Consider the following 71,058-nt stretch of genomic DNA (forward strand, 5'->3'; position numbering starts at 1 on the left):
GTTCATTTGCTGGGACCTGGAACTTGGTCAGCAGTCAAGCGCTTCCTTCTTCATGACTTGCTCATGACTCTGGCCAGCCAAAAGCCTCCCTGGAAGGTCCCACCCTCTCTGCTCTTTTTTAAAGGTGGGCAGAGCAGCCAGTGTCTCAGAAAGGCTGAGACCAACCCAGAAAATGCCCGCTGTCACACTGAAACTTGCATCCTCACTCTCTGTCTAACAGGAAGGTCTCTGCAGTGTTTCTGTGCCTGCCTTCAGCACCCAGGTGCTCACCCAGCCAGGTAAACCCCTCCCTCCCTACGGAAAAGCTAACCACCTCCAGAACTATCAGATCAGCAAGAATCTGCAAAGACTTGCTACAAACCCTGCATTTTAAAAATGGGCAAACAGATGCCATGAGTGGACAAGAAATGCCCCAACCAAAGCTAGAAATCCAGGTCACCAAAGCCAGTCCCCACATTCTTGCCTGACACGAGTATTGAGAAAGGCACCATGTGCGTCCAAGATCTGACTGCCCTTGCAGTGTTCGGCGATGGGGCTCACAAAAGAGATGTTCTTGTACTGTGGCACAGAAGGTATTTTTGTCAGTAGCAGAGGGGAAAGAAACCATTTGATTGTAGAACCAGAATTTTTACCGAACTGAGATGGCTTTCGCAAACAGTGGTTTGAAGAGGAGAATGAGGTCCCAACAGAATCTCAAGGTGACATGTTTTGACTCTGGGAAACAGTGTAGGTGTTTGTATCATAACTCATTTTTCCATCCTCTGATGACTTACATTTCTTGCATGTTTCAGTCCGAATAAGATAATGCATGCTGTGGTTGCAAACAATCCTAGGTTATCAGTAGCTTAAAACAATGAAGGTTAATTTCTCACTGTACTAAATTATCTTTAATGTGCTGGATAAAGCTTTAGCCTCATATACTCAGGATCCTGGATCGAGGAGCAGCTGCCACTGGGGACATTGCTGCTTACTGTGATAAAGAAAAAGAAAGCTCGGGGCGCCTGGGTGGCTCAGTCGGTTAAGCGTCCGACTTCGGCTCAGGTCATGATCTCGCGGTCCGTGGGTTCGAGCCCCGCATCAGGCTGTGTGCTGACTGCTCAGAGCCTGGAGCCTGTTTCAGATTCTGTGTCTCCCTCTTTCTCTGACCCTCCCCTGTTCATGCTCTCTCTCTCTCTCTGTCTCAAAAATAAATAAATGTTAAATAAAAATTAAAAAAAAGAAAAAGAAAGCTCTTGGGGGTCTTGCACGGACAAGTACAAACTCTGGCTCAGAGATGACACTTGCCACTCTGTTTTCTAACTTATTGATCAAAACTAGCTATGGTTGCAACCAACCAAAAGTAACCAGGAAATGCAAGTCTACCAAGTTTCCAGAAAGCAGAGAATGGAGAATATTTGGTCAACTGTATCATGACTATCACAGAGCCACATAGCTCCTCATAACGGCAGAGATAGAACTTATTGCACTGACCAAGATTTTCCCATACCCTTGCCAGGGGTGGTGGGTCCCAGATGGGGACAGTGAACCAAAGGCAGAGACACAGGACCTCAGAGCAGATGGATTCTACCTGCACCTCTTACATCATTTCTTTGCCTTCTCTGAAATATCCTTCCTTTCTTACAAAATCATGATTTTAAATATCTACATGTCATTAGTGGCTTATCCTTTCTATTTATTTCTCCCCCAAATTCAGCTTCTTTCCCAAACATCTGCTGCTTTAATGTGGCCAGTCGGAAGTTCTCTGTTCAGTGATCATAGAGCTACAGAAGAATCACCAGCAGCAGAGAGCCTCTGACAATACTCACCTTCTCCCAGCCCCAAAATTCATTTCTCAGGGGCAGCGAGCAGTACAGGATTATTTCAAAGTTACTTGGAGTCATGGACTCAAAGAGTTCGATCCATGGAAATTCAATCCATGAAATTTCACAACAGGAAATGTTCATGCCTAGCTCTCTGCCTGGAAGCTTGTTCAGCTCACACTAGTTTCTTTGGGTGAAGAGCAAGGATGGCTTTACTGGGCCATCAAGAGTGGCAGATAACCCCCAGATTCCCCTCCTCTCTCTGTCCACTTCGTCCTCTCCAATGGCAACCCCCTTGCCCCATGGCAAATGGTCCTGGAAGGTTTAAAAGGACACAATTCAGTTAAATGGACACAATTCAATTAAATGGACACAATTTCTGTAGAGGATCCTTCTCATTGTTTCCCCTCCATCCCACCAAACAGGCCAAGGAGGTGGTCCCAGGGAGGAGTGTGTCTAGAATGCCATGAAGTACTTGGCCCCAAACCCCAAACTTCAAAGCCATAGATATTCACCTTTTTGAAGCCAAACCAGAGCCTGAGAAATGCCTGATTCATTTGCAACGGTCTTTCTAAGATTCATTCCAAAATAATCTCATCCTCATTCCAAAAGGAATAGCTTTTATTTCATCATTTAAAAAATTTTTTAATTTATTTATTTTTGAGAGAAAGAGAGAGAGAGACAGAGTGCAAGCAAGGGGGAGGCGGAGAGAGAGAGAGACACAGTATCCAGAGCAGGCTCCAGGCTCTGAGCTGTCAGCATAGAGCCCCAATGCGGGGCTTGAACTCATGAACCGCGAGATCATGACCTGAGCCAAAGTTGGCACTTAACTGACTGAGCCACCCAGGTGCCCCTTATTTCATCATTTTATTTTATTTTATTTTAATATATTTTTATTTTAGAGAGATAGCACGAGAGGGGGAGGGGGCACAGAGAGGGGGGAGCGGCAGAGACAGAGAGAGAGAGAGAGAGCGAGAGAGAGAATCTCAAGCAGGCTCCACACTCAGTATGGAGCTCAAAGTGGGGCTTGATTCCATGACTTTGGGATCATGATCTGAGCTGAAGTCTAGAGTCAGACACTCAGCGGGCTAAGCCACCCAAGCACTCTTTTTAATCATTTTAATAAAACATATTGCGTTTAAGTTATTGAAAAACTTTAAACTTATCTGCCATGAGGGTCTGCCTTGTTTTTAAAATATAAAGCAGAAAGTCAGCTGCCTTCTTCTCTGTGACCCCCAACTCAGTCCCTTGCAAAGTGTGAGTAATGGGACTCCTCTCCTCCCTACCTCCCTAGAATTCTGTAGAAGTCCTGGCGAAGATCATCCACATGAAGGTATTTTGTGTTTTTAAGAAAAAACATTGCTCTTTGTAAATCAAAGCATGACTCATAAAGTGAAAGTACATGTTATTTTAGGAATACATAAAAATAGATACTTTTTATTACAGTCAGCCGTTGTAATATTTGTGGGGGGTTCTATATTGAACTGGGGAGGGAGAAAGATAGAAGTAGGGGTAAGAGGCATGGTTATGGGGTGGGAATTGTGTGCCTGACACATAGCCTTTTGGTTCCACTGGTCTTCAATGAGATTCAGGACCTCATCCTCTCCATCCCTCTGATTGTGGTACCTAAGAGCGGCTTCCCAGACCCCAAGTACTTTAGCCCTTCATTCAGGAAAACCTTCACCCCATCACCACAATTCCCTTCTTGGCAGACCTCACACTTGCCCCAAGTCTCTCCAGTGGCCTATTGCAGTAGCCTGTGATATCATCCTTGTGCCTGAGCTTCTTCTTCGGATTATCCTCCAGCTCCCAATACACAGCTAATACAAACATTGGAAACCAGAGGAAGGCTAGATGGCCCTTGGCAAGAAGTTGACTGAGACTAAGGCTTTCCAGGCACTTAGAGAGGCTTCATCCTAGAACTTAAGCCAGCTCTTGATGGATGGGCAAGTGCAGGGGCTTCTTGAAAGGTATTTCAGGCTATGTTGATAGGAGACAGGTATGATTTGAGCAAATGTCTGGAAGTAAGGATGATCATGACGTGTTTATCAAATTGGGTGGAAGCCCACTGGGAAGGCGTTAGGGTCAGCATCTGTGTGAAGCAGTGGGGAAACTTGGGAAGGAAGGTTGAGGCCAGTCTAGGAAGGTGAGGAGTTGTGCTCCATTCATATAGTAAGAAGTAAGATGAACATGTCATATCAACGTCATTTTTATTGCCCAAATTAGGACACTTCTGAGAAAAAAAGGAAGTACCATTAATAATTATGCTGAGACGACTGTTGGTAGGAATGTTGGTAGTGCAGCAACTGGAAAATGGTATGGAGGTTCCTCAAAATATTGAAAATAGAGCTACCCTACACTCCAGCAATTGCACAAGTAGGTATTCATCCAAAGGATACAAAAATTGCTGATTCAAAGGGACACATGCACCCCAATGGTTACAGAAACAACAATAGCCAAATTTTGGGGAGAGCCCAAATGTCCATCAACTGATGAATGGATAAAGAAGATGTGATATACATATATATATATATATATATATATATATATATACACACACACACACACATATATATACATATATATGTATATATATGTGTATATATATGTATATATATGTGTATATATATATATACACATACTCAGTGGAATCATACTCAGTGATGGAAATAATATCTTGCCATTTGCAACAACGTGGATGGAACTATAGGGTATTAGGCTAAGCGAAATAATTCAGTCAGAGAAAGACAAACATCATATGATTTCATCATATGAGGAATTTAAGAAAAAAACAGATGAACATAGGGGAAGGGAAGGAAAAAATAAGATAAAAACAGAGAGGGAGGCAAACCATAAGAAACTCTCAAATACAAAGAACAAACTTAAGGTTGCTGGAGGGGAGGTGGATTGGGGGGTGGGTTAAACCGGTGGCATTAAGAAGGGCACATTTAAGGGGTGAGCACTGGGTGTCATATTAGAGAGATGAATCACTGGGCTCTACTCCTGAAACCAAGACTACCCTATATGTTAACTAACTTGAATTTAAATTTTAAAAAATTATGCTGGGACAATATATATATATATAAATTAACTGTCCCAAACATCTGGCCACCCTAGCATCTGTGTGCCCTGCTGGTGTAACTCCACATAGTCTGAGGCTGCCAATCTGGAGGGATAATGGCCCACTCCATCACACTCCATCCAGCAGTCCACCGCATTACATAGCTCCAAGGGGTACAATTCACACCAAAGTCCCCTTGGGTCACTATGTGTTGTGGCTGTGGCACAAGGTGACATAAAGGGCAGCATGAGGCACTAGAAACAGTACTGACCTGGGAAGCAGGTGACTTCCAATTTATATCCAGAATTGGTCTCTCCCAAGGTGTTACGTTGGGCCTTGATTGCCCATCTATAATTTGGGAATAATCACGTTTTTTTTTTAATGTTTATTTATTTTTGACAGAGAGAGAGAGAGACGGAGCATGAGCGGGAGAGGGGCAGAGGGAGAGGGAGACACAGAATCCAAAGCAGGCTCCAGGATCTGAGCTGTCCGCACAGAGACCGATGTGGAGCTCGAACCCACAGACTGTGAGATCATGACCTGAGCCGAAGTCGGACGCTCAACCGACTGAGCCACCCAGGTGCCCCTGGAAATAATCATGTTTTAGGGAAAGAACTAAGGGACCTAACAAATGACCTCACAAAATCTGCTCTGAGAGCACTTTTCTTGGAAAATGTCAGTTCTCCACCCTGGAGCAGGGAAGGTTGGGCACCAAGTTCTGCAGTCATACTCCCAAGTCAGGCAGGCCACTCCCAAGTCAGGCAGGCTGGCATGGCTACTGTCCATCAGACTGAACCTTTCTCAGAAGCTTCTCTATGAGAGCCTCGGGTAGAAGCATGGTCTCCAGGAGCCGTCAGAGATGTTCTAGGGACTACTGCAGAATGGCTCCTGTCCAGAGCAATCCCCGATCGCAGTCCAGGCACAGCAAGTCTCCCAGCCTCTCCTGCAGCCTAGCACACTTCAGCCCCGAGTGCTAATCAGGAAGTTTTAGAACTGGGATAACCCAATGGGCAGGAAGACCCAGGCTTTTATACCCCATATGAATCTGTCATTGAGGCAGACTGCTCCTGGAAAAGGGCATGATCCTGGGCAAGACAGCGCTCGCTCTGTCAGCCAAGGGCAGTTCCTACAAGGAAACAGCTTAGAGCACGTTGACTGCCAACACACTCAGCAGCTGGGGAAGGAAAACACCAGTTCTGGGAGGCAGGATCTGGCAACCCACCAGGGAATCCACCGGGCCCTGGCCCTTTTGCTGCTCATCCACTCGGTTATAGGATAGATCCTAACTCATCTGAGAATCTGTTGAGGCTCTTTTCCTCAGGCAGCTTGTAAGAGCAAGGCTAGTGGAATGAACTAGTGCCCCCCCCCACTGCTGCAGCTGGTCTTGAGACTGTAAGTAATACTGTGATGTTGTGATTTATAATAAGAAATATAAGAATATATGATGCTCAACCTATTTTTGGCTCAGAGCTCTTACAACCCTCAGAATTTCCTGTAATGAGATCTATAAAGGTGTCTTTTGTTACGTTAATGAGGTGACTTTTGGAAAACACCTAAGAATGGGGGTTGGTTGCTAGAGGAACCAACCACATGACTAGATGGTTGGGACTGAAAATTCTACAACCTCTAGGGAGCGGAGAAGGGCTGGAGATGAGGCATCACCAATGACCAATGACTATGTAATGAAGCCTCCATAACAACTCAGGAGGACAGGGCTCAGAGATCTTCTGGTTGTTGAACACATGGAGATTTGGGGAGAATGGTGCCCTGTAAGATGGCACAGAAGCTCCATGCCCTTTCCCCATACCTTGCCCTATGGCTCTCTTCCATCCGGCTATTCCTGAGTTAAATCTTTTTATAATAAACCAGTAATCTTGTAAGTAAAATGTTTCTCTGAGTTCTGTGAGCTGCTCTAACAAATTAATCAAACCCAAAGAGGGCGTCTTGGAACCTCCAATCTAGAGCCGGTCAGTCAGAAGCACAGGTGACCATCTGGACTTGCAATTGATGTCTGAAATGTTGGGTTGGGGTGGATGGGTGGTGGGTGCAGTCTTGTAGGACTGAACCCTAACATGTGTCATCTGATTAGGACTGAACCCTAACATGTGTCATCTGATGCTATCTCCGGCTAGATGGTGTCAGGAGCGAGTTGAATTGTGGGACATCCAGCTAGTGATGGAGAACTGCTTGGGACACGCACGTGTGCGTGCGCGCACGCGCGCACGCGCGCGCACACACACACACACACACACATATGCGTGCACTGAAATCAAGATCAGAATCTTAGATACTTATTAACTCTTTCCTTGACACTCATTCTAGATTGCCCTCAACCTCAGCCAACACCTTCCCTGGTCTAGGTGGCTTGACCTCAGGGTATTACTCAGACCCTCATTCCTGAGGAGTTCAGTGCCTGGTCATCATGCTCTTCTCAGGCTGTGACACCATCAAAATTGGGTAAAGGTATACCGAGAGATATCCAAGTGGATCACCTGGGAGCCAAACATAGTCTCCTCTGCCCCTGTTTCCACCTCCTCCCCTTACCTGTGGGTCTCTTAGCCTGCAAGTCTAAAGAGACAGAATGTAGCCATAGCTTGAGGTTTAATGAGACTCTTTCTATAAACTATGGTTTTTCTTCCTCAGGGAACCAGGACTTCTGAGCCCACAGAGCCCTCAGTTGCAGGGATAGGAAACCCAAACTCCCCCAAGTGGGTCACTGGGAGTGATGGTAAGTAGGACCATTCCTAATTCCACCTCTTGATACCTGGATATGCAAATTTTACCTGTTTGGAGATACAAGAGTATTTATTAGTTGATTTAGGGTATACATTGAATCCTAGAGGATGGGGCTGTATCCATACAGCATATTTTTTTTTCCAAGCTGGTGCCTCAGCTATGCCTTCAATAGGCCATTCAATTACTTTACCAGACTGGAAGCTTCTTGCTGAAGAAGTTATGTAGTAGGATCAGTGGACCCCATGGTCATATGTCCACTGCTATCCCTCATTTGCTGTTAAATATGTCTCTGGGTCTATAGAGATGTACTGTATGCCAGTGGATGAACACTCTATAAACCTTCAGGTAATGATGTTGGCTGAGATACTTGGAGAAATAATACCCAACCCATACCTGGAAGTGTGTGCCTACTCCAGTTAAGATGGATCACTTTCCTTCTCAGGGTAGAAGAGGTGCAATGTAATCACATGTGTATTTGCCACCAAATAGCTGGGTAGTGTCCTTGATGGATGATGCCATGTCACGGACTCAACCTTGGCCTCTGTTGGTAGTAGGTTAGACATTTAACTACATTGGTCTTGATGAGTGGGAACCCATGCTACAGGGCCTATGTGTAACGTAAACCCCTGCTATTCTGTTCATGTGCCCACTGTCCAATACTGCAGTGGCCAATGTCCACTGGTCATGTCACTCTGTTTGCTTGGCCATTCAATGCCTCTCTTGTTCTCCAAGTTCTCTGATGGACAGTAATAGCAAACAAAGGTCTTCACCTCCTGTGCCTTGTCCCATAGGTCCATCCACATGCCTCCCTACCAGCCTTTCTTTTCCCTAATCTTTCTACCTTTCTCCTTCCCGACCAACCATCCAGAGTATTCCCCACTGGCTACGAGTCCACACATATTCTAATCTCAGGCCACCTGAGTGGACGACTGGGAATGTTGATCAAAGCTGTGCCCTCTTCACTCTGTCTTTCAAGGCTACCCATGAGGTGAGCTGTAGAAAACTGCCATCCATTCTTTGCTGTATCCACATAGTGACATGAACCACCTGTGAACCGAGCTCAACCATTCTCTTCCTCCGTTAGTTCCTCCATAAGTGACTTCTCAGGCAACCATGGGTGTGAACCGAGGGAGAGGCACTGCAGTGTGGATGACATCAGGGTCTGAGTCACCTGCTTCTCTGGCTTACTGTGCCCTCTGGCCCCGCTGGTGCCCAGGCCATATACGCGGTTTTAATATCTTAGTGGATTGCTGCTGGGCCCACCTGGCATCATAACCTGGTGGTCTGACTAAAACTCACCTCATGATGGGCAGTTTGGGCCACAAGGTCACTTGAATTCCTTTGACCGGGGTCTTTGTCTCTTCAAGGGCTCCATCCGACACTGGGAATTTTTTTCCCCAAAAGATGTAAATTCTCCTCTTTAAGTGCCACAGCCTTGGTTTGGAATCCCAATTTCCATTTTGTGATTCTCCTACTGAGCCATGGGCTGTGTGGGGCGCAGTGGGCTTCTTTTCCCAGCACAGAACACTCTAATACCATGAAGCCTACCTGGTGGTGTGGTGCAAGCCATGGGAACGGTTGTATCACACCTGCACCCGTGCAGAACCCGCTCCTGGTCAACACCCCAGTGACAACAATAGCCTTTTGGGTACGTGATCAGAGCAGTCTTCCCGAGGATAGGGGAGCTGACTCCCAGGCACCGCTCCTCTTTTTTCATGGTGGAGGCAAGAGACGTATAGTCTTTTACTTAGAGGAGATTATCTGAGCTGGGATGTTCCTTTCAGAGTTGTCCACGATTACGAGAAGGGGACATGCCTTTATTACACCTATATCACCAACCATTGGATGTGGGCTGTCCCCAGAAAAAGAGAGTGTGACCCTGAAGAAGGAGGCTCCCTACAGCCAAGGGCATTCCCCAGAGAGGTGTTCAGTGCAGGCTGGTCGGCTACCAACACAGCTGCAGCTGGGGAAAAACAGTGCTGACAGGTGGATGGGGGTCCCGGCAGGGCACCAGGGCATCCCCTCCAAGGTTGCAAGCCTGGGTCTGAGGCATGATCTCTGAGCCCTGGCTTGGTTTTGCAACTCCCTTGTAAGGTGACTCTTAGAAATTCACATTTTTCTCACTGAGCTTTAGTCTACCCAACTATAAAATGGAATTCTGAACTAGATGTATGGCTTTCAATCAGCTATGCATCACAATCACTAGGGACATGTCTAAAAGAACAGGTTCTTTTTTAAATGTTTATTTTTGAGAGTGAGAGAGACAGAGCGCAAGCAGGGGAGGGGCAGAGAAAGAGAGGGAGACACAGAACCCAAAGCAGGCTCCAGGTTCCAAGCTGTCAGCACAGAGCCTGACGTGAGACTTGAACCCACGAACTGCGAGATCATGACCTGAGCTGAAGTCAGCAGCTTAATCAACTGAGCCACCCAGGCACCCCTAAAAGAACAGATTTTTGTTGTCATTGTTGTTGTTGTTTTGGCATGGTGTCTTTATTTTTTTTTTAATTTTTTAATGTTTATTTATTTTTGAGTGAGAAAGAGACAGAGTGCGAGAAAGGGAGGAACAGAGAGAGAGGGAGACACAGGATCCAAAGCAGGCTCCAGGCTCTGAGCTGTCAGCACAGAGCCCAAAGCGGGGCTCGAACCCACAAACCATGAGATCATGACCTGAGCCGAAGTCAGAAGCTTAACCGACTGAGCCACCCAAGCACCCCAAGAACAGATTCTAAGTTATCTTCCCCAAAGACTCTAGTTCAATGTGTTAGAGGGAGGGGGAGAGGGCGACTTGGGACCCCTATTCTACTTCCTACATTTGCTTCAGCTCTGGATTGCCCCGCACTGGCTATGTATTCCCAGGAAAATTGCTTAATTTCGCTGGTAAGGTGGAGATCAACATACCTGCCACTAGCCAATGATGTGAGATCCTGGGTCAATGGCACTGTAACAAAGGCGTGTGGGTATGTGTTCATCCTAGTTCAGAGGCATGTCTGCACAGAGAGGCAGCTCTCACTTTCACGAGCTTTGTCCCACAAAAGGAAAGCATTTAGCTTCTCTAAACCGCCATTCTTTTATCTTTCTAATGAGCAGCTTAGGAGCACTTATCTCAGATGTTGATCAGGAGGATAAATTGGAGAAGGCACACAAACTCTGTACTCCCTGGCTTGGAGAACAAATACGACAGAAACAACCATCACTGTTTGTTATTTACCGCACAGCAGCTGCAATGCTGAACCCTGCAGGAAAATGAGTTTGTAGAATGTTTCTTCCAAGGGAGTTCCAAGCAACTTTGGGAAAGGCCGGTAGCACATGCCAGCTGTTTCCCTTCTGTAGAGAGAGAACCAAGGCCCTGGGATTGAGAGAGAATATAGCAGAAGATGTGGGCTCTGGGACACAGAGGCCTCTCATACCCTGCATGGCCTGAAGGATTTCGCTGCTGTCCTTGGGCCTCAGTTTTTCCATCGGAGAAAGGAGAGGATAGAAGACAAGGTGTTCTCGGGTCCTATTTAATTCCTCCTCCAGTTGTGTGGTCTCAGATGAAATCCAAGTCCGAGCTATAAAAGAAAGCGGAGAGCCTGGATTCCCAGGTTGCACAGTAACCTAATCACTCTTGCTCCTTAGGGACCAGGATGGGAGCCAGGGGCTCCGTTTCCATGACAGGGGACTCATCTCCCGCCAGAGTCATTCCTGATCACACACTTCCATCCATGCACCAGCAACAATGTGAATCGCATCTGCCTTGGGTAAGTGCTGGCCAGGAGATCATCGAGAGAGAACACGGAAGGAAAACAGACAGCACCTACCTGCAGAAGGCAGCTGAGCCAGCCTGAAGAGCTGCTGACCGCAGATGGCGGAAGAGATTGGGTTAAGGAATTTCACACAGAAGCTCCCCAGAGACCGTGACGTTGGCATCTGGGAGAGGATACCGCAAAATGAAAATAACAGACGACGGCCTGGCATCACTGAACACTTGCCCAGCTGTGACACTGGCATCATGCATTTGTCCTCTGGGACCTCCTCCCTCTACCTGGCATTCCTCATGGTTCCTTTTCCATAACACAGGCATTTCTGGCAAAGTTTGCCCACAGCAACATGTCTCCATTTGGAACCATGAGTCAGTTTGGGGGAGGAATTATGAGAATTCCATTGTCTTAGACTTTGAGTCCCTTCCCAGCAGCTTCTTTTGAAGTCCCTTTGAAAAAAGTCATGACTGGTAAACTTACTCTCCCTCCACGCACGCAAGACACAATGTAGGAAACGATACTCACCGACCAGCGGAGAACACAGCGCAGCCTGGCTTCTAGGTGCTAAGGATGGGTTCCCTCTAGTGGACGGTTGGTGCAGATGCGGGAAATGGTGTACCACTAGGATAGAAGTCACTGTTCAAAACACCTTTTCACCCACACAGATACTGCTGTATAAGTACTGGTGAAAAGGGAATACTACGTGGCAATGAGAAAGAATGAAATATGGCCTTTTGTGGTTGGAACTGGAGAGTGTTATGCTAAGTGAAATAAGTCAGGCAGAGAAAGACAGATACCGTATGTTTTCACTCTTCTGTGGATCCTGAGAAACTTAACAGAAGACGATGGGGGAGGGGGAGGGGGGAAAAAAGGTAGAGAGGGAGGGAGGCAAACCATAAGAGGCTCTTAAATACTGAGAACAAACTGAGGGTTGATGGGGGGTGGGGGAGAGGGGAAAGTGGGTGATGAGCATTGAGGAGGGCACTTGGGATGAGCATTGGGTGTTGCATGGAAGCCAATTTGACAATAAATTTCATATTAAAATAATAATAATAAAATAAATAAATAAATAAATAAATATCATTTGAATGCTAAAAGAAAAAAAAAAAAAACCTTTTCACACATCAATCCATTTAACCCTCACAACTTGTTTTAGCCCCCTTTCCAGAAGGGGAAACTAAGCTCCAGCTTCCTATACCTCATTCTTTCCTACATCCCATGGTTGATGAACAAAGGGCTTTTATCTAGTAGACACCGTAGGCATTTTCCCCGGCCCCGGGGCCAGGGTGTTGTGGACCTTCACTTTGAGGAAGCCTCTAGAAGGAAGGGGCCGCATTATTTGAACATCATAGCCCTTGACCTATTGATGTGACATCCACAAGAGGTGTCCAGTCCCCTCTGCACACAGTCCCTATGCCATTTCCACATCCACATCCATGTCATAGGTCTTCAATGACGACCGTCTGCTGGGGCAGAGGGAACCTGGCCAAAAGCAGGGATGAGCACAGAACGCAGGGGTATCTGAGCAAATGTCCCTAAAATGCACCCAAGCCAGTATTTGCTGCAGCGTTTTTCTCCAATGCCCTGGAGTACACAACTTCCCATGTCTGCACCAACTGTCCGCTAGAGAAAGCCAGTCTTCAGCACCCTGGAAGCACGTGGGGGTGGGGGTGTTCACCACTGGTCCATTAGTGGTGTCTCCTATACCCTGACTTGATGTGTGCGTTGGGGAAGAGGAGTTTGGCTGGATCAGTGCCATCTCACACCACATTTCATGCTGTACCCGGGAGCTCTGGGTGTGAGACACGGGGGTCGGCAGCTTCTGTGTCACGTAGATGGCTCCACTTGCCCTGACTGATAGATTGGGATTCCCCCCTGTGGTCTCTCTCGGGGAAAGGCTTTGCCAGCCAAACTGAGCTTGGAAAAACACAGCACTCCAACATCTGTATCTGCCACCCAGCTTTGACATTCTCAGATGCTGAGATCCAACAGCCTTGTAACTGTAGGATTCCTGGAGTCCTTCATCCAGCCCAAGTTTGAGTTTAATACTGTCCAGGGTTCTAACAAAGTTAGCAGGCTTCAGGAACAGAGAGGTGTTTCAGGTCTCTGGTTGGGATCCTGCCACGGTGCTGAGCCCCTCACGGGGATGCTGCCAGAAGGTGGAAACAAGAGCAGCTCCCCTCCCTTGCGACCACTTTCCCTTCTTCCTCCTTTTGCTGCAGCAGAGGCGTTTCCATCAAGAGTAAATGGAGCCCTGAAGATAAGCCAACACGAAGCATCTCTTATTCTTAGATTGGGCGTGACTCCACCTCCCGTTCCTATCTCACCCCCGGAACTGGGTGGAAAATGTGCCATGCCCCAGCCCATTGCTACCCTTTCTGATGTCCTGCAAGCCATCCCGGGGCCCAGCACCTACTCTGCAGATTCCAGATCTCATTTCACCATTCTATGACCATGACCCTGTCAAGGGAAAGGCTTCCTTCCTTTCCCCCTAACTCTCTACCTCTTACAAAATAAGGGATATCAACTCTATAAAAACCGGCAGAACAGAGAGCAGGGAGGCTGAGACAAACCCAGACACCCCCCCCCCCAGGTTTAGGACATGGGGGCCATGCCCTGATGAGTGGCCCTTTGACCTGGCTGGTCTCCACACAGGTCCAAGACGGGCAGGGCTGTTCCAGCACCAGGGTCCCAATGCCCAGTGCCAGCTCACACCCATCCCTTCCCTCGGCTGCCCACCACTTCTCCCTCTACCAGCGACAGACTCCCACTCGGACGACTGCAATGGTCTTAAGAGTGTTCTCTTCACCTCTAGTTCCTCCCACCCATCTATCTCAGCCCGAGAAATGCTGATCTTCTGTGAACTGAGACCTCAGAGAAAGGCTAGGGGACACCGATTTAATCATCAAGTGACACTTTTCACTGAAAAAGAGGCACCACAAGACCTGTCTTAAGGAGGGGATGAGGTGAGAGGCAAATGTTCTGCAGCATTGACTCAGGTTGGACAATGAGAAGAGGAGGTGAGAAGCAGAATTTGGCGGCAATTTTTGTGCAGGAGCAGGAGAAAGGTCTAGAAAGTTTAGGATGCAAGCTTGGAGTCATGTTTTAGAGGCTCTTGAAAGTCAATATGCACAGCTTGGGTGCAATTCTGAAGGTGATAGGGATACACTGACCAGCAGGGAGAGGAAATGCCACCATCAGAAGTGTGTTTTGAGGAAAAGAAAGCAGGTGGCTGTGGGCAGGATGGGATGTGGAAGGGAGGGCCCAAGAGTAGGTCTCTGCAATGATTCAGGCAAGAAGTAACAGGAAGGCAGTTTTAGGAGGGATGGAAAACACTGAGATTTTACCGAAGATATTTAGTGTGAGGAGAGAGAGGGAGGGCCAGGGACTCAGATCCTAGAACTAGCTCCCCAATACCACAAGGTGGTCTTTTGGAGCATGCCCACCTGAGACCCAAATTTTCTTCCATCACTATCCCCCTAAACCTTAATTATAGAGGTTTACGTACATATATTTAAAGGGACAGGGTCTGAGTTTTTTGGTGCCCCCTAAAATTCCACTGCAGTACATGAATTTTGCCAGCTCTTCTTTCCAAAATGGAACCCGCTTGTATGGAAACCAGCCTCCTCATCAAGGTAAAGACCAACAATCAGGACTCATGCCTGCCAGTCTCAGGGAGAGATGGTTGCTGTGGACAGCGGCACACTCAGGAGCCTGGGGCACTGAAAAAATTCCAGCCTGGGGATTCCCTCATGCACTTAGGCATATCAAGTTCTCCTTCAGGGGCTCAGTTTTCCTCTCCATTAAATGGGAATGATCCTGTGTCTCAGGTAGGAAGTGAGGGAATCCGGCAGATGACCTCCCAGTTCCCTCAGCTCTAAAAACCATGTCTCTTAGCAAAATATTATCATGTGCATTAGCTGGGGAAGAGCTGGATGGAAAAGTGTTTCAAATTTACATGTAGGGCCTGCGTTACTACAAACCCATTCCGTTGCTCCATTATTGCCTGCCCAGACCCCGAGTTTTTATCAAAGCCCCCAAAGACACCCAAAGTCCTGGGAGCACTTAGCAAACAGGCCACTTCTTCCATCCTCATGCCAGATCCGGTCGTTCTGTGTGCCATCTGCCACCAAGATCTCATCTCTGAAATCCAATCAAGTGGGACCCTTGAAGATCCAATCAAGGGTAGACACACACAGATGACTAACATGTCACCATGCATCCTGATACTCAGAAATGACTCTGAGCTTGGGCAGAAGGTAGAGTATGGGTAGCCTCTGTGTGCACAACCACCAATAGAATTCATTTCAACCCCTCTTTCTTGTAAAGCCAGGGCTCTTCATTCGGAAATGGTCCTCAGTCCATTGCCCTCCCACTGTGTCCATGAACCTGCAAACTCAACGCATTGGAGATGTTGGGACCTCTGAAACGCAGAGTTCCTACCGGGTAGCAGGGACCAAACACAGATGCATGACACATAATTGATCGTTACATCCCCGGCTTTTTCTTTAAGCTATGCCTCTGTGCTACATTACCAGGACTGTTTGCGCAAACCATCTTCCTTGCATGAGACTCAGCCACCAGTGCTGAGTGCTTTCACTCTAGATTGATGGCTTCCAAACTGGCAGTGAATCAGAATTGCCAGGACTGCTTCTAAAAACACAGATTCCCAGGCTTTATTGTGACACTCTGGTTCAGAACACTGGCTTATGGAGAATGCCTCTTTCAGGTTTTTAATTAGTTTCCCTGGGGACCTGAGGCACAGGCTGGTCTGGGACCAGGCACTGGATGCTCTCTGAAGTTCCTCTGTGCTCTCAGCTTTTGGTCCCACCTGCCCTGTGTTGAACTTGCAAGGCAGTCTTTGTAATGACCTGCTTGGTCAATGACCACGTGCTGCTGGTCATTGCCCCTCCTGGATCACCATTGGACTAGCGTTGTGACCTGCTGGGAAGCACTTCACCTCTTTCTTTTAACATCTCTCTCCATTGTCTCTATGACGTTGTAACCTCTGAATAAATCTGAGGTGAGCTGTAAAAGGTGGCCAGGACTTGTGATTCCAGGATAGTCTTCCATCTGAACTTAACGTCACTTGGGAGTCATTTAAGAAGAGCTTCCACTGAAGGAGACTTATTTCTCTCCCAAGCTCATCTATCTCCATCCACCACTGACTTATTGTCTAGACCACAGTCTCGCTGTCCGGCAGCTAGTGGAGTCCAAGCACGTGGTCGTACATGCTTCAGCTAACTGCAAACTAGGAGGAGACAGAAGGGGAGGGGAGGGCGACCACCTTCCTGGGAATGGAGCGGCCACAGAACTTGGCCAATCCTAAGTTTCGTTTTAGCTTCTCACACTGATTTCCCAAATCCAGACTGAAACCAAAAGCAAAGGAGGGAGATTGCGAAATCAGGGAGATTTACTGACTGCAGTCTTTGATCTCCCTGCAGAACTTGGCCGTGGTGCCTCTTGGTGTCTGTCCTACCTGGGAATCTGTCTCTCATTGCTTCTGCGCCCAGAGCCTTCTGTGCCTCTGGTTCATGTGAGGACCCGGGACCCTCATTCTTCTCTGTATCCAGGAGACGCACTACTTCCTCATGGACAGCAAAGCTCCTGCTGTGGTCCACCTCTGTCACATGACCTCATCGGGAACCATGAAAACTGCTAAGGGAATGCTTCTGTCCAGTAGCCCACACCTGGGGCCCCTCCTCTAATCACTGCACCCACTTGTTCTGAATATGCATAACAGGTAACTTACTAAATACCTACCATATGCTAACAACTCCCTTTTCCTGTGTCAACTTGTTTAACTCACACTCATTTCACTGAAAAGGAAACAGATACACAGGTTGAAATATGCATCCAAGACCTGGCAGTCTGACTCCAGAGTGCATTCTCGTGACCACCATCCTGCTGGTCCTAGAGCAAAGCAGCAAAGAACTCTTTCCAGCCAATTCCTAGATGTCCAGTTCTCAGACTGGACTCATTTCAAGAAGATAATCATGGAAGAATAAAATGAAAAAAAAAGGAGGGATCACAAGTATCTCCTGGCCTAGAAGTGGGCCACATGTCACAAAGCTGGGGTCATCCCTCGACCTGTGCCCGTGGAGGACTTCAGTAAAGAATCGGATCACTATTTCTCATAGCACGAGATAAGGCCTCACTGTCTTTCCAACCACCCTCTTGGGTTGAAACTGGCACTGAGGCCCCTTGCCATCCCTGATCTTGGGCATTCCCACATTCTCTATATGAGGCAGGGTGGACCTGATGGAATCTAGTTAGGTCACATAGCTACTTAACAAGCAGGCCAGGATTCTGCCTGTTTGACATTCATCTCTTGCTTTCTACAAACCCACTCGTTGTCCTCATAAGGGACTTTAGCTGCTGTTTCTATTTCTTGCTTCCAGATGTGCCCTTATTATCAAGCCACATCACTGGAGAATAAATATAACCGGGACTTTTTCAGTGGAACGGTGGCCTTGTGTGGTTTTTGTGTGGATCAGTGCTATGTGACGCAACGGGCAGGGACAGTCCCAAACACTTTACAAAAAGCTGCCATCCTAGAGGCCTTAAGTTCTGTCTTCTTTAAAGAGGAAATCCCGAGTCAGGGCTATGTTTCCAGTGCGAGAACTTCTGCATCATTGAGAGGATACTGTGTTTTCAACACAGAGAATAAACAAAAGGTAGAAGTCCTAATGTCTCTTGTAAATAAATAAGAAAAAATAACTGAACTCCCAAACCAGGGAGGCTATCAGATAATTCACAAAATAAAAACGTAATCCATTGAACATGCACGTAAGCATATCCACCAGTAATAAAAGTTTGAACAAGCAGGTACTGGAATGATTTCTCTTTACTTCTTTCTTATCAAGGTAATACTCTCCTACCATAAAGTGCAATACAGATAAGTCATTTTTATACTTATATGCATTCCACATATCCACCATCCAGATCAACATTTGTAGAGCTTTTCCAACCCCAAAGCCTCCCTTTTGCCCTCCCATGCTCCTGCCAGTTCATATCTATAAAAGGGAGTCTCTAGGCTGAATCCTATCACTATAGGTTAGTTTTGCCTATATACATGATAATATTTTATTAACAAAGCATCGTACATTTTTAAAGAATAATGTATTAGTTTTCTACCACTGTCATAATAAATTAGCACAAAATTAGTGGCTTAAACAACATAAAAATTACAGCGCTGGAGGTTGGAGGTAGGCCTTGGGTCTCATCACACTAAAATCAAGACATTGGCAGAGCTGTGTTAATTCCTAGAAGCTTTAGAGGAGGATCAATTTTCCTGATCATTTGGCTTGTTGGCAGAATTCAGTCCTTTGGGTCATTGGACTGAGATCGTCATTTTCTTGATGGCTGTCAGGTAAGGGCTGTTCCCAGCTTCTAGAAGTTGCTATAATCCTTGACCCAGAGCCCCCTTCTTCCATCTTCAAATCCAGTAATGTGGACCAAGTCCCTCTCACTTTGAATCTCTTCTTCTTCCATCTCCTGTCACTGAAGCATCAGGAAAGAGTCCCACACTTCTAAAGACTCATTGGACCCAGCTGGAGAAGGCAGGATACTCTCCTCCCAGGTCCATACCCTGACTCACATCTGCAAAGACCGCTTTGCCAGGTAAGGTGACATATTCTCAGGTTCCAGGGACTAGGTGAGGCTAATTAGAGCGGTGGTGGTGTCCGTTATTCTGCTTACTATAAATAGTAAATGTTGTCCAGAGTAAAACTTTCTAGAAAGTGCTATGGTGATATTCAAAGCCTCAGCATTTTATACTTTGTGATATATCAATTCCAAACCTACAGAAATAAATAAAGACATAGGCAGGGTTTTTAAACTGGCTTTTTCATCATAATAATAATTAAAATTATTTTTTAAATGAAAACATAAATATACATACCCAACTATAATGAGCTTTATATAGAGGACCAATATGAGGCCTTTAAAATTCAAGCAACTAAGGGATATCAAATGATTTGAAAGAGTATATGACCAATGTTAAGTGAATTAAGCTGTGAATATCATCATGTGTGCATTTTGTCTATATATGTGTATATGGATATATGGGTATATGTATGTGTAGATATACAAAAACACATATATACATATATGTTTACATATGTATATGTACATGCAGTGAAATTAAGAGAGAAAAGAGGAATAAAATAAAAATATCAGCTCAAGTTCAATCTCAGTATTTAAAATTCAAATAGGGTGACCAGCTGTCATGACTGAGACGACACTGAGGGGTTTCCAGGGATACTGGACTTGTAGTGCTAAAAATGAGAAATTCTAGGCCAAACCAGGGCAAGATGGTCACCCTAAATGCAGGTACGTTTCGTCCTCATTTTTAGGCACTTCTGTATATTTTTTATGTTTCCTACAAAAAAGAGTGCAATCATTAAAAATCACTAAAAGTCCTTCAGTGTTTTGTTCTGAGGTGGGGAAAATGCCAGAGTCTGGACCTGGGAAACATGCCAGAAGTCGTTCTTAGATGTTACAAGTCCTGGCAATGTTGCAGACGAGTGAAGAAGTGTGCTACCATCCACAAATGAGAGACCTGAATTTCAAGGGCAGCTTCTGGAGGAAGCACGGTATTCCCGCGGATGGCGGCAGACCCTGGTTAGCAAACAAGAGTTGCAACAGAACCCTCCGCTTCTGTATGACGAGAACCACCTTGGAGATCAGAATAGGGAAAACAATTGAATTAAAAACCATGAAGCCAAACTTGAACACGTGGCAGCTGCAAATTGCAAGAAGAGTTTCTTATTGGCGATCCGTAGTCTGGAACGTGGCCAGCATTCCTGCTACAGGTGGGCGTGTGCGGGTGCACTTCCGGGACGGTGCTGACATCACATCTGCCCGCTGCCAATCACCCGTGTTGGCAGATGCCTTGAGAGGGAGGTTTTACGTTTTCAGTTCATTCATATGGTGGAATACATTAGTGTGTATCATACTGACCTGAAGTTTCTACAATTGACTTAACGTTATGCATTCCTTTTTTTTAAAAGCTAGAATAAAAACTAGTTATTTTTGACATAAAGATCATAAAACATGTTTGGTCCAGAATGTTATGGGGCATAATATAATATCAAATTAGGTAGACTACACGGTCCCACTGGAAAAAAAAAAAAAAAAACACTGATAAAACAAAACAGCGACTGTTTTGTATGTGAGGTGGAACATTTAATAGCACAAAGGCTCCTTCACAGTGCTTCATAGTTACTAATGTAGAGGTTCTTAGCCTTCACGAGTTTAATTGTGATCTTCATAAATAATGAAATAAAAATATTGCTCTAAGGGCCAATTAACACCTGTATCCATTAAGGGCTTTATCATAATTTCCCACTTTACTGAGTTGATGTGGATAACCTTGTGTGGCAGTCATTGGTACAGTTCCCTGACATTTAGATAAAAGTCACTTACGGAAGGAGAACAAAAATAATACATCATGTTTGATTTAGAATGCCAAGAGGTGCACTGAAGATGATGAAACTATTTACATTCACCAATCTGTTCCAAGTTAAAATTTAAAAAATTAAAAAGAGTGGACTATTTTGAATGTGAAGTAAAAGAAATCATTTAATCAAAGAATGTCACATAGAACAGTCACTTCTTTGCAAAGTTTAACAGTTAATAAACTGAGGTAGATACCACGGAGCAGGTGGTAGTGACTAGAGATATCCCCTGAAATTTTCAGTTCTTATTCTTCTGTCACATGGTAGGATTAGCTTTCCATGCCATCTCGAAGACAGGCAAGCTGTATGACCCACTTTGATCAATAAAATATAAGCAGAAGTGACATGTGTCACTTAAGGCAGAGGCCTTTAGAGCTATTACAAGAACCCCCATGTCTCTGACCTGCCACAGTGACCAGGGTATTCCTGGTGATAAAGACAGCCCGAGTGAGGAAAGACTAGAGCAGTACCAAAGCCCTTCACTCACTTATTAGTGAAGGAACCCCTGGAAGCTGGGTAAGAGGCACCCCATGTGATGTTGTGCTGTGCTCTGCTATACCACACTGTTCCAGCAGGGACAGAGTAGGGTGAGGCAGCACCTAGAATCCACACTACCAACCCAGCCAGGAAGCGGGGATCACAGCAAATGCCCCCCACATAACCAGCAGAGCAGGCTCAGAGACTTTAATCCACATCCCAGTGGCTCCCAGCAAAGACCCAGGAACAACTGAACAGCTCACTATTATTAAGACAATGTTCTAGTTGCCATAATAGCACAGTCTTGCCCTCACATTGAGTCCAGTGACCCTGCTTACCTCTCTTTCTCACATCCAGCCCATAGCCCCAAACACCATTCAGGAGTTTATCCTAAAATCCCATCGATTGCATGGAGTTATAAAGGACAGGAATAGACATTACTAGTTAGTTTGTTGAGTCTCAGAGATCCCCTGTGCCAAGAAAATCTTAAGCATTGAGTGGGAATGATGGTTAAGAGCTTGGTGGCATAAGTTATATATCCTCGAGCCCAGATAGAATCTGTTCATGCTGTTCTTATTAAGACCCATCAAGTAATCCTCCTTGAAATCATGTACATTCCAGCTGGGCCCATAATCGTTTCTCCCTGCAAAACAGACTTTCAGACACAAAACATTGGAAATCTGGGGTCCTCCACTAGACTGAGACCCTACCTGTACCAGGGACCAAAGAGGCCCAGTGCATAACTAAGCATGGTGCCTGCATCTCTGAATTCTGGTATCAGTTCTTAACTAAATTTTCCAAGTGACTCTGGGCACATCATTTTCCTACCCTGTGCCTCAGTTTATACATCCGTAAATGAGACATTTGAACTAGGTTAATGGATCTGATTAAAAATCACTCGGCGCACTTCAAAAACAGAATCTAAGACATCATCTCCAAAGATTCTCACTCATTATACTGAAGTGGTTAAGGCATATCTTACCAATAATTGCCCAGAGAATCCTGATATTATAGGTGGATCTGGGGACTAGGACATTAGATGGTCCCTGGGGTTTTGGAGCACCTCACTGCAGTCTTCTACCTGGTCTTTGTCTTCTAACTTTGAATTTCAAAATGGTTTTCGTTCAGACATGACCACTGACCAGTCTTGGTTTGTCATGTAGTCGCTGTACAATCCATGACAAATCATTTCACTTCCATAATTCTTTCCCTCATTTGTAAAGTGAAAAGATTAGTGAAATTAAATGCAAATGTCTCTTCCAATGCAATCTATAATTGTGTGACCACTGAGGACACTGGAGACTGAACTGGAAAATGAACGCAGCAATTCTGATTCCCACGTGCTCTCCCATTCCCATCACATCCCTTGAGAACCACCTAAAAATTCAGATCTATTTCCATACCAAGATACTCATTTCCTGCCTGCTACTCACAGGTTTCTGACCTCAAGCTCCCCTTTGCAGCCACTGACCTGTAGGTGGGTTGTCAAAACTGCTTCAAGAATTTGTTTGCTGGGAAAGCACTGTGGAGAAGGGAAAGGGAAGAGGCAAAATGACCACTTCCTTGAACGACACAACCAGGCTGCTGGACAGACATGAACTTGCATGGGCTAAAGTTTCGTTTTAACTTTTTTATGTTTGGATTTCTTGATTTCAGTTTAAAAACAAAGCAAGAAAGGGAAATTGCATAATCAGAGTGACTTGCCAGCTAAGAACTCTGAACTCCCTGTAGAATTAGGAGCCTGCTGCTCTTTGGCATATCAACACTGGGATCTGACCCCCATCTCTTCTGAGACCCCACAACATTCCATTCTTCTGGTTCATGGCAGGACGTCACTTCTCTGTTTCCAGGAGACTCTTTTTCTTTCTTCATCTAAAGTGTAGGCATTTCGGGAGGCCTGTCTTTATCACATATCTTTGTTTGGAAATGGTTTTGAGGGGAACTGGTAAAAGAGACCAAGAACTACATTTTGAGTTCCTTTCTAGCTTGTTCTAGACAGAACACTCATTTTATTTGACTATTGCTAATGGCTACCTTATTGCACGTATTACCATACGCCACCCACTCTGCAAAGTAAATTTTCAGTGTTAGGTAGTTTAATATTCTCAATAAACTTCATTTCCATATAAGAAAAACAAAGAATAGGTAAAGAATTTGAACTACAAAGAAATTAGATTACTTGTGCCTTCTCTGACATAGATATTAACTAGTAATCTTAGTATCTAAATCCAGACTTTTAACTACCATGCTGTACTGTCTTTCCTAGGGCTGACAGCTGAAAACACTTGTCTGCAAGTTCCTGGCATCCCAGCCTCTCTGGTTTCTGATTGGATCATTTGCAGATAATCATACATAAATTAAGTTACAGAAGAGCTTAAATATGATTTAACCCTAGAAAAGAAACTATGTTACATGGGAAGTACCAATTCCCACTGTTGTACCCATGGCAGACATCAATAATCAATCATGACTTTACATTCAATACTCAAATGAAGGCTTATTGTTTATTTGTTTTCCCAACAAACCTTTCTGGTCACGTACCATAAATCCATCAGGTTAATACATGATTGAAAACTATTTACCATCCCTAAACTTTTCAAAAATCCATACTTTATAGATGAGGACAATGAACCTCAGAGTCAAGATTAGTTCATGGTCACATTGGGCAAGTCATTAGCTAGTTATTGGCTAAATCAGGATTAGACTCAAGACATGCAATTTATTTCTATTCATTTGATTATTCCTTTTTGATTCCCAAGAACTATGATTTCCACCATTATTTCTGTCATTTGTTTATAGATGCATTTTCCATACGAAGACTGCTCAGAGGAGAAATTAAAAATGAGGTCTTCAGGGTATTTTGTAAGACAATGATTTTATTTCCAAATTAAAAAGATAAGCAAATTTGACCTGTTAGCCTACACAGCCCCATAGAGATCAGTGATACATGGTATATCTGGCAGGGGGACTGTCCCCAAAGTGATCAAAATCCTGCCATCCTGGAAGAACCAAAAGAAAACTATAGGCCATCTTATGAACCTAGATACAAAATCCTCCACAAAATATTAACAAATAGAATTCAACAATGTTTGAAAAGAATTACACAACACAATCAGGTGGGGTTTATTCCAAGTACACAAAGATATCAATATGATGATACCAACAGAAAGCATTTGACAAAATCCAACACCCATTCATGAAAAAACTTTCAGCAAACCGGGAATAGAGAGATGTGTCCTCAACTTAATAAAGACCATCTACAACAGGCCTACAGCTAACATCATATTTACTGATGTAGAAACAATGAAATGATGTTCTTAATCATGAAAAAATGCTTTTCCCCTAAGATTGGGAACAAGGCAAGGATGTTCCCTCTAACCACGCTTATTCAAAATACTGGAAGTCCTAGCTAATGCAATAAGACAAGACAAGAAAATAAACAGGTATACAAATTGAGAATAAATTGAAAAAAAAAGGTCTTTGTTTGTAAAAGACATAATTGTCCATGTAGGAAAAGAAACACACACACACACACACACCCCTCCTGCACAAAAAAGCAATTATAGCAAGGTATCAAGCTACCAAGTTAATACATAAAACTCAATTATTTTTCCACATACCAACAACAAACAATTTCAACTTGAAATTAATAACACAATACTATATATATATTAGGACTAAAATATAAAGTACATTGGAATGAATCTAAGAAAATATGTATAATATCAATATGTGGAAAACTACAATAATTTTAATGAAAGATTAAAGAACTAAGTAAATAGAGATCCTATGTTCATGGATAGGAAGAATCAATATTGAAGAAGCAAAGATAATTCAATAGAAAAGGAAATCTTTTCAACAAATGGTTCTTGTCATCCACATGCAAAATAAAATAAAATAAAATAAAATAAAATAAGAAGAATCTAGATACAGATCTTATACCTTTCACAGAAAGTAACTCAAAATGGATCATAGTCCTCAATGTAAAATTCAAATCTATGAAATTCTAGAAGATAACATAGAAAAAAATTGAGATGACTTTGGGTTTGGTGATGACTCTGTAGACACAACACGAAAAGCCTGATCCATGAAATTAATAAATTAATAAGTTGGACTTCATTACAATGAAAAACTTCTCCTGCATGAAAGACACCATTAGGAGAAGACAAACCATAGACTGTGAGAAAACCTTTGTGAAATACACATCTGTTAAAGGGCTTGTGTCCAAAATATACAAAGAACACTTAAAACTCAATAATGAGAAAACAAACAACCCAATTTAAAAATAGTGACAGGCCTCATCAGAGACACCCACCAAAGAAAATATGCAAATAGAAAATTGGCATATGAAATATATTCAACATCATATGTCATTAGGGAATTGCAGATTAAGACAATCAGAAACAACTACCCACCCAGGAGAGTAGCTAAAATCCAAAATATTGACAATAGCAAATGCTGGTGAAGATGCAGAAAACAGGAATTCTCATTCTTTGCTAGTGAGAATGAACAATGCATTGTACAGCCACTTTGGAAGACCCTTTGTCAGCTTCTTACAAGGCTAGACATAGTCTTACCATATCATCTAGCAATCACTCTCCTAGATATTTACCCAAATGATTTGAAAATTTACGTCCACATGAAGGCCTGCACAAGAATGTTTACAGCAGCTTTATTCATAATTGCCCCAAAATGGAAGCAACCAAGATGTCCCTCAATAGATGAATGGTTAAATAAACTGATACACACATATGATAGAATACTATTCAGCAATAAAAAGAAATGAGCCATGAAAAGACACAAGGGAAGCTTAAATGCCTATTTCTAAGTGAAAGCAGCCAATTTGAAAAGACTACATACTGTATGGTTCCAACTGTATGACATTCTGTAAAAATAAACATATAGAGATATTATAAAGATCAGTGGTAGCCAGAGATTTGAGAGGAGGAGCACAGGGGAGTCTAAGGGCAGTGGGATTTCCACATGATACCGTAATGGCAGATACATGAGGAGAGGCGAGTAGAAGAGGTCAGTGGTTTGCAAACCTAGCTCCTTCCCTTCCTTCTCCACCCCTACCCCCACTGTATGTAAACAAAGGGAACTGAAGGCCTTTCTCAAACAGACCCATTCTACCTGCATGAAATATTGAGTTTCTCCTTATGATTTCACTGGAAAGAAAAATTAGTGTCTAAATAAAATATTTGGAAACACCACCCTGCAAGATCAGTATGTGCTGTCCAATTCTCATGCTCCATAACATAAGATTCCATGGCATTAAAACTTGAAGATTTTCCCGGACTCCACCATTCTGCCAGGGTTGTATCAGGCTACCTGTGTGGGGTTTTACAGGAGCCTGACTAGTTTAGGATGCCAGGGACCTGAGTCTGATGGAAAGTACAGTCAAAGACTTAAAACCCAGTCTCAGGCCTCCTGGGCCCCAGAGGGGGCCAGATCTTTGATTGTCTTCACTTCACTATGACTTCAGCTTCCATTCTTCCTTTCCAACAGAACATTTTCCATTTCAAACATTTCCATTTCCATATCCTTAACATTCCATTGAGGTCACTTCCTGTATTTCTCTTGGTACAACGACATACCCTTTCACCTCTACTCCACATAGTCTAAGTGAATGATAGAAACTGTTCAGCTTCCTTCTTCCAGCGTTTGGAAATCACCCCCAGGATCTGGTGCCTACTAAGCATATTCAAAGTCTTACTTCATGCCCCCGCCCACACACTCTGCTCTCTATAAAAGACAGGCAGGGTGTCCAGAGGAACAGCGAGGCTGAAACCAACCCAGGAACTTCCATCTCTCACACCCAAGCTCCTGTGCTTCCTTCTGCCATGAAGGTCTCCGCAGTGCTTCTGTGCCTGCTGCTCACAGTGGCCACCTTCAGCATCCAGGTGCTTGCTCAGCCAGGTAAGGCCCTCTCTTCCTAAGGCTTACCATTTTAACTGTTGTAGGTACTACCATCCCAGCATGCTTGCTGCATAGCCTACATTACAGAGATGGAGAAAGTGAAACCAACAGCAGAGATAAAAAGAGCTGTCATGGCACAATTAGCCAGACCCAGAACCAGATGCCCAGGCCACTGAGGCCAGTCCCCATGGTCCTTCCTGACACCAGCTGGAGAAGAGACACTAAATGCAGCCACTACCTCAATGACCCTTACATTGTTTGGGGATGTGACACAGAAGGAAGGACCATTTCTCATTGTGGATGTGAAGAACATTTCAGGCAGTAGTGCAGAGGAAAAAAATTAGTGCTTGGGGTTTCAAATTTTGAATTACAGGCAGCCATGTAAGAATAATAAGGACCCAGGGGCCTCTCAGTGTATGACACTGGTTGGCTTTAGAGCCCATGGGGACAGAAAGCTGGGAAGCAAGTTCTTAGAACTTATCTTTTTGGTGTCAGTGGTTTTGGATCAGTGGATCCTCCTAATGGCACTACTGGATTAGTCTTGTCACGTGAGATTTCTCCATTCCAAGTCAACAATGAGGGTCCCCAGACTCCCAAAGAGGAAACTGACTCCTGGGCACCATTTCATCTGTGGAATGTGAACTAAGGCACTGGACTTGGGAGTGCCCAGTGTTCATTGGAACTTGTATGTTTGTTTTGTCTTTTCCTAGCTTCTCTACCTGCCCTTGCAAATGCATGCTTATGATGCATTATAACTGTATCATTCTTTGCAAAATGTTTTTCAGGTTCAGTTTCCATCCCAATTACCTGCTGCTTCAGTGTGGTCAAAGGGAAGATCCCTATGCAGAAGCTAGAGAGCTACACAAGGATCACCAACATCCAGTGTCCCCAGGAAGCTGTGATGTGAGTAGATCATGCCCTGGAACCCTCCACCAAAAGTTCTATCTGAGTTACATACAAGGGAAAGATATCGGGATGCATGTCCAAATGAGTCAGATAAATATACCATCTAATCCAAAGGAACTTTTACCCCATGGAGAAACTGAGCTCATGGGAGGGAATCCATACTCTGTCCAGGCTAACCTTCTGGGAGCTTGGCCAGATCATCCAAGTTCTTTCAGCCAGGAGCTTGAGGGCTTCCCCTGGGACAAGAGCACAGTTTCCTTTTGAGGACTTTTCCTCCCCCACCTGTCCCCATCCAGCCCCCTCACCCAGAGAGAAAAAGCTGCTCAGGTTTAGGGTCCAACAGGCCACATTCCTGGACAAAATCCTCAAGGTGCTCCATCTAACTGCCCTCTCTTCCCTCCACAGCTTCAAGACCAAAACATCCAGAGAGATCTGTGCTGACCCCAAGCAGAAGTGGGTCCAGGATTTCATGAAGCGCCTGGACCAAAAGTCCCAAACCCAGAAGCCTTGAACCTTTATACCCGGACTGGAGAGACAGAGCCTGAAGAAAATCTTATTTATTTTCCCCCAACCCTCCCCAAGGGCAGAGTGATATTATTTTATTACAATCCCAACAATAGCACTTTGTATAATAATTTAAAGCACATTTCTTAAATATTATTTAATTATATTTAAGTTATTGATGTTTTGACTTTTTCTGATATAAATGTTAGCAAATGTAAAGTATAAAATCTGGTGGCATGTTTTCTTTCCTGTGAACTCAGTCAAGTTCATGGCAGGATGTCATTGTTCTCCCTCCAACCTGCCTACAGTATTGTCAGGTCCTTCCATGGATCATCAGAGTGAAACACTTCTGAATTCTTAGAAAGTCAATGCTCCTGTACTGCTGTGTAGTGTTGTTGAAATTAATGTTATTTAATGACTATATGGCAATTTCAAAGAAAAAATATATGACTTTAAACTTGTTCTTTTTTTAATGTTTATTTGTTTAGTTTTGAGAAGGAGAGAGCACAAGGAGGGGAGGGACGGAGAGAGGGAGACACACAGAATCTGAAGTAGGCTCCAGGCTCTGAGCTGTCAGCACAGAACCTGACGCAGGGCTCGATCTCATGATCCGTGAGATCATGACCTGAGCCGAAGTCGGACAGTCAACTGACTGAGCCACCCAGGTGCCCCTAAACAACTTGGTCTTATTTTTCATGGGGTAACATTTAGCTAGGAGGAAGAAAACAGCAGCAATGGCTGGCAATTTAGGGTTTGGGGGCCATCCTCTAAGAAGTATTTTAGATTCAACTGAGGTTCAGGGTGTTCCAGCCTTTGGCTCCAGTCTCTAACATCACCTGCACATTTCTTTTCTCATCACACCTCCTTTTGTCCAGTCTCTCTCTTGCTTCAAACTTTTCTCCATAACCCCAACTTTTATCTAACTAATTAATCCTCAAACCCAGACTATTGTCCTAGTAGTGAAACTAGAGGAAACTAGATGTCTATAACCTAGAAGCTCTTTCAAGGCTTTTCGTTAAAAAATCTTCAACAGGACTGGTCTTGAATGGGAATGGCATGCAATGGGAAATGAAAAGATTTTTCAGAGCTGGTACAAGAGGAGGAGGAAGAGAGTGGATGGAGGGGGAAATCCCATCTGGCTGGACTCTGGAAAAACAAGATGCACTAAAAGTTTTGGAAATAGGAGTGAAGGACAGTGTCACATTCCAAGATGCACATGAGGAAGAATGACCTGGTATCTGAGTATGGGGTCGGAGTAAGTGAGGGAGGGCCTGAGGGCAGGCAGGCCACTGTAAAGGTACAGGGGAGGTGAAGCAGGCTGGGAGTGGGGGTGAGGTTAGGTAGAATGGGCAAGATGGAGTGGTATGTTAAATGTTGGAGAGGGAAAGCATTTGACCTGGAACATAGACCTTCTCTTACAATCTCATAAGGCAACTATTTAGAGACAGCTGGTGCCCTTGAGACACAGAATTAAGCTATCTCCAGCCCCAATCTCCCAAAATTGCAAGCATCTGTTTGAAGGCATGGGACTTCCTTTCCTTAATAGTCTCTTAGTGTCAAGATTGTCTTGTACTTCGTGAGCATGGCTGGCTCCATTTTCAGACATGAGGCCCACCATAGTAAGGCACAAAGACCAGACCACTCCCTGAGGGAAAGAGGACTATTGTTCCACTGACCCAGCTCTGCAAGGCCTGTAATCTGTGATCGTGTGGAGGGATACGACAATCTGAGTACACTTGGAAGCTTAGCACTTGGGATCTGGTCCCAGAACTGACCCTGACTCTATGTCACTTAGGACAACTGGATCTCTCTCTCCGGCATTAAGATGCCCCATAAAAAATGGGAGGTTGTGCTGTTTCACAGGCAGAAAGTGAGGGGACCTGGCAGATGACCTCACAAGCCCCCTCCATGTCTCTTGGAATCTTGGCCATGCCTGTTAGCTAGGGTAGATTGGGGAAGTAAAGCACCCAGGATTAAAACCATTGAGCCAGGGGCACCTGGGTGGCTCAGTTGGTTAAGCATCCAACTTCGGCTCAGGTCATTATCTCGCAGTCTGTGAGTTCAGGCCCCACATCGGGCTCTGTGCTGACAGCTCAGAGCCTGGAGCCTGCTTCAGATTCTGTATCTCCTTCTCTCTCTCTGCCCCTCCCCGACTCATGCTCTGTCTCTCTAAAAAATAAACATTAAAGTATATATATTTTAAAAAACAAACATTGAGCCAGTCAGGAGCCTAGCCTATTACAAGTCAGATATATCACCTGTCTAAAGACCAGCTTTCCACTGAAGTCCAAGGTAGCACAGTCAAGCCCCAGGGACAATAAGCAGCTGAGTATCAGCTGGGTAAGAGGAGCACTTCTGGCCACAAGAGCTCCATCCATTTCTCACCTCTCTTCCACAGCCTCAAGGACAAGCTGGCTGATGAGGTCTGGGACCAGGGTTTCATGAAATAGCCTGACCACAAATCCAATTTCCAATGCAAGAAGACACAGCCTAGAATGACACCCAGGCCACAATCAAAACACAATCCATTTGTTTCCCCTGAGCTTTGCCCAGCTAGCTGCACTCCAGGACTGTGTCATCATATTTCAACTCACAACAACCTTTGTTCACAACATTAAACATAAACACATAAGTAATGTGTCATCTCATTTAAGTTATTGATGTTTTACATGGCCTAACTTGAATATTAGTGCTTTGGAAATCCACATCCTTATATTGATTGGTTAATATCTGTGAACCCGACTTATTCCCTTGTCAACTAGGAGTGAAGACTGGGGAGGTCACTTGAAGATGATGGCCATCCTCTTGGGCACACCTCTGATTTCACCCTCAGGTCACAGCTTGCCTCAGGCTGTGATTCACTTCAGTCTCTCCACATCTGCTGCCAGTGTCCTCCTCACTTCTTGCTTTCTGCCCACAGGCTCCTCTTTGGGTGCCTTCTCAGGTCGGGATTTGGCTCAGCCTACACATTCGCCCAAGGCTCAGAAGTGTGGGGGAGGGAACACAGGGTGACAATCTACTGCCAATGAAGAGTGGAGGCAGTAGTTCACACACTCCTGCCACCCTTCTTTCCAGTGGTGGATTCTGGGAGCCATTCCATAGGCTTCTCAGGTAGTCCCAGGGGAATCAGTCCCCACTACCCTCTATGCTGACCTGGATTATGCATACTTGTGTTGGCTTCTCCTCCTTCTCCACCTCTGCCACCTGCTCAGTCCTGATCCCTGGGATCCTTGATCCCTTTCCATTGATCACTTCCAAATGAACTATCTGTACACAGGTCCTCATCTAAGGCTCTGTCTTATTGAGTCATGGCTTCATACAGTCAATATTTGTTCTCCTTTCCTTTGGTCAATGCCTGGATCTCAACAGACAAATTCACTGGCTCAGGGCCAGGCATTTAGCTGGGCATTTGATTGGGGTTTTCACCTGGGCTGGGGCTAGGACCAGAATCAGGGACTTGCCCAGTGTGCTCTTTGGGACCAGGGCTCGGACAAGACCGTGAACTTGACCAGCATGTTTGGTAGGACTGGGTCCAAGAAGGTGGCCCACAATTCAGGGCCAACAAGATTGGGACTAAGTTAGCTACATAACTAGGAGAATGTTGACATAGAGAAGGGTGTAGCAAATAAGCAAATATATTGCAGATAACAGAGGTCAAGCCACTTATTGTTGGAGAAGTTTCCATAGACAAAACATAGGAATGTCAGAAAGCTAGGGGAAAAAAGCATGTTGTGTTGGCCTGAAATTGGAGGTATTGGTGCAAACATTAGGATTTACAGGTAGATGACAGATGATAGATAGATAGATAGATAGATGATAGATAGATAGATAGATAGATAGATAGATAGACACAGAGGTAGATAAATACAGAGGTAGAATGTAGATGATAAATAGATGATTGGTGATTGATAGAAATACACACAGAGATCATAGGATATGTGTACGTTGAACATATGCTCACCCACCAAACCTTTTTTCAAATCTGCCAAATATTTTCCAAAACTATGGTGCTAATTTACATCCACTCCCAGCCACCAGCAAAGTATAAGGACTAGAGTTGCTCCACATTCGGTATTGCAACACTTCTGTCAATTCTTTTTAAGTTAGCCATTCTGATTATAACTTCCCATAATCCACATAGTAGCGGTTTAAAATTTCATTATATTCATGACTGCTGAGGTTGAGCATCTATTCAAATATTTGTTGGATGTCTTCTTTCATGAACCCCAGGCCATGCCTTTTGTCCATTTTTGGTAATGCTTAGATTTAGATTTTGTCCATTTGTAGATTGGCTGTCTTTTTTACCATAAATTAATAGAAGTACCTTCTGTATTCCTAATAGGAATCTTTTGTCAGATGTGTGAATTGAAACACCTCTCATAATCTGTGGTTTTTCTTTCCACTCCCTTAAATATGCCTTTTGATGAAATAAGCTTCCTAATCTTAATATGGTCCATTTATCAAAATGTTCCTCTATGATTTGTCCTATTTTCTGTAAACCATCCATTCAGAACAAGGTTTGGTCCCCTGTGGAATCTGTATGGGCTGGAAGCACATTTTAAGTCAGGCCTCACATGATTCCTGTTGGGGGCCAAATGGAAGGAATAATGTTGCAGGTGGATGGGATATTGTAAGTGAATGTGGAGATAGGAGAGAAGGAGGTGTGAAGGAAGGAGTAAGCAAGCGGTTTTGCACTGTTTGCAGGGGGATGGAGGGACTTCCCTCCTCTGGTGCCACAAGGGTGCTATTCTCTTCCTCTGCAGGCTTGCCTTTCTCTGGAGAGACCAGCCCGGGGGGCAGAGAGTGCCAGTTAGTGCTGGCTCACTCCCTTCCCATTGACTGCCATTCTAGCAGTCAAATATCCGTTCTGTAAAGTGGAAAGACTGTACTATCTCAATACTCCTGACAGCTTTGAAGAGTAAAGTGAGATGGACAGGGGGAAGCGTAAGTACAGGGTGCTTCTCTGACTAGTCATAGCTTTAAGCTGTGACATATCAAGGCTTCCCAACAAGTTATTCCACGAGAATAGACTTCAATGGGTAAACCTCTGAAAATCACAACATGACATAGTGAAGCCAACTCCAGCATGTTCCAGTCTAAGACAGCAGGGCACTAAGATTGCCCAGGGCTACTGGGCACTGCTTGCAGGAGGCTTGGATCCTAAGACTCTACACAAGAAAATGATTCTAAAATTACAGGATTCTAAGTTCTGGGAGACTTATATCATATAAAGATCATTGAGCTAGAAAAGAGGTAACTGAACTTCTGCTCTAAACATCATTGAGTGAAACCCCATGCCAATAGAGTTTCCATAAGCTCCCACTCTGACCAGGGAGCCTGGGTGAATTTTCAGGTATCCAGAGAATAGTCCATTTAGAGCCATCATCAAATAATCCCAGAAGGTCTCAGTGTTTCTTTCCCTAAGGCAGAGTCACCCTGGTTATACGGCAGTAGGCTTCTCTGGGGAAGGCTTAGCAAAGATTTACAGTATAGACCTCTGAGTTTCCAGATTTAGCAAAAATACTGCCAATTGCATAGTTACACTAAAAAAAATGCTCACTGTTTATGTGAAACTCAAATTTAATCAACTGTCTTGTATTTCATCTGCAGCCTAACATTGCAAGGGCCCTTCCTGGTCTTCCTGATCTGAAGATTTCAGGTCTATGAAACTGTTTAGATTTGATAACTTGGGTAAGATGCCATGAATCAATGAATTCAAGTCCCATGAATACAGAGACTTGTATTGGGTTTCAAGAGGCCATGAATTCAAGTCCCACGGATACAGGGACTTGTATTAGGTTTCTGCCCATAAAACTTAAAATTTTCTACCTAAAGTCAAGCAGTCCCTTAGTAAGCATCCCATCCATTTCATGTCTAGGGATCTCATAACCGCTGCCACTGATCCCTGCTGGCCAAAACACGGATTACCTCTCCAGCCCTGGGGCTCCTGGGTGGTAACTGTGCCCACCTTGTCTCTGCTGCTCAAGAAGCAGCACTGTCCAGCCTGTGCCATCCCAGATCCCACTCCTCCCAGTGGGATCCAGACTCAGATGTATCACAGCATGGTTCCCCAGCATGGGCCCCAGACCAAAGGCGTGAGCATCACTTGGTCACTATTTAGAAATGGAGGTTGTTGGCACTGTGATGAGCACTTTCCATGGATTATCTTATTCAGCTCTGACATCAAAGTGAGGTAATAACTAACCATCAGTTTCCTCTTAGAGGCTCAGAGAGGTAAGCAATTTACTCCAAATCACATAACCAGTCAATGGTGGATATAGGACTTGAAGCCATGACTGGCTGACTCCAGATCCCTGGCTCCTAACCCCACTCTCCTATGAGATATTGTGTCCCGAAGCAGAGGGAAGGACAGACAGGAGTCCCTACAGTCAGGAGGGTTTGGATATCCCTTCACCCACTCAGTTTGTGGGTTCAGGGTGCATGTATAGGAGTGGTCACTAATGGAAGAATAACACACAAGACTCATTCCGTCCAATTTATTGACATAGGCGTACTTGCGGAAAATTTGGGATTTAATGTGTTAGCACAAGTACCTGGAAATGATGTTAATGCTCAGCCAGATTGGCTGATTGGAGTCTAGGCTTACAAAGAAGGCTGCAGTTAATTAATCTGTAATTCTGAGACTTCCCTGGGGTGTTAGGAAGGAGTCCAAAGGCTCAGAGAAGTGGATCTGTTGAAAGGGATCTACTTGCTCCCAGGGAAGGCCCCGGGATGCTTCTTTTGCCAAGGCTTTCTGGTGGCTTCACTAGAGATCAGAGACAGCTATGGGATGCGCTGTAACTCCATGGTTCTCAAACTTGGGCACACACCAGAATCACCCGCAGGGCTCGTTGAAACACAGTCGGCCACACAACCTTACCCGTGATGATTTAAGCAACCATGATGCCAACAGACGCTCCTAAAATATATGAGCGACCCAATCCCAGAATCCCATGTGGAAGGACCATTTCCAGGAGCCATTTCTGGTACTGGGTCCAAACCTATGCCAGTGAGGGTCCTAATAAGGAATAGATAACACTTAAATTTGAGTGATCTGGGGACGGATTAGTAGAGGCTATTTAGCAAGATGTGGGCTGAATGTGGAGAAACCACAGGGGTGCTTTAGTACTCTGAGGCTAATAACAGTGTAGGAACTGACCCTTAACCCAAAGAGGAAAGGCCAGGGTATACGCCCCCTCCCTCCAGCCCCTGGAGAGAAGTGAAAGCCATTGGTTGAGGACTGCATCCACGCTGAGGCCCAGAGGAGGCAGCAGACCTCACCTTACTCTACTCCCTCTCTCACGCCCCAAGGGGCTCCCTAGTGCGCAAGCGCTGCCTACAGACGGCAGACCTGAAGTCCTACTCTAGAGATCCACATAGGTTGGCTTCCCAGGTCAGAGAAGAGGGTGGACCAGAAAGGAATGTGTGTCCAGGGGGACAGGTTTCCTTTCTCGTGTGGTTCTTGACAAATTTTTGTGTCAAAGTTATGTAAGATGTACAACATGAATTGGAGTGGGGGCGCCTGGGTGGCTCAGGTCATGATCTCACAGCTTATGGGTTTCAGCCCCATGTCGGGCTCTGTGCTCACAGTTCAGAGCCTATAGCCTGCTTTGGATTCTGTGTCTTCCTTCCTTTTGCCCCTTCCCCACTTGCTCTCTCTCTCTCTCTTTCAAAAATAAATAAACATTAAGTTAAAAAAAAAACATGAAATGGAGTGCACACTCTTTTGATATTCTCTGGAACAAAATTGTGAAAGATTAATCCATGGGATGCTTGAAAGAATTAGCTACGAAAGCCCTTGGAACCAGAGGATGTTTTGTAGGAGGATTTTCAATGACTGATTCCATTTTTTCAGTAGTTTTAGAATTACTCTTTTTTGTTGGCAGTCTGGTAAGTTATAGTTTTTAGGAAGTCATCCATTTCATCTAAATTAAAATTTTTGGCATAAGGGTCCAATTTTCCTTCTGGAGTCTACAGGCTCCAGGGTGACACCTCTCCCTTTATTCCTGCTGCTGGCTATCTGTGCCTTTTTGCATGTATGTTTGAGACAGACAGAGAGAAAGGGAGAGAGAAGGGCAGAGAGAGAGAGAGAGAGAGAATTTATAGCAGTCTCCATGCTCAATGTGGAGCCAGACTTAGGGTTCGATCCAACAACCCTGGGATAATGACCTTAGCCAAAATCAAGAGTTGGATACTCAACAGACTGAGCCACTCAGGTGCCACGTTTTTGTATTTTTTTTCATGGTGAGTCTCAGGAGAGCATTAGCTTCGTTGTAGGTTCATCAAAGAACCGACTTTGAGCTCCATCAATCCTTTCCAGTATATATGATTTGATTTTCTATTTCACTAATCTTAGCTCTCTATTTCCATGCTTTTACCCTCATTGCACACAAGTGAAAAACAATATGCTAGAGTGGAAAGACCCACAAGAATAGAAAACCTAGGGGAAAGCATTCCAGGCAGGTCCAAAAAGTAAGTAAGGTCTGGGAGCTGGGAAGAAGCATGGGGAACAGAAGGCTCAGGCCACGCCCCTTGGCAGGTGTTTTCCCAGAGTCCAAGCCCATTCCCCCTCCCACCGTGCACACGGGGATGTTCGCCCAAGCTCAAGCTCAGCCAGAAGCTCACTGCAGTGGGGAGCCAGGCCCAGAAGCAAGGATCCCACTTTGTTCTACTCTGCAACCGCCTTCCCGGCAACAGCTCTAGAAACTCAACAGTCCTCCCTGAAAACAGGGGTCCTGGACAAATCAGTGGACTTCAACCCATATCTCTCTGGGCCTGAGTGGCAGAAGGGGGCACCAGTAGGTGACAAGAGGAGCCCTTGTCATCCATCAGAAGCTGGCTTTGATTGGTCTCAAGTACGAGACTTCCACATAAACCCGCCCGGAGGAAGACTTCTGCAGTTCAGTGGCAGTGATTATATGTAAACAGACCAGCTCTCTCTTCTGGTGCCGCCACTCACTTCCCACAAGACTTTGGGGCAAGTTACTTCATGTCTCTGCACCCCAGCATCTTCATCTGTAAATGGGCACGATGATAACGGTATACACCTCGTCAGGACTAGATACATCACCCATGCAGAGCCCTCACACGGCGCTCTTTCTCTGGTTGCAGAGAAAGCCAGGCCCAGGAACAGCTCCTGGGAGCACTCACTATGGAGAGTGGTACCACATCTGTGTTCCCACTTCCTCTCTGTGGCCTGGGCAGCTGGAAGGAAACAGTACCTGCCCTGCTGCAGCCACAGCTTCCTTCTTGAAATTCCTGGAAAACGCTGGTAGCCAACCCCCAGCTCAGCAGATTCAGGAGCACCCTGCATCTCAACTTGACCATGACGCGACCCAGGCAGTCATCCCTCTGGCTGCCCCTGCCCTCTCTGCTTCCTTATAAAAGGCAGGCAGGGCCACCAGCATTGCAGAGAGGCTGAGACCAGCCCAGAAAGTTCCAGATCTCACGCCCCAGCTCCCTGCGGTCATGAGGGTCTCCGCAGTGCTTCTGTGCCTGCTGCTCGCAGCTGCCGCCTTCAGCCTCCAGGCGCTCGCCCAGCCAGGTAAGCCCCTCTCTCCCTCCTTCCCGCCCTGTCTCCTTCTTTTCCTTTTCCTCTCCTTCTAGGAAGCCCAAAGCCAAAGTGTCCCACTTCTGAGCCTATCAGAGCCCTGGGAATCCTCAGAGCTTCACTTTAACGTCTAATTTTAAAGACAGAAAGCTGAAGACCAAGCTGGGGACAGAGGGGTCCTACGCGTCCACCCCCAGCCATTGCAGAGCCAAGATAAAACCTAAGCTGTTCACCCCAAATCCAGGGCCTTTTTTTTGACCCTGGCCAACCTTCACAAACTCGGCACATGGGAGTGCCAGAGCCAGGACCTGTCACACTGGCCTGCCCCTGTCTGCAATGACGTGTCTGCACCACGCAGCTGAGAGACCCTTGAGCCACGTGGTCCAGGTCTCACCCCACCTCGGGGCTTCGGGCAGGAGCACTGGACCTGGGGTAGATAAGATCCATTTCTGCCTCTTTCCTTTCCTGTCCCCAAAGACGCTTCCTGCCCTATTCAAGCTGAGAAAAACCTAGCGCCTCCGAAAAGGCTTTTTCTTTGTGACTTTATCTCTAGGTGCATTCAGTGCCCTGTTCCCTTGCTGTTTCACATTTAACAATAAGAAGATCCCCTTGCCGAAGCTGACGACCTATCGAATCACCAGCAGCCACTGTCCCCAGAGAGCTGTCATGTAGGTAGAAAAACGCTGCTCACCCGCTCCCTGACCCCACCCCACCCCACCTCATTCCCACATCCCCGCACCTGAAGTGCCACCCCAGAGGACAGGCATCAGACCAACCCGGGATCTTAAATTCAGACTGTGATTACCCTGAAAACAGGCCCAGAGAGGGCTGGCTTCCCCCACCCCCACACCCCCTCCCACCCCCGCTCCCCGAATGGAGTTGCATTCTCACAGTTGCTTTGGCTGATGCCAGGCCAGCTTCTCCAGGGCCTCCAAGAACAGCGACTACCTCCAGAGTCCCCTTCTTTCCACACCCCCCGCCTCCCTCCTGTCCCGGGGAGGTTCCCTCACCTGGAGCAGGTGGGCCACGCAGGGTTTAGAGCACAGTGAGTCCTCTCTGGATCTAACTGTGCAGCCCTCCTTCATCCACAGCTTCAGGACGAAGCTGGCCAAGGAGATCTGTGCTGACCCGAAGGAGAAATGGGTCCAGGAGTATGTGAAACAGCTCAGTCAAAAATCTCGTGCCCTGAAGCCTTGAACTCGTCCAGCCACACTAAGACCAAGCCAGAGTGTGAGAAACGACGATTTATTCACCTCCAGCCTGCCCGGCGATACCCTGGACTAATTTTACTGTAATTTTCAAACAGGGTGCTTTCCATATTGTGATGCCAAAAAAAAAAAAAATGTACTAGGTCTTAAGTAATATTTAAGGTTATTTGAATTGCTGCCAGCCTTGGGGTTGTTTTTAATATTGGTGATCTTTTTTTAAAGCAAGGCCTTGAGCCAGCTGCTTCCCGTCATAAGCCCCAGTTCCCTGACCTGTAAGCTTCCAGCAGTGGGTCTGTCCCTGCCTAACTCCCCAGCCATTGTATGGGCCTCCAAATCTTGGGTTGCTGCGATCCGGGGAGGGGAAGACCTTGCGAATGTGAAGTGTAGCTAACTAGGTTAGTGCAGAAAGGAGAAGGCCATTGGTAAGATTGTGGGCTTGTTGCAGAAAATAAATTTTGTTTAAAATCTCGTAAGGGTGTTTTCTTGGGGAAGCGTCACTTCCAACCAGTAGGGGGCGCTCCCAGGCACAGGTGGCTGGCGGAGGGCGCTGGAGGAATGCGGCCGACCTGGGGTGGCCCTCGCGAGGTTGGTGGCTGGCCGACATGGGCTCATCGGAGTGTCGCAAGAGGGCCTGGATCATCAGCCCAGCATGTTCTAGAACAATTACTCCGGCCCCAACATCAGCTTCTAACTGGTCTGTCTGCCACCATGCCTCCCCGCTCCAAGCGGTCCTCAGAGTAATACAGACACTACGTGCACCTGACCTCCAGGGGAAAACGAAATGACCCGGTCCTAGTTAGTAGCGACCCTGAAGGATGCCAGAGCGCAGTCACGGCAAAGATTCTTCTAGACGAAGCACAGGATGGAAAGGAAGGGAGAGGGGTTGAAGTTTGGGGTTCAGGGGACGGAAGAGGTACAGTCCTTTAGAAAGGAAGGTTGAGGGAGGCGGGGCTGTAGAGGGATTGGAATATCAACGGGCGGGCGGAGTTTGGAGTCTGTTCTGAAGGCAGGAGGGAGGGGCCGAAGGCCTCCAGAGCCTTGGAGAGGGCAGAGGCATGCCAGGGTGGGTGGCCTGTGACCCTGGGCTGGAAGGAGTTGGCAAAGGAGAGTTGAGAGCAACTTACTGCCCTGCGGTGGTCCTTACAAGAGAGGATGGGAGGAAGTGGGGGCAGAAGGGAAGAGGCAGTTTAAGAAGAGTGGGCCAGACACTGTACTGCCAAGGAAAGGAGAGAAGCCTCTTTTAGAGCAGCCATGAGAACTTCTCCACTAAGGCCACTCCTTTAAGGGCGCCAACCCTGAGACCCAGAAGCCACATCCCTCCCTTGCTGTTCTCCCCGGAGTCCCACACTGCACCAGTCGGGGCCTGTGATTACCCCTTTGACAGGGACGGGGCCTCCGCTTCCCCTATGTGTCTACCTTGCATGCTGTGTCAGGCCGTCACTTGCCATCTTGGGACACACGGGAGAGTTCTGGTCTGAGAGGCAGGAGCCCCAGGCTCTACCACCAGACCTGACCCTGACTCGCTCTGTATCCTCTGGCCTATCTCTGTCCCTCTCCAACCCTCAGTCACCTCATCTGTAGAATGGGCCTAGCAACGTCTTACAGGCAGATGACCTCACAAGATCCCCTCCAGCTAGGTCAGCTGTGACTTTGGGAACCCCAACCCTGAGTTCCCATTTTCCGCTTCACCGTGCCTCCTCCCCCTCCACCCCCCGCTGCCAAACCTGGAAGCAGAGAATCTACATCACTGTCCTGAATTAATGTTCCCCCCACGCCCCAAGAAAAGGCAGTCAGCTGAGACGTGCAAGTCATTTATTGTCTCTGTTGATAAGAAGTCAATTCTTCTGGCACCAACCAGTCTTCCCCACCCCCACCCACCTGGCCCCTGGCCCCAGCTTCTCAGTGCCAATCAAGTTTGCACCCTGAAATCCCTGTGGGATCCAAGAAGCCCAGGGAGGCAGGAATTGAAGATTCTAGCATTTAAATATATAAAGTGCAACAACATAGCTTATTAAGACTGAGTCAACCCTCTACGACCTTACAAAGCTGGGCAGAAGGACTGGCATAGGGTCAGGGGCTGAGGCGGGGGACAGGTGAAGCCATGCGGTCTTCAGAGTCCAGGATGGAAGGAAATCCACTCGTGTTTACTTTAGCAGGCACGGTTCCTTGGACTTTAAAGATTGCTTAACCCATCGGGCTGTCGGCAAGACACAGGTCTCTCTGCCTCCCTTCAGCTTGATTCTGTGGGAAAAGAACAAAAGAGGAGCTGAATCACCTTGAGTTGCCCCCTGGGTGCCACACACAAGTCCCATCTCCCCCTCCTTGCTGCTGGGTTCCCCTAAGCTTCTCTCTCTGGGCCTGTAAAATGAAATTGTGGCATAAGACCTGCGGCTTGTACACTGGGAAGAACTCCCAAACCTCGGGAAGAGCTTACTCAACTGAGTTTCTCCCTTTTCTGGAGAGTGTGATTTGTTGTATTAGGGCGGGGTAAGGGCTGCAGACACTCTGAGGATTAGCTAGTATGGAAATATCCATCCTAGACTATCTATGAGGGCCCGCGATCCATCTTTTCATGTGTCTGTGTCCATCTGGAACCCTCAGTCATTGCTTTAGATTCACTGTGTGTGTGTGTGTGTGTGTGTGTGTGTGTGTGTCTTTTCTAACCTGCCCACCTCTTTAATTTGGCTATTGTCCAACCAAACTATAGACCAATTCTAAGTTTAATTATCTGGGTGACCTCAGACAAATATCTCTACTTCCCTGAACTTCACTGTTCATGATAATGAAAATGGGTGCCCCAAAAGGGTTAGCCAAGATCATATACGTGAATGCTTTCTAGATACTGAGAAGTGGGGGTAAGCTACCTTAGTCTAACTTTCTAATGACCCTATGATGCGACTGTCATCTTTACTCCATTTCACAGATAAGGAGTGCAGAGGAGTGCCCAGATAATGAGGTGCAGAAGAGTTATCCGCCCAAGGTCAACCAAGATTATAGGTTGGCAAATCCCGAGGCAGGAAATAATTGTGACCCCCTCACTTTTCCCACTACACAGTAATTCCTGGAGCTTTTAAGCAGTCCCTTCTTCTGGATATAAAATATCAGGATATAATACTTGGCGCCTTGGAGTTGCAAGAAACCCAAGTCACTGTGGGAGCGCAGGGGCATCCCTCCTGGCACCTGCTAAGAAGCGCAGCGCTCCCCCTGGTGCCCATACTGGGCTCTGCACACCTAGATCTTGGCGGCCTCACTCCAGGTTCGGAAACCAGAATCTGGTGGAGCATCGCCATCTAGCGTCTGCCATTCTAATTCCAGGTGGGCTGATTTCTGGTCCCTGGAGGAGGGAGTCAGGAACTGACCCAGGTAGGGCCACTCACATTAGACTACTGCGGGAGCACGCAGAGCTGGTGTTTTTGTAACACTGGATTCTCTGCGAGGAAATCTTCTTCTCCACAAACGTGAAGCAACAGTTGGAGGACGATACGTGCACTAGAAGAAAAACACACAAAAAAATGGTTTGCATCTATTTCTTAACCTGGACGTTTTTCCTTTTATCCAAGTGGTTAGAAACAAACAAACAAAAAACAAACAAACAAACAAACAAACAAAACCTTTTGGGACAGGCCCAGGCTTGGGGACTACATCCAGCCCAGTGCAGTGCTGTCTCATCAGCCACCTACTTCTGTAGGTAGGCAGAGGGTCAGGACATTGGGGTTTAGATCCCAGCCCCCTCCAATCCACCTGTGTGGCCTTGACCAAGATGAGCCCCCATCTGGGCCCCAGACTTCCCATCTGTCAAACAGGACTTTTTGGACTGATTTTTAAGAAGCTTCCAGTTCTGACATCCCACCATGAGTGTACGGTTCTGGCCCAATATTTGGGTTCAAGGGCTCAGGACTCCACATTCTGGGGGCCCAGTGAGCCTGGTGCACACAGGACAACAGTGGTCTGTACCTTTCGGTCAAGACTAGGAATGGTTCAAGGAGTTCAAACGGATGAGATGACCAGGGAAGAGCTTTCAGGAGCTGAGATGCTCTCCACCCCCTCTCTAGAATGCCCTTTACCCAGGCCCTCAGCCCTGTCCAGGCTCCACCCCCAACTCGGCCACTTTACACACTCTTTGCCACCCCCCACCCCCCAAGAGACTCAAATTCCAATCCTGGCTCCTTCCTCCTCGTTTCATTGTCTACGCAGCATTTTTCAGGTGCCTGGAATTAGGTCAATCTTCTTTCTAGAGCCCCGAGGGCAAGCATTATCAATCCCATTTTGCCAGCAGGGAACGCAGAGTTTGAGAGGTAAAGTGACTGGCCTGAGTCACTGGGCCAACACTTGCCCGACAGTGACTAGCCACCCGTTCTAGTCTCGGTCCTGACTTTACACTCTGCCTGTTTTCTGTTCCCCGGTAGAGGCAGGACCCAGTCCCTCCTCTGGGCCTCAGGCCTCCTGGCTTGCCTAAATAGCCTCAGAGCTCCCTGGAGGAGGCAGGGCCTGCTTCGGCTGAGGCTGGCAGCTGAGCTGTGGCATCTGGCCTGAACACCTTCTCCCTCCGGCTCCTTGCCCCTACCGCATCCAAGTCCTCCATTCACCCTCTTCAGGAAGAATTCTTCCAGGAGGAGAGGAGACAGAGGCCTTGAGTTCAGGGCAAGCCCTGCCCACAAGCCCAGAGCACCCTCCCCAAGGAGGAGCATAGTGATGTCAACCACACTCACTGCTCCTGCTGTCTGCCTCGTGCAGCCACATCCCAGCCAGCAGCAGGCACACCAGGGCCACGGTGATGAGCTTCATCCTGGCGGGTCTGGCTCAGACCTCCTTGCAGCGGTCTCGATGTGTCTGGTGAAGCTAAGAGCTCTTCCCTGGACCATGCTGCGGGGCCCAGAGCTTTTATTCGATGACCTGAGTGGGGTTTCCCAGCCCCTGGTGCAGAGGTGGGGAAGTCACAGGGAGGAGAGATGCTTACTCACGCCCAGTGACCACATGGAACACTCCTTTCCCCACCTCTCCTGGGTAGTGTGCAAGGTATGGGGAAACTTCTCCGAGTGCAGGGGCAGATAAGGATCTTGAGAAAATGAGTAGGAGCTGTCCCGGCTGAGTGGGAAGTGGAGACAGGAGAAAGGAAGTTGCCTGTTTGTGGCTTCTCTGACCCCACATCCTTCTGGCCCGGGCCGGAGCGGCTGGCCCGGGACATGGTGGAGAGGAGGGCCAGGGCTGAGGCATACCTGTGTTTTAGCCCTGTTTGGCAGGAGAGAAGTTGCACAAACTCACATATCCCAAGTCACACGTGCGCTGCAAGGTGGAGAGAGTGACACACGTCCCAAGGGTGTGCCATAAGAGGTAAATCTGCTATGTCACGTGCCTGGCCCAGATCGTTGCCATTGCTATTTTTTCAATCACTCAACACTCCTCAACAGCTTGCTCTGCCCTAAATCCTCAGGGAGCCCCAGGAAAGACAGCTACCGCTAACGGGTGGTGCCTCATCTTGACCTGGCTGCCCTTAGACTCACAGATTAACAAGTAAAAGCCACACAGTGTGAGGCCAGCAGTGGATGTGCCATCTGGAGGGGGACGGGAAGGACCAGGAACTGCCCAAGGGCATCCGAAAGGCTGCCCAGGGAATGTTCTTCACGCAGAGCCTCCTGCAGAAGGGCTGAAGTAGGAAGGGGCGTGCCAACAGAGGAAGGGGCTTGAGTAAGGACAGGGAGGCATGGGGGACCACACTCCTTGAGGGTGTGGGGTAAGGAGAGTGGACTGAGTAGGGAAGTGGCAGGAGAGAGATGCGGCTGTGTAGCCACAGAGTGGCCAGGTCATGCCAGACACTGTGAGCAGTGCTTGGCACAAACAGCACATAGTAGCTGCTCCAGAAAAGGTCGCGGGGCCAAACCCATGTATTAAAACCATGAGGCCCACGTGCATTAAATAACCAGAGAGGGCTGGTGAGGCTGATATACTTTGCTCGTGCACCCTCTAGCTCAGAGATCTGCGTGGCTCCCCATTGTCATTTGGATGGAGCGCAGGTGCTCCCCTGGACATTCATAGCTCCTCGCGCTGTCTCCACATTTGAATATCTGTAATTCCCCCACATGCCACAAGTGTCCCTACTGCTAAGATCTTGCTCCTACTGGGACTTCCACCTGCAGGGCCGTCCTCACGGTCTCCCTCAGTGGGCTTTCTGCCCTTTTCAAATGCCACTGTCCCTGTATAGAGCCTCTGCCGTCCCCAGCAGATGGGCACTCGGCCTCCTTCAAAGCCTCCTGGATCACTCCCCCGAAGGTCTTATATCCCTGCGAGTCTCCCACCCAGCCCAGTGTGTTCTCCGAACTAACACCTGGGTGGGAGTCCTGACAAGTTGGAATTGAATGGGCCCTCAAAGACCATCTGCAGCAGGCACTTTTAAAGCTTCCTGGGACAGCTTTTGAAAAAAATGCAAATACCAGAAACTGAATCAAAACTTGGTGCCTCTACATGTTGAAGAAAAAAAAAACAACAAAAAAACCTCCAGGACATTCAGACACCAGAAGGATCACGGGTCCAGTATGGCTCCAGTAGGAGCCTCAGAAAGAGGAAACAGACTCGCCCAAGGTCCTACTGAGAATTTGTTGTGGAGATGGGACAGCAGACGCTGAAGTCATCTGCTCATCTGAGCTCCATGCGTGGCCGCCTCTGAGAACACATTTCCAGCAAGGACCACAGCTAACGGCTGCTCTGCTCCATCAATTCCCTTCCATCCTGCCACCCAAAATGCCCTTGAAGTAGCAGAAATCACTAACCCACAGTTGCCACTCTCTTATTCCCTTGGTCCTTACAGACTGATGCTTTTGGATTCCTCTCCCATCATTTTAGCAGAGTCTCCCTGGGGGAGAAGGGAGATAAAGGTATTGAATGTAACCATGTAATCCCGGGGCTCTCACTCACTTGGGGCCCGGAGGGAGGCTACCTTGCCACCCAGAAAATTCCTCCCTCTTCCCTTCCTCCCAGGCATGCTGCCTGGCCCACTCAAGAAAGGGACGGAAACTTACTTTCCCTCCTCCCCCTCCCTGTGGCCACCTCGAGCCCAGGGTGGGAAAAGAGTCACAGAAAGGCTTAATCATTCCCTCCGAGGAACATGGCATAGAGGTGCAACCCTTTCTTAGTTAGAAGCTTGCAACCAGGAAGTGCCTGCAGGAAGGCTTTCTTATCAGTTATCTTTTGTGAAATAGGTGCCCATTGACAGAGGATGGCTAGACACCAGACAGAGCTCAGCTGGTGTGGATCTCTCGCAAGTTCATTTCCACCAGGGGTGTCCAAGAGTGACCTTGAGTGGACTGCAGCCTGGCCCTGCCTGCTTGCTCTCCAGTCACATTTCTACCTGATCTTTGCCAACCAGGACATAGAAACCCACGGGGGAGGACTCATTTGCTACCATCACAGCTGCAGAAATACTGGCCCAGCTTTGCCCACCTCAGGGGCCAAGTCTTCTCCGTTCCCTCACTTAGGGAGGAAGCATACTGTGGATTCTAAGAGAACTGGGTCAGATCTCCGCCCTACCTCCTGTTAGCTGTGTGGCCTCAGGCAAGTAACTTAACACTTCTGAGCCTTCTTTCCATCCTTATGAAACCCACTGCCAGCTGGACAGGTACAAACTCCCCCCACTGTTTTGAAGACCGGCTCCCCAAACACCTTAACCTAACTTTGTGCTATTTGAAGGAGCAAACGAGATTTCTCACCTGGTCTTGGAACAAGGGAGAAAGAAAGGAAGAGGGGGAACACAGGAAGGAGGAGAGGAAAAGAAAAGATAGTTGAATCATTCATAACCATTGTGAGGCACCCACTATACACTAGGTCCTGGGGACACAGGGGACACAAGGCAGACACCGGCCCCGAGCCCCATGGGGAGCCTCACTCGGGGAGGCAGGTACGGAGAATTGTGGTAAGTTGTGGTAAATGTTCCAAAAGAGGCACAGTGTCCTGTGAGTTGAATCGTAGGTGGAAATCCTTCCCACGGGGCCTGACACATAGTGAAAGGTGCTCAGTAAAACCGCCCTCCTCTCCTCTTCACCCCTCAATCCTGGACCCTCCGAGGTTCATCACATGACCCCGGCGATGCCACCGCCTCCCCACCCAGGGCTGCTCCCCCAGTCCCTTTCCCTTCTAATCAGTGCTGCCTAACACCCAGGCAAGCTTGCTGTGGTCGACCCCGTGAGCACAGCGTCCCCTCTGGCCCCAGCCCTGCACCAGCCTCACATCAGCAAGCACAAGGCCAGCCCAGGCAAGGTCCCCCCAGCACCCAAACGCCTTGGAACTCACAGCCTTGCCTGGTATTTTCCAGTGCCTCTTACACTCTGCCTAGGTCCCCTTGTCCCCTATTGCTCTCTAACACCCAGCACTTTCCTTCTTTTAAGGCGGCCTCTCTTATCTCCTTCTCAGTGACAACGTGAAGGAGACATTGAACTGCTCTCATAGCAACTGGCGAACCTTGGGGGCCCGAGGAATGTCACAGCGGGGACGATAGCCGGCTTTTCAATGTGCAGCCACAGCCACTGGGCTCCTGGGCTTGACAAGAGCTCACACCGCGGTGCCAGGGGGGAGGGGGTGGGGAGTACAGATGTCTTGGCTGGGCTTACAAAGTCCTGCGCGACGTGGCCGACAGAGTGCCAGCTGCACGGCACTGTCACTGTTCTGCACACGCGCCAGGGGTTCACCGCCCGTTGCCTGGGCCGCCTGTTCTGTCTCCAGCTGGCTCACTGCCCGCGGCTGTCCCACCTGAGCTCGCGGGGTGAGCCGGGCTCGCTCCTCAGGGCAGGCGACTCTCACTGTCGTAACTGCCTGGTGGTCCACACACCTGCCGTATCTGGAAGCTCCCGGAGGGCAGGGTCCCTCTGTTGCGGGCTACCTTTGATGCCCCAGTGCCCAACACAGGGTGTGTGTGCAGTGACTGTTTGCTGAAGGAGGAAGGAGAGGTCTTATCCGTATCATCGACCCCGGCCACCGATAAGAAATGTTGGCCCTGGGCCTTATAGGAGCTGCACAGTTTGAGCAAGTGACAGAGCGAGGGTGGGGAGCTCCGGCCGCAGGGCTGTGCGTGTTTGTACCACCCCGTACTGTCTGTCTCCTGCCTCACGCACATGGATACGCATCAGGCTGTTTGCATCAGTGCTTCTGGCACTACTCCTTGGTGCCACATCTCAGTTCCTTATGTGTTCATTCATTCATTCATTCATCCATTTGTCGGGCAGATATCTTCAAGGATCCACTCTGTCAGCCCCTGTGCAGGCAGTCAGGTTTGGGAGGAGACCTGACTGCAAGAACTAGAGCCTAGAGAGGGAAACAGACACGAAAACCAGTAAGCAGCACAGACAGGCTACAACTGCCATCATGCAAAAGCCACAGGCTGTGCACGCCCAGTCCGGCTGGGGTGCCGTGTGGCATTTCAACGGGGGCAGGGAGGGCGAAGGCAGAGTTTGCCAGGCGGGGGTGGACAGGATGGGTGCAGTGAGTTCTGGGGAGATGCCCGGTATCCACTCCCAGCTCTTCTGTGCTCCTGCTGGTGTGACTGACTTCTTTCAGGTTGCTCAACCTTGAGCCTCCCCTCCAAATCGGGATAATAATCATATCTGTAATAGGCTTGTATGAAAATAAATGTGACATATTTCTTAAGGGAAAATGAACAATTGCTTCACAACGATGGGTAGCCAGTGTATAGGCTGGTGTTTCTAGAGCACGGGGGAAACCATGTAGGCTTCAGGGAATGGCTGGGAGGGAAGCCAGCAGGACTGTAGGGGTTGGTTCCACAAGATCCTGTTTATGAGACTTGGGCCTTGGGACTTGACTCTATTGTCAGGAGAAGGTCTTAAGCAATCTTTTGTGCAGGAAAAAGGTGCAGCCAGATTTTTGGTTTGGACTGAAGGCTTTTGTTAGAGGCCAAAGGAAATAAGGAGCAGAAAAAGGCAGGAGGCCTGAAGGTTTGAACGAATCCAGAAGGGGTGACAAGTGAGGAGGTTCCGTGTGACAATCAGGATATGAGGTCTCTGGGCTCTGCTGCTCATTTTCTGTGGGACCTTGGGCAGGTCACTGCCTCTCTCTGGGCCTCAATTTCCTCACCTAAAAAGTGAGAATGCTGACCTAAGTCAAGGACTCTTTCCCCACAAATGGGATTCATAATAGGGTCGTTTGGGAAGCTTTTATCAAAAGACACATGCTTGGGAGGGAGGGGTGTATTCTGAATCCAGGGCAACTGGAGGATCTCGAAATGCCTCCCCAGGCAATCCAGCCCCAACGCTGCACCCCATCTGAAGCCCCTAGCCTGGATGGCCACTGAGACCCGCTCTGGTCTGGCATTTAATGGCTCTCCGAGTCTCCAAGTTCAGGCAGACTCCCACCCATCCCCCAAATAGCCCCCTCAAACACCCCCAGTGGAACTGGTCTTTGGATCAAGCCTGTTATGCTGGGGGGGGCGGGGGGGACTTCTGGTGAGGAACCAGGGCAGCAGAGCCTCATTGGGCTAATGCCAGCCCCTGAGCCCTTTAAGACCGCCCCCCACCCCCGACTCTAGGAGTCATGGGCTACATTTAAAATGCCTCATTTGGAACTTAGAAAGCACCCAGAAGTCAGAAGCTCGAAGAAGCCTGGGAGGCATGACATGGGCTTGGATTGTAAATGTGTGGTGGACTCAGTTTCGTGGTCCCTGAGCTGTTTGACCCTGGATCAGAAGTATCCACCTTGCAAAGTCCCCATGAGGATTCAAGGACTTGGCATGGGTCAGGTGTGCGCCACAGATAGCCTGGCATCCGGTGGAACGTTAGCCCTTTTGCCCTTCTCCCTCTGGGCCCCATTCCCCACAGAGCAAGGAGAGCTCCTAGGAAGAATTGGGGTGGGTCATCTCACATTATGGACGAGGATCTGGAGGCCCTGAAAAGTCAGATGTTACATGGGGACCCAGTGACAGAGGCCCAAAGACAGCCCCACTTCTCAACTGCCAGGTCAGGCTCTTCCTCTGTGATTTTCTGGCCTTGTGCTCATGTTCAAAGGGCTGTACTGTGGCCAAAGAGAGAAGGTGGGCATGATCAGGGCCCCTAAGATGCTGGAAAGCCCGCTGCCCACCTGAGGGCTGGGGCACGGTGCCAACTTTGCAGGGAATGGTGGAAAAAATGCCCCAGCATTTCCACCTTGCAGTGCAAAGATGCAGGGACAGGAAGTGGCAGCAATTTGACTCCACAGTATGCCCACCAAAACCAGCAAGGCCACTCATGATTCAGGTGACACACCCATAAACTGCTGGGAAAGCCCCCTGGGGAGCTTTCTCTTCCTGCGGTGGCAAGTGGACAGCCCGGGCCTCACCACGGCCCACCGCCCAATTCCCACTACATCCTGTGCCCAGAGCCCTGTGAACCCAGGCCAGCTCAGAGCTGGCCCTCCCCCAGGGGTGCTCCCATCACCAGGTCTGGCCCCCTGGGCTCCCGAGTGAGCAGAACTGACGACAGACTGTGCACTGAGCCCAGACTCCTCATCCCTCAGAATGGGAGCCGTGCCTCGGATGTGCTAGCCAGCAGAGCTCAGACATCCAGGTCTCCTCGTCTCCACCCCAATCCTCTACTGTGATGGAAAGAGCACTGGACATGGGGTCCAGACACCTGCATTCTAATCCAGGTTGCAATTTACTAGCACCTGGTCAATTCTAATCATCTTGAAGCTCTGAGGCATCATCTCTGAAGCTGGATTCACTATGCTCTGTCTTAGGAGGTTAATACGGACCCGTGTGCAAAGGCCTCCAGCACAGAGCCCGACTCATCTATCGTGGTTTTGGGGAGCGCTCTGTGTTTCCTCCCTCCCTGCTTGCTTTGTGTGAGGCACCTTCATAGCTGCTCTGAAGAGGCGATTCTAAACTGGCCAAGTCCTGTTTCTCCACCACCGCTGGCTCTTTGAGCTTGGTCAGAGGTGGGTGCATTTCAGGAGCCAAGTTCACATGGGGAGCATCTGAAGTCAGGGCTGCTGCCTGCCAGACGTAGCCAAAGTCCTCAGTCTGTGCGTCCCACCACCTGTGCCCATGGCCAGCATAGGTCACCTCATTTGCAGGGTCAACTGCAAAATAAGGGATCCTTGTTCAAAAACGAAGCATGTCAAGATGGCAACAGCAGGGACCGCACGGAAAGCATGCCACGAAAGCTGCCCTGTCCCCGTCAGCCCTCTGGCCGTGTTTCTGCAGCATGTTGGATAGACATCTGTTGGTTTACCCCCTGGAATCTCCTCCAGCCCCCGCAGGGTCTCCTCTACCCAGGTTTGGAAGGTGACTTTCCCAAATCATATCATTATGGTTTTATTGTTCCAAAGTTCTCAACGTAAAGACATTTCCCAAATGAGCCAGAAGCATGTACTTTACTTCCCACAAGCATGTTCTGAGAGACACATTACCTTCAAGTCACAGCCCCAACTCCCCTGCAGCAGAGTCAAAAACCAGGACTACTTCCAGCAGCCAGATCTCACATGGCAAAGAAGGGACTAGGCAGAAGGGGCAGATGTGAAAATAGGTAGTATTCCTTCTGCTGATCTGAGGTCCATCTTGCCCACTATTTCCAGCTGGAGCTAGAAATCTCCACCAAAGACTTCTACCCAAATATGATGTGACTCGGCCAGATGGAACACGTTGGGCACCCAGCATATGCTAGGTGCTCATGAAAGGGATCTGTCAGCACTTCCCCTTGCCACCTTCACTGGACGGGCCCTTTGAGATCCAGGTGTGATAAAGCAGCTAGATGGCACTAAGCCCCCTACGCCCTCTTGCCCGTTCTCTTCTTGCACACAATCTTACCAGCATCTTCAAAAGGGAGAGGAAATGGGTAGCTTGGCTTTTGTCCCAGCTCTGCTGCTCTTAATCTCTGCCAACCTAAGTGTCCTTATCTAGAAGGATCCCAATCCTCCCCTTGCTTAGCTGATCAGAGGTCATGAGCCCTGCAGGAGACAATGGCTGGGTTCAATGGGTGTTTGGCAAAACAGATGGCTACCAAGCCTCGTGCCCCTCTACCATTACTGCCTCTCACTTGCATCCTTCCCCAGCCAGACAGCTGCGATGTTTCATCCCTCCCGGCTCCAGTTCCTCCCCACCCACCTTTTCTTACACCACACATTGGACTCTGACCCTATGACATCACGGAAATTGCAGTGGCCAACTTTAGCCACCCATGACCTGCTTCTTGCTAAATGCAAGGCCCCGTTGGCTTTGTCTTGCCTGACCTCTTGGTACCCTTGACTGTGTTGACCTTTCCAGAAACTTCCTCTTGCCGTGGCTTCTATGACAGCTTCTTGGATTTCCTCCAAACCCTATGGCTGTGATGTCAGACACTTGGTCAGAGGCTCTTTGCCCTCTGTTCATCCCTTAACCCTGGTGTTCCCTTAGCCCTCAAGGAATGGTGGTGGTTAATAGCTAACTTTACCGTGTGCCAGGCACTTCTCTAAGCACTTCACATGTGTTAGCCCTTTTACTGTTCCTCAACACCCTGGAAGTAGAGGGCAACACCCCATTTCACAGATAGGGAAACTGAGGCACAGAGAAACTGCCCAGGATTACTCAGCTAGTAATCAGGCAGGTGGGATACAAACACAGGCAGTGGGACTCCAATTCTGAACCAGCACTTTGCACTGCTTCTCAGCACAGTCTCCCCCTCCCCAGGAGCTGCCCAGACATCTAAACTTATCCTGTAACATCCCTCCTAATCTGGCCACAACCTATACCACTCTATCCCCATATGTATACTCTATGCCCCTACCCTGGATTCCCCACCCTGGTCTTTGCACTTGAGCCCTATGCCTGTTTCACCCCCCTGGTAAGTGTCCACTCTTGTTCAAACACACCTGCTCTGCCAGGCCTTCTCCCTTCTTCCCAAAGCTCCACTTCTCTGGATCCCGGGCACTGTGGGCTCCCCCCTGTCTTCCACCTACTGCTTTATAACAAAGCTGTCCATTCCCAAGCCTGCCTTCCTGTCTGGACGCTGAGCTCCTGGCTCAACACAGTGCATGCGATACTGCTAACGAAAGCGGAGGTGACCTAGGGAGCTGATCCATACCCAGATGGAGCTGGAGACTTTAACCTTAAGCTTAAGCTTAACCTTAACCTAACCTAAGTCATGTCATTCAGGTCCATCACGTGCTCATATGCATACAACCATGCACACGCACACTTTCTCCCTGGCTCAGAGGCCCTCTTGGCAGCCCCAGCTTCCTCAGGGCATTGTCCCTGCTCCTTGTGGCTTTCCAGGCATCTGAAAATCCTGCCTTTTCCACAGTGTCTCAACCTAACCCCGAGATGCCTGAGTTTTGCCTTCTTCCATATTCTAGTCATTTCATGGGGCCACACAGTTACAACCTGACCACTGAGACATATCTCATGTACACAGGACTCTCTCTAAGCAGGAAGCAGTGGGTGCCAGTCACAATGATAGTCTTTACATGTTTACGGCAATTTGTGGCTTCCTTGGTCCCTTACACCCATGTGTAACTCTGAGCCTCACAAGGTATGGAATCATGATTATAAATCTATTTTACAAATGAGGAAATCAAGGCTCACAGAGATTAATAACACACACATGCTTGCCTCTACCTGAATGCCCTCGGCAAAGTGTTGGGCCCGATGAGGCCCATGTCAAAGCAGGTTCATGCCAGGTGGACATAGGATGGGCCAACACCCAAAAGAAGACAAGTTTTCTCTAAAGGACTTCACACAGAGCATTCTTTGTGGCCCCTGCATCCGCATTTCCAGGGTCAAGCCCCTGCTAACATCTGACCTGTGTCATTAAGCAAGCAGGTAAATGCAGTATGGCTTTGCTAGTTCAGGTACAGGCATCGGAAAGGCGAGTTGAATTTAAGATCGTTATTAAGTAAATATGGTTTTCTACCTTCAACCATTCATAATTCCTTCTAATTCCAGTATTATCAGGTTGAAGGCACTTAGAAGATATGCTTTAATGGAGAGTTTATCGGGATTTGTAATTAGCAGAGCAATAGTGAGCTCTTTAAAGTAGCTGGAAGCAGATTAAGCCCACAAAAGAGAATCATCCACTCAAAAACACAATCGTAATATCCATTTACGTGCCAACAATTGCTGTTCAATTATAAATGCGTATACTCCAACAGCCTCTGTAAATCTTACTCCTGATGCAGTATATGACATCCCTCCCAGCAACAAACACCCCTTAACTAAGTCAACAAATACTTAAAGGATGCCTACTATGTGTCAGACACTCTCCTATGTCCTGGGAACCAGGATCCAGATAGCACTTGCCCTTGTAGAGCTAATACCCTGCAGGAAAGACATAATTTTCAAGGCTAATTATATAAACAAGATAATTTCAAATAGGGTAACTCATTGAAGAAACATAACAAAGGCACACGACTGGGTGGAGATGAAAAGACTATCATCTGAGCTGAGACTTGAATGACAAGAAGATATGAAGACAGAGGGGTGAAATGTGCTAGGCCGGGAGCGTCTTGTGCTGAGGCCCAACATGGTGCCTTAGCTTACACCACACTCTGAAGAAGACCCGAGACAAAGATTTAAGTGACAGTGGTTTATTTGGGAGGTGCAGGAAAGACTACTAAGGGAGTAGGGTATAAAATGAGGAAGGGGAAGACTAAATAAAGGGTATCAGGGCAGCTCCACGGTGGGTGACTGGAACTCAATCTCCAGGGGATACCATGGGAGACAGCACAAAGCAAAGTCCTGAGCTAGGCCACACAGGAGCGAGGGAGCAGGGGTATTTACACTCCAACTCCTGTCCGTAACTGGTGAGGGCTGCTCCCTGACACTTCTGTCCAGCCTGGCTTACAGGAGGAGCAGGTTTGCGTGGCTGAGGTCAGCTGGTGGGCGCTGAAGGTAGAATGTCTAGCTGAGGGATGTGACCAGGGTACTGGCCACGTCTACCATGCGCAGAGACCAGCCTGGAGTGTTCCAGAAAGAAAAGTCAGTGAGGGGGGCATATGAAACGTATTGGGGGACATTGGTAGGAAATGAAGTCAGAGAAAGGCAGGGAGCAGCTCATGTGAAGCCTGGTAGGCCATGATGAGTCTGAATTGTATTCAAAGTACATTGGGAAGGCAGCCGAGAAATTTAGTCAGGGTGAGGAACCGACTCGAAAAATGTAATAATAAGGTTTTTCTCTGAGTTTTATGGAAAACAGGTTTTTTTGGAGAGCAAGAGAGAATGTAGGAGGACCAGCCAGGATGGAATGGCAGAAGTCCATGCAAGAGGTTCTGGCAGCTTCTGCTGATGGGAGGTGGTGCTCAGTGGAAGGACCCAAGTGTGCTGTAGCAGCAGAACTGACAGAGGGAGGGGTTCTGTGGCAGGGAGAGTCCAGAAGGATGGAGCCGTGGCTTGGGCGTGCGAGACAGGAGGGTTACCAGAGAAGCAGGCTGGGCCAAGGGACTAAGGAATTGCGTGACTTAGATTGGTCACTCCCCCTTCTGGCCTCAGTTCTCTAATTTGGAAAATAGGAGAACAAACCAACTTCTGAGGATGCTTTTAACTCTAATAGTCTGTGATTTTAAAATAGCAATCAAAACAATCTTTTTTTTTAACATTTTACTTCTTTATTTCCCCCCTGGGATGCAAATTCTTTTTATTTTAGGTTTGTTTGTTTGTTTTTGAGAGAGAGAAAGAGAGAGATGGAGATGGGGAGGGGCAGAGAGAGAGGGAGACAGAGAATCCCAGTGCAGGGTTTGAACTCATGAACCTTGGGATCATGAGCTGAACTGAAACCAAGAGTCAGATGCTTAACTGACTGAGCCACCCAGGGGCCCCTGGGATGCAAATTCTTGAAGTAATTTCATTTTTTTTCATGTTTAGATCCTTATTATTGGGGTTTAAAAGCCCTATGGGCTTCTCCTTGACCACGCCTCTCCCCCAACCCCAGAAGTAACCATTGTTCTGATTATTAATTATAACACTCTCCTGATTCTCTTTATTGATTTTATCTATCATCTATCTATCATCTATCTATCTATCTATCTATCCTTTTTTTTTTCTTTTTCAGTTTTGCACTTTATATAAATGGAATCCCAGGGCACTCTCTTAGATGACTTACTTTTCTTTTTCTCAACTGTATGTTTTTGAGACTCACGCATATGATATATGCAGTAGTTCATTACTTTTCTCTACAACATAGTATGCTACTTATGGTAACACAATCTGTGCATTCTACTGTTGATGGACTTTTGTCTGTTTCCAGTTTTCACTCTTTAAAAAAAATTATTTTAATTTCAGTACAATTAACACACAGTGTTCTATTAGTTTCGGTGTACAATATAGGGATTCAACAATTCTATACATTACTCAGTGCTCATCATGATTAAGTGCTCTTAATCCCCTCTTAAACCCATTTCACCCATCCCCCTACCCACTTCCCCTCTGGTAGCCATCAATTTGTTCTCTATAGTTAAGAGTCTTTTTTAACACTTCTTTTTGATAACGCCATAAACCCATGTGAACTACCATGCAAAACAAAGCTAACACCTTGTAAATAACCTCCTTCCAACCATATCATCCCTCTTCTACTCTCCCCGACTCCTCCAACCCACCATAACCAACTCCCCGAATTCCCTTGCTTTCCCTTTTCCATAGTTTTAATCTGTATGGGTTTCTACAATGTATATGTTTTTACATAGGTTAATTGTACTTACTGCAAAGGTATCATACTTTTAGATTTTAGAGACTTCCTTTGTGCTGTATAGCATTTTGCCAACATACATTCACATTATTGAGTGCCACAGCAGTGCATTTGTTTTAGCTGCTGTATAAAATTGCACTGGTTAAGTATACTCCTATTGACTCATCTGCTTTCAAATGGGCATTTCAAATGGGCATTTGAGTTTTTCCAGATTTTTGCCATTGTAAACAGTGCAGCTCTGAACATGTTTGTATATGCAAGACTTCTACAAAGCATATACAAAAAAGTAGGATGGCTGGTCTAGAATATTCACTGTTAGGAGATAGTTCCAATCATCTTCTGAAGTAGCTGCATGAAAGCAGCAAAGTATGGGAGATCGTATGGATCCACATTCTCTCATCCACACCTGGTATCATCTGAGTGTTCAGTTTTTGCTAACCGATTATTTTTCATCGAGATCACTTTCTGTATGGATTTGCATTTCCCTGACCGACAATGAGGTTAAACATTTATTTGTCTATCAGCCATAAATGTTTCCTCTTCTGTGAACTGTCTGTTCCTGTTTTTTTGTGTTGTTGTTGTTTTTTATTTTTCTTCTGGGTATTTTGTTTTTCATATCGATACCATCAGCCTGCTTCCTGCCTGTAGAATGCTGGGGCTCAAGATCATTTTATGGCCTGAAAAGTCAGTTTTATTTAGTGTAGACCAGCAGCATTTTGGGTAATATAACTCTCTCAAAAACTTTTTGGAACATCAGCAGCCAAACTCACAATTCACTTTGAGGCCAGGCCTTTCTTTTTCTCTCTAGCTGTGATGTCAATTCCTTTGACGCTATCAGGTTTTGTAAGATCCAGTTTTTTTCCATAAGTCACACCCTTGATTTGATCTTGAACCTCAAAGGCTGAGTATTCATAACCACAGCTTCTTAAGCTGTGTCCTATTTTGAGAACATTTTATGCTGAAGAGATTGGAAATGAGGGATGATTGCCCCTTTCAACTCTGGAAGCCCTAGAATTTCTAGACTTTCTAGATTCCCTTTCAGTTCTGCTTGCAAAGAAACCGGTTCTTTTCTGCTGACATCTCCTTCGTGAACCTTATAAAATGGAGTTAGTAACAACCAGCTCGCACGAACCACATTCTGTCTCAAAACCTCTTCCAAAGCCATAAATTCCGTAGGTATGTTTCCCACCTTCCAAATGATCACATGTGATGTTTTACCAAATATTTCACTACCAGCTTATATAGCTTCTTCTAGTCCCCTATAATAATTTCTTCGCCGCTTGCCACTCAGCCCTAAAGCCAAAACCACACACTTTATTCTTTGGTGAGTGCAGTACCCCACTTCTAGGTGCTAGTTTCTGTAATGGTCAGCTTTGGCTGCAATAACAAAAGCATCCCCAAAATATCAGTGGCTTATAACAAGAAACATTTCTTTTTTGCTCTCAATAGGTCAACCGAATCTCCCCTCTGAGCTGTGGGTCAGGTCAGATCCTTGCTTATGTCTTCCCACACCTGGGCCCCAGCTGAAGGAATAGCTCTCACTTAGGACATGACATTCTCCTGGCAGAGGGTTCAGGAAAAAGCAGATGGGCAGAAACTTGCAACATTTTTAAGGCTTCTGCTAGAATATAGCAGGTGTCATACTTGCTCACATTCTATTGGTTCACGGAAGTTACATGGCTGAGTCCAAACAAAGCCAATGATGTAGGGAGTATATCCCAAATCATTCTTTTTTGATGGGCTTTCATTGTTTATTTTATTTTATTTTATTTTATTTTATTTTATTTTATTTTTTAAATTTGCATCCAAATTAGTTAGTGTATAGTGCAACAATGATTTCAGGGGTAGATTCCTTAGTGCCCCTTACTATTTAGCCCATCCCCCCTCCCACAACCCCTCCAGTAACCCTCAGTTTGTTCTCCATATTTATGAGTCTCTTATGTTTTGTCCCCCTCCCTGTTTTTATATTATTTTTATTTTCCTTCCTTTATGTTCATCTGTTTTGTCTCCTAAAGTCCTCATATGAGTGGAGTCATGTGATTTTTGTCTTTCTCTGACTGGCTGATTTCACTGAGCATAATACCCTCTAGTTCTATCCACATTGTTGCAAATGGCAAGATTTCATTCTTTTTGATTGCCGAGTAATACTCCATTGTATATATATACCACATGCTCTTCATTCATCCATCGATGGACATTTGTGCTTTTTCCATACTTTGGCTCTTGTTAATAGTGCCTCTATAAACATGGGGGTGCATGTGCCCCTTCGAAACAGCACACCTGTATCCCTTGGATAAATGCCTGGTAGTGCAATTGCTGGGTAGTAGGGTAGTTCTATTTTTAGTTTTTTGAGGAACCTCCATACTGTTTTCCAGAGTGGCTGCACCAGCTTGCATTCCCATATTCCAAATCATTTTAAACAAAAATAGAGTCTCCCTCAGATATAAAGGAGCTCTTGACACACTCTCGTATCAATCTTTTGTTAGTATGTGTCTTGCAATATATTCTCCAATCTGTAGTTTTACTTTCAAGCTGTCTTTTTAAGAATGAAGGCTCATAATTTTAATCCAGAAACATTTATCCATCTTTTCTTTTATTTTTGTGTCCTGTTTAAGAAATCTCTTCCTTCCCCAAAGTTTAAAAATTATTTTTATTAAGTTTTCTGTTACAAAATTTTTAAACATTTTTAAACATCTAAGCAACTAGGGATGCCTGAGTGGTGCAGTCGGTTAAGCCTTGATGTTGGCTGAGGCCATGATCTCACAGTTTGTGAGTTCAAGCCCCACCTCAGGCTCTGTGTTGATGGCTCAGGACCTGCTTGGGATTCTCTCCTTCCTTCTCTCTGCCCTTCTCCTACTTGTGCATGTGTGTGTGTGCACATTCCTTCTCTCTCTCTCTCTCTCTCTCTCTCTCTCTCTCTCTCTCAAAATAAACATATAAACTTTAAAAAGTTAAAAAAAACATTCGAGCATCTGGACTTGATTTTTGTATCTGGTGTAATGGATTGGTTTCATCTTTCTTCCATATGGATTGTAATTTTTCCAGAGCTAATTTTGAATAGTCTTTCCTTTCCCCTTTGATGTAATGTATGAAATTTACCATGACTTCATACATATATGGTTCTGTTTCTGGGCTCTCTTGTTTCCTTCCTTTGGTCAACTTGTCAATCGCTGCATTGACTTATAACTCATAGTAAGTCATGGTGTCTGGTAAAGTCAATTCTCCCATCTCTTTGTTTTTGTTTTTGCTTGTTGTTTGCTTTTTATTCTTCAACCAGAAGTGTTCTGGCTATTTTTACTTTCTTACCCTCTTATACAAACTTTTGAGCCATATCATCAAGTTCCAGGAAACATTCTGCTGGGCCCCAGGCTACGCTCTTACATGTACTAGCTCACTGAACCCTCACAAGTACCCAGGGAAGGTCAGCATCATTTACCCCAGACTACAGATGACAAAACTGAGATGCACAGAGATCCTGGCCCACAGCTACGAAGTAGTAGCTCCAAATTCAAACCCAGGCCCGTCTGACTCCGGAGTCCCTGTCGTCCCCACATCACAGAATTTGGGGTGGATGTGCTCAGCTCGGAGATGCTGAATCAAGCCTGCCCTCTGGTTCCCACAAGAAAGGGGAGGTTGCCAAGGCCCTCATCAAACACCTGGCATTTCCTCTTGCTCATCTGCATGCTCCTGGCACCCAGCTCATGCAGGCAGCACAGTGGACTGAATGCTAAGCCTGAGGCCACAAAGCCTGATGCATCTGCAGAGTCCTTAGCAGTGCATAATGTCACTGTGCTGAGCCCTCCAAGTGACCGCGGGAGCCATGCAGGTAGGCTGTGTTTGAGTTGACTCATTCTCTCCAACTAAAAGAAAAGTCAGGGGCCTGGAAACTGGAAAGGGTTCACATTTGAAGAGAAGGCAGGCAGCTGGTCTCCACAACAGAAGAGGGTGTGTATTGGGAGGTGGGGGGTGCTTCTGTGTCCCTGTGTGTACATGGTGGGGCGGGGTGGGGGGGGTATGTGTGGATATGTGTGGAGTGTGTGTGTGCTGGTATATGTATCAAAGCAAATCTGGCCACTATCTGGATTGGCTCTTTCATACCCATTCTATTCTCTAGTCCTTGAAAGGAAAGGAGATAATCTGATGACTCTCTCTTAGATGCAATGAAACAAAGCCCATTAAATGACTTGCCAAGACATTCATGTTCTCGGCCCCCTTAGTTAGCTGGAGGGATATTTAAGGTACTTCATCAGCAAGGTTATTTTGAGCAATGAAACAATAGAAGTGGAGCAGTGGTTGTCAATACCAGGCCACAGCTTAGGCATCACTTGGAAACTTCTTGGAAATACAAATTCTCTGCCCCTACCCCAGATCTACTGAAAATTCTACCACTCTGGGGGGAGGCTCAACAATCTCTGTATTACCGTTTTCCTGGGTGATTCTGGTGCTCCTAAAATTTGAGAAGCAAGGATTAAGAATTCACCACAGCACACAACAGAGTATATTCCCGATGAATACTAACAATAGTAGCTAGAGCTTACAGAGCTAGATGGTGCGGAATCAAGGACTTAGTCTCCAGCCCTCCTGATTCCAGACATCTTTGTCCACCAAGTCTTATCTCCTGGGAGACAGATCTGCATATCCGGGAAGATTAGTGTAAGGTCAGACATTGGTGTTAAACAGAGATTAAGCGCTCAAGTTCAGGGCCTGGAAGAATAACAGAGCGGAGTCTGAGACATGTCAAGTACCATGGATACTTTGTAGTTTGCCATTTAAGACTAAGTCAAATGAGGGGTGCCTGGGTGGCATCCGACTTTGGCTCGGATCATGATCCCACGGTTCGTGAATTTGAGCCCCACATCAGGCTCTCAGCACAGAACCCACTATGAATCCTCTGCCCCCCTTCTCTCCCCTTCCACTGCTTGTGCTCTTTCTTAAAATAAATAAATAAATTTAAAAAAAAAGACGAAGGCAAACAAACATGTGGCATTCTTATATATGACATGTCTGTACATAGAGCTTCTCATACATATGACCTGCTAAGTCTCCATTATCCATAAATGGCTTAAATCTCTACTGCAGTTATCAGGTTGGCCTAGAATGGGTTTGTCTTTCATATTATAGATAGCTTTTAGAATTGAAATCAGTTTACAACAACATTAAAGTAAACACACACACAAAAACATATCAATAATAGTCCTATAGCCCTCAAAGAACTGTTCTTTTCTCAGTTAGCATTGCTTAGCTCTTCACGGACAAATCATATCATCCCAATGACAGCAAACACCCAATTCTGTGCTGTCCTTTTTCACTGGCTTTATCAGAAATATTTTCTGCAATGCCCCCGAGCCTCCCTAATTGCCATTGTGATAACTGAAAAATATTCCCTCAGAGTTGACATCTTTAATTACAGGTATTGTCTAGCTACCATTATTGCCTAAAGAACAATATTTGTGACTACTTTTCTGTAAGTCACATTTTCACCTTGTGATGTTTTTCTTTAGATTAACTTCCTAGAAGTGGAATTATAAGAAAAGGAGGTGTGAATCTGACTCCTGGAACATATAGGCAAAATGTCTTCAAAAGAAATGTAAGTGTAGTCTGTTAGCAGCGATGCATAAATACATCTGTTTTACAAAAAGTCGTTCTCAGTATTGAGTGTATCATTCCAACCCTCACAGCCACCTTTTTTTTTTTTTTTTGCCAATTTAGTGAAAATGTAATTGTACCCTATTATTGGTGTAATTTTCCTTTTTGTAAATCCCAGTTCTCTTTTTTCCAAAGACAGAGCTGGTCAAACTGGCCTCAAAGAAAATTCATTCCAATCTGGGCATACATGTACATGTGTGCGTGTCATGTGCTTATGTGCGTCGAGATACATATATGTGTCTGAGTATCTGAGCATCTCTGTGTGGGTACTTATTTCTGTGTTTATGCTCCAAAGAACACACGTGTTGTGCAGTGTCCATATCTGAGGGTTTTTCCCAGATACCATGTTTCCAAGCATGCATTCTTCCAGAGTATGTTTATGTGGATCTGAGATTCAACTCATAGATCATGTGGATCTATGTATAATGAGATCATGAAAGCAATATGATAAGTATCCATGGGGAAAAGACCGTCAAAACATCCTCATGGAGTGGGGGGAGTTGGAAATCACTGGGACAAATCTGCAGATTTCAAACTTTTTAGACCAACACAACTTCTTTCATCCCTGCGCTTTTATCCATACAACTCTTAAAGGGAACTTCAAACTGTAAAGGGGGGTGGGAGCTACAGGCTTCCAGTTATGGAATGACTCAGTCATGGGGATGACAGGTACAGCATAGGGAATATAGTCAATGGTATAGTGAGAGCGTTGTATGGTGACGGGTGGTAGCAACACTTGTGGTGGGCATGGTATAACATATAGAGTTGTGGAATCACTGTATTGCATACCTGAAATTAGTGTAACACTGGGTGTCAGCTATATGTCAATAAAAAGGGAACTCCAAACTACGAAACAGATGGAGGTAGAGGTGGAGGAGAGGCGGGCTCCTCTCCCTTTCCCCCTTCTTGGACTGTGACAAGGGGCTCCTGGAGCTCTTCCCCACACTCTGGAGCACCCCAGGTGAAAACCAGGCATCTAGATGGCCCCCCAGGGGTCCTCATCTGCCCTGCCGTTCTCTAAGGTTAAGCCACAGTTTCCAAGCAGCAATGAAAGAACCAGCTACATTTATTGAGAGCTTTCTATACGCCAGGTTGTATGCTCAGCTCCTTGCTACCCTATCTCACTTTATCCCCCATGTGTTCCCCAGGAGGAAGATCCTGATGGTACTATTAAGAAGGCCATTCCACAGTCGAGGATTCTAAGACACAATACAAGGTGACTGGCATTATAAAAAAGGTGTCCAAGTTCATTCATTGTCTGTGCTATGGAGCCAAGAAGTGAACCTAGATAGTCTGGGTCCAGAATTCTAGGTTCTTAACCTTTCTCTGCAAAACCTCCCTTTTGGAGTTGAATCGCATCTTTTGGTTTTTAAGTTCCCATTCCCCAGAACTTGTGACAACCCAATTTTTTGTTCGTTTGTTTGTTGTTTGTTTTTCTTTGCTTTGTTTTTAAGTGGAGATATGGAAGTGGCCCCCAAGTCATGCTCAGTCTCTTATCTAAAACTGTCTGTGATTAGAAAACAAGGGTATAGCCCAGAGATACTGTCTAACCTGAGAGTCAAGCCATTGACTTTGACAACACCCATGGCTGCTGGTGGAGATGGTTCCTGCAGCTATTTGTTCGATGATGGGGCAAGGCCAGCATGGAGGCAGGGAGTAGCATCTGATATCTTTTGGTGTTTTGCAACACCACCTTATTTAATAACTATCACTTATTTAATAGCTATAACACCCCAGTGAAATAGATCATTATTTTTAATTCACAGATTGCAAAAATAAGGCTCAGAGAAAACTTGCTGGAGATCTTCCAGCTCAGACATGGCAGAGCCTAGATTTGAACCCAGCAGCCTCTGACCTTCCATTATGCTGCACTAGATTTGCCAGCCTTTGGGGACAGCAGGTCCTTAATCTTCTTCAGAGCCTTCCTCGAAGCTACCAGAGTTCCTTCTCTGCCTGCTTCCATCATAAGCCTTGTCACCCAGCCCTGCCAAGTGCTGGTGGCCAAGTCTGTCTCTCCAGCTAGCTGGGGATCATTGATGGCAAACAGCAGGTCCACACATGGCCTGCAGTGAAGGTTTGCTAGGAAACGAGCAGCCCAGTCCAAATCATTGACCTCCAAGTCATTGAGAAACCCTCCCCAGCACCTCTGGACTCCAGGCTTTGATGCTCTCAGTTCTGAGAAAGCTTCAGGCCCCTGAAAATTCACACTTCCTCCTTCCCACACACAGTGGCCCTCTTCACTCTCTGGGAAATTCCAGGGCTGTTTTGGGGCTCAAAGTGTGTGCAAAGGAGCCACATTTTCCCCAAAAGTTGAATGAGCAAGGGGGCATTTGAACTCTCACAGCTTCAAGGACTCTTGTCTGTCCTTCTGTCTGCCTCAGAACCGAATGTTACTTGGGGCAGTATGTTTAGGAGCCTGGGATCTGGAGTCAGCCAGACATGGGTTTAAGTCCTGCCTCTACCACTTGCTGGTTCTATAATTTGGGGGCAAATTCCCTAATTTGCCTGAGCCTCTAAGAGGAAACAATTGCTAACTGATCATGACCACATCATGACGTTGTGAGAGTTGATAAGACAGAGCATGGAAAGTGCTGAACACAGTGCCTGGCTCAGAGTAGTTGTTCAGAGAGAGTGGGGGCTTGGAGTTCACCCCTGTCCTCTATCTGAGGCTCTAGGCAGCTGGCAAAGGAGGAGGAGGGTGGTCAGAGTGGACAGGGAGGAGCTCACCTTGGTGGGGCATGGGGACAGGAAGAAGACAAAGAGAAGTCCACTGCTGACTCAATAGGAGCTGGGGAGGGGACAGTGACTCAGAGAGATGTGCCCATTCAGAGAATCTGCCCAACTAACCACAGGAAGCAGAGAGGAGTTTAAACAGAGGGGCTTTTCCATGGTGGAAACGTACGGGCAGTATGATTGAGAGAGATGTGGGGAGAGAATGCCAGGGTGGGCAGGAAGAGGAAGGAGACTAAATTCAGGCTGGAAAGGAGACGAAATTCAGGAAGCCATGAGCCATAGCCTCTCCCACAGCCCCACGGAGCAAGGTTGAGGGAGCTGAAACACCCAAGAAGGAGTCTGCTTCCAATCCAGCAGAATGTCCCTTTGCTGTAACCCAAGATGCTTCCCCAGGGTCTAAGGCCAGAGGGCCTTTGCTGAAGCCCAGAAAGAGAAGAAAGGAAGGCAGTTGAATGAGCCCCTACTCTGTGCCCAGGACCAGATTATAACAAGCTCTATCTCTGGATGCCTCTCTTGCCTGAACACAACTCAACAATACCTTATACACCTAGGAGCCCACGGTAGGAGCCTTCACCAGCTGGACAGAGGCAGAGAGGGGATTCAAACCCGCACCTATGGCGTTCTCAGATCCATGCTTTTCCTTCTAGGCAGGTGGCCCCATCCTTGGGCACTGGGGCTGTCTGTCCCAGGGTCAAGTTCACACTTCTGCCAACCATGAGATGTAACCACGGACAAGTCCCTCGCCTCTCTGGACCTCAGCCTCCCTGGCTATAAACCAATGACAGTATCTCCTACTACTATGGGTGACATAAGGATTCAGGGAGCTAGAGCCATGCCTGCCACAGTCAGTGCTTGATTTACCACAGTCAACTGTGGCGCTTGTGTTCTTAAGAAAAGCAGTTTGGGGCACCTGGGTGGCTCAGTCAGTTAAGCATCCAACTTTGGCTCAGGTCATGATCTCATGGTTCGTGAGTTCGAGCCCCACATCGGGCTCTGTGCTGACAGCTCAGAGCCTGGAGTCTGCTTCAGATTCTGTGTCTCCCTCTCTCTGTGCCCCTCCCCAGTTTGCACTCTGTCTCTCTCTCTCTCTCTCAAAAATAAATAATACATGTAAAATTTTTTTGAAAAAAGCAAAGCAGTTTGTCAGAAGAGTGGAAGAAAGCATGGCTGACCCCATCCCACGTAGGGGCTTGGGCACTGGGCTTGGGGTCTACAGACCCGAGTCTGGAGCTGAGCTGTACACCTTACCAGGGTTGTGACGTTTGACAAGTCATGGGACCTCTCTGAACTTCAGTGTCTTCATCTCTAGAATAAGGATAATAATGCTACCGACAGCAAAGGGTAATGGTGGACCATCATGGATATGACAGAACGTGGTGTCGTCCAGAGAGGAGCAGAGACCAGCCAGCAGGGACCGGGATTTCCCTGTGGTAGAGGGAGCCGATCAGTGGCCAGTGTGAGGGAGAGGGGAAGGCGCATGGAGGAAGGTTCAGATGCCTGGGAAGATCCAAATCCCTCCTGCAAAACCAAGGTGGGCATTTCTCCAGCCACAGAGAAAGATTCTGATACACACGGAGCATATACGAATGGGAACCTTGTAGGGCTGGGGTCTTTACCTTTTTCTGTCACATTCTGCTCAAGGTGGCCACTAAGGAGCTGACTGCCTACAGAGACCTTCTTGCTGTATAACTGGGGGTAAGCTGCTCACCCACTCTGTTCCTTCTCTTTTTGGTGTTCACACTAGAAGAAAGTGATGCTCACAGAGTTCTTGGGTGGGAGGGGTGACATGAGGAGGATAAAGTACTCGAAAGGAAACAAATAGAAGGCCTGGGCAAAGCCCTGCCCAGTGCAGTATCAGTGATATCTCCTTGCCTTTGGTGTGGTTGGGGGGTGGGGACTGGAGGACTTCACAGGAAGGTGTGACTGAGGAGGACCAAGCCGCAGAGACTGAAATTAGCAACAAGGTCAGACAGGGAAACCCTGTGTGGGTGCAGCTGTGCTTCCACCTACCAGCTGCTGGGGAAGGTGGGTGTGGACCACGGCCCTCAGCCCCCTTCTCTCTCCCAGCTTCCACCAGCTCAAAGCGGACTGGGGTAGGGGGCGTCCCCAGTGCATGAACATCTGGGATGAGATTCTTGCTGTGTCTTCTTCCAGCCTATGGCTGTAGCCCAAACTTAACCTTCCTGAGCCTTTGTTTTCTCATCTCTCAAATGGGGCAATAATACTTACCTACTGAGTACATAGGAGAAGAGAATACAGCTGTTAAGAATGGTACCCGCTGATACATGCCAGGATGTGTGCTATCTCATGAATCTTCACAAGCCTGCCATGGGAATTCTTTTATTCCCGGTTTCCCAAGGAAAGAGCTCAGAGGAGTTAAGGGATAGATTCAAGCCACACCACTGGTAAACAGCAGGCTGGATGTCAGGCCAAGGTCTGTGGGCCTCTATTCACACTTTAGAACCTGGCATGTGATGACTGAAGAGTGCTTCGTTCTTCCCTCCAAAGTCCCTCCTTGGTCCTTGGTCCCTGCTCCATCCCCAGACTCTGCCCCACTGCTGGGCTCAGTCCCTGGCCTTATCCTGGGACCTGAGATTCCTGGTGCACACTGCTGTCCCCGAGGCCTACTTATTCTTGACCCCACCTGCTCCTGGCCAGTGGCACCTCAGCCTGGTCCTGCACACGCCCACACCAGTAACAGACACTCAGGCAGATGATCTAACAGGAAGAAGCAGACGGCCCAAAATGAACTTCATGGCTGTGATCTTGAGCTCAGGTCACCTCAAGTGCAGCTTCTTCTGTCTGCTGGTATGTTGAAGCATGAAGGAGATCACGGTAATAGAATGAACTCAAAAAGGCTAGACCTGAAGGCGCTGAATCCAAAAGCACATCAGAAGAGTTCACTCCAGGGTCACTCATGCTCTCTCCTCTGGAGAAAGCAAGCAGCCCACTGGTCCTTGCCCCCGCCCCAGCCCCGACAGGATGTGGCAAGAACACTTTGGGGTGTAGGAGGGAAGGGAATGGACTTTCCCCGAGCCCCCTGCATGCCACGGGCTACAGTAAGAGCTGATGTGAGTACCTTCGTCGAGGCAGACAATCTGAAGAGCAGGCATAATATTCCCCCAGGAAAAAGAAAGATCTAAGGCTCAAAGAAGTTTGTCAAAGTGCCAAAGGCCACCAGCTGGTGAGGGACAAAGCGGCCTGCCTGCCTCCAATGCCAACACTCCTTCCTTTACACGAGGACCCCAGTGAGTCCACCCTGTTTCCATAGGAGGCCACCACACAAGGCCAGGAAGAACCCCACATCATGATTTTCATCATTGTCAGAACTTTCTCTGCCCCTCGGTCTCCAATCTGTCTTGAGCCACAAGATCATCTATTCGACAGATGGGTCCTGAACACCCATTATACCCAAGGCCCTATTCTAGAAGCTAGACAAGGGTATACATGACAAAGACCAAGATCCTGACCTCAGAGAGCTTAGCAGGAAGGCATGTGCAATGTCGACTATGACCACAGTCCCACAGGAGGCTCCCGGGAAATGTGGGGAGTTACAGGGGCAGAGATGGGAAGGGAAAAGGACCCAGGTTGAGTGTCTGATCCAGAGCTATGATCATCACAGATGGAAGGGCTCTTAGAGACCTCCTGCTCAAACTTCTCATTTTCCACATGAGAAAACAGGGACCCCAGGAAAGAGAGTTCTTTGCATAAAGCCATGTACCTTAATGACAGCAGCAGGGCCAGCTGAGGACCCAGTTTCCCTGACTCCTCAGGCCCATCAACCATTCCATTTATGCTACCGACCACACTGACAGGTGATCTAGCAGATGGAACCTAAGTAGCCTGGGACAATTCAGTCATGAGTGTAAGAACCCCACGTGCTCAACATGCTGGCCTTTTGTATTAGATAAGACTCAACTCAGCTGCACAAAGAAACCCAGAACATGGGGCACCTGGGTGGCTCAGCTGGTTGGGTGTCCAATTTCAGCTCAGGTCATGATCTCACAGTCCGTGAGTTCGAGCCCCGCATCAGGCTCTGTGCTAACAGCTCAGAGCCTGGAGCCTGCTTCCGATTCTGTGTCTCCCTCTCTCTCTCCTCCTCCCCTGCTCATGCTCTGTCTCTCTCTGTCTCAAAAATAAATAAAAACATTAAAACAAAAAAAAGAAAGAAACCCAGAACAGTCCTGGGTTAAGAACAATCTTTTTTTAGTTTTTTTTTAATGTTTATTTATTTTTGAGAACGAGATAGAGTCCAGTGAGGGAGGGGCAGAGAGACAGAGACACAGAATTCTAAGCAGGCTCCAGGCTCCGAGCTGTCAGCACAGAGCCCGATGTGGGGTTCAAAACCACAAACCATGAGATCATGATCTGAGCTGAAGTCGGACACTTAATCAACTGAGCCACCCAGGCGCCCCAAGCACAATGGTTTTTAATCTTGCCGGTAAAAGTCTGGAGGCATGAGGTCCAGGCTATTAGGAGAGCTCCACTCCACAAAGTTGTCAGGGACTCAGGCTGTTTCCAGGCACCCTCAATACCATCCCTAAGGCATGGCCTTCATCCCACAACCCATACCAAAGGCACCTGCTTTCCAGGTAGCAGCGCAGGATGAGGAAGAAGAGGGGCGATCAGTGCATAACCTACCTTTTATCTAAGGTTGTTGGGGCTATCCCAGACACATCTCTTTACAGCCTGGGAGTCAGAGCCTAGTCAAGTGAGAAGCTGGAAAACGTGCTTTTTTATCATGGGCGGCCATGAGCCCAGCTAAAATTCTGTTACAATGGAAGAAAGGGAGAGTGGACACCTGCCTTCGGTTTTCACTCCTAAATTCACTCTTGGTCCTACATATTCAGCCTCTTCTTCCCCAGATCCTAGACACCCTTGGGGGGCCCCTCCTTTGGTCCCCTGCTTATCCACAGTTTGGGGTGTGACCACCTTCCTTCCCCCAGTCCACTCCTGCCCCTTCCCAGGGAGGCCACATGGAGGTGGGCAGGGCTGATGCTGGACCAGAAAACCAGGCATCTGAGTTCTAATTCTGACTTAGCTTGTTCCTCACTCACTCTGTGACCTGCACCTAATCACGCCCTCTCCCTGGGCCAGGAGAGTGTGTTTCTGATCCACAGAAGGATAAAATGAAAATTAACGGGAAAACATGCCCCAAATTTACCCTACAGGGAGCCCTGTGCACGGGCCCAACAATGCATGTATCGTACTGGACATTCAAGAAAGCCTTAGTGATAGCAGAAGATTGGAAACACCTAAACATCCATTAGCTGGGAACTAGATAAACACATATACTATCTCCGCTCAGCAGAATGTTCTGCAGTTGTGAGGAAGAATGAGGCCACTTCATGTGTGCATATGGAGCGAGATCTAAAATATATTAAGTACTAAGGGTAAGGGACGGAACAGTGTGTGTGGCATGAAACCACTTGTGTGAAATCGTGGGCACTCAGCTTTATACACTCGCTTGTCCTCTGGAAGGCTATGCGGGAAACTGTCTCTAAAGGGAGGAACTCACCATTGCGGGGGACAAATAGAGACCGATTTTTCACTATGAGCTTTTTGCATTTTATACCAGGAAGCCCCTGCAGTGAGACAGAAGAAAGGAAAAGGACTTCTGATAGAGCATTTGGTGATCATTACTTTATCTTGGACCCAGAGAGTTTTCTTCTCCAGCCCCTAACTGTCCCTTTA

General features: G+C 46.9%; 3 protein-coding genes across 3 annotated transcripts; 2 read left to right on the forward strand and 1 right to left on the reverse strand.

Annotated features, from left to right (window-relative positions):
* The first annotated feature begins 27,056 nt into the window (after positions 1-27,056).
* On the forward strand, positions 27,057-29,065 carry LOC132688002 (C-C motif chemokine 8-like). Its single transcript, XM_060646704.2, has 3 exons — positions 27,057-27,193; positions 27,979-28,096; positions 28,505-29,065. Exons 1-3 carry the CDS (start codon positions 27,118-27,120, stop codon positions 28,608-28,610), a joined length of 300 nt encoding a protein of 99 aa, XP_060502687.1. The 5' UTR covers positions 27,057-27,117; the 3' UTR covers positions 28,611-29,065.
* Positions 29,066-37,961: 8,896 nt separating this feature from the next.
* On the forward strand, positions 37,962-39,812 carry LOC132688638 (C-C motif chemokine 13-like). Its single transcript, XM_060647852.3, has 3 exons — positions 37,962-38,147; positions 38,707-38,821; positions 39,245-39,812. Exons 1-3 carry the CDS (start codon positions 38,072-38,074, stop codon positions 39,348-39,350), a joined length of 297 nt encoding a protein of 98 aa, XP_060503835.1. The 5' UTR covers positions 37,962-38,071; the 3' UTR covers positions 39,351-39,812.
* Positions 39,813-41,291: 1,479 nt separating this feature from the next.
* Positions 41,292-44,268, reverse strand: CCL1 (C-C motif chemokine ligand 1). The gene is made up of 3 exons (XM_060647851.3): positions 44,071-44,268; positions 42,739-42,850; positions 41,292-41,602 (listed from the first exon to the last, which is right to left on the reverse strand). Exons 1-3 carry the CDS (start codon positions 44,144-44,146, stop codon positions 41,506-41,508), a joined length of 285 nt encoding a protein of 94 aa, XP_060503834.1. The 5' UTR covers positions 44,147-44,268; the 3' UTR covers positions 41,292-41,505.
* Between the last annotated feature and the right edge of the window lie 26,790 nt (positions 44,269-71,058).

This window comes from Panthera onca, chromosome E1, assembly GCF_046562875.1.
Source record: "Panthera onca isolate mPanOnc1 chromosome E1, mPanOnc1 haplotype 2, whole genome shotgun sequence".
In the NCBI taxonomy this organism is placed as follows: Eukaryota; Metazoa; Chordata; class Mammalia; order Carnivora; family Felidae; genus Panthera; species Panthera onca.

Coding starts and splice junctions, on each gene's coding strand:
- CCL1 (XM_060647851.3), bottom strand. CDS start 44,146: ATGAAGCTCATCACCGTGGCCCTGGTGTGCCTGCTGCTGGCTGGGATG. Junction 42,851..44,070: donor CGAGGCAGACAGCAGGAGCA/GTGAGTGTGGTT, acceptor TTTTTCTTCTAG/TGCACGTATCGTCCTCCAAC. Junction 41,603..42,738: donor TGCTCCCGCAGTAGTCTAAT/GTGAGTGGCCCT, acceptor CTTTTCCCACAG/AATCAAGCTGAAGGGAGGCA.
- LOC132688638 (XM_060647852.3), top strand. CDS start 38,072: ATGAGGGTCTCCGCAGTGCTTCTGTGCCTGCTGCTCGCAGCTGCCGCC. Junction 38,148..38,706: donor CCAGGCGCTCGCCCAGCCAG/GTAAGCCCCTCT, acceptor CTTTATCTCTAG/GTGCATTCAGTGCCCTGTTC. Junction 38,822..39,244: donor TGTCCCCAGAGAGCTGTCAT/GTAGGTAGAAAA, acceptor CTTCATCCACAG/CTTCAGGACGAAGCTGGCCA.
- LOC132688002 (XM_060646704.2), top strand. CDS start 27,118: ATGAAGGTCTCCGCAGTGCTTCTGTGCCTGCTGCTCACAGTGGCCACC. Junction 27,194..27,978: donor CCAGGTGCTTGCTCAGCCAG/GTAAGGCCCTCT, acceptor AATGTTTTTCAG/GTTCAGTTTCCATCCCAATT. Junction 28,097..28,504: donor TGTCCCCAGGAAGCTGTGAT/GTGAGTAGATCA, acceptor TTCCCTCCACAG/CTTCAAGACCAAAACATCCA.